Source organism: Nymphaea colorata, chromosome 6 (assembly GCF_008831285.2).
Source record: "Nymphaea colorata isolate Beijing-Zhang1983 chromosome 6, ASM883128v2, whole genome shotgun sequence".
NCBI lineage: Eukaryota > Viridiplantae > Streptophyta > Magnoliopsida > Nymphaeales > Nymphaeaceae > Nymphaea > Nymphaea colorata.
In genome coordinates this window covers 8016774-8088862 of record NC_045143.1, presented here as the reverse complement: position 1 = coordinate 8088862, position 72089 = coordinate 8016774, and the positions used below count along the sequence as shown (strand labels likewise).

The following is a 72089-nucleotide window of genomic DNA, read 5'->3' as shown; positions in this document are numbered from 1 at the left end:
TTTATATATATATAAATGCTCCTTCAAACATTTAGATTAAGTATTTTATTAAACCAAATTTGGCATGTGGGCAAAGGCCTCATCAAACCAAATTTTGTTATGAAAGTCATATTTTGTATAGTGAGTTTTCAAAACTTTGGTTTATTTGCTTGAGTGACACACTTAAAACCCGTTTTTGAATGAATAACCTAAGAAAGGTCCCATATTTTACTCCCATTTATAGAATTAGGTTTTGCCAAAGCTAGTAGTTTTGATGACACTCAAATGCTCCATCAATTTGGTTTTGGAGCCGAATCAAGGTTTGAGGTAACACCCCCCCATGAATATTCACTTTTAAAAAGCACTAAACGGTCACTGGAGGTCATGTGATGGCTAAGGGTGAAGGGCCGGGGGGTGCGCCTAGGCAGTAGCCTTACTCCAGCTAAGAGAAAAAAAAAATACATTAATAAAATTAAAAAATTTTAATTGCATAATGTATTTTTTGAATTTGGGTTTAGTTTGACTTTATCCAGATAAATTTGTTGGACCGTTTAGCCTGCTCTTAAAAAAAATCCTCGCTCTGCCTTGTTTTTAATGGCAGATTTTAATTGTTAGTCATTTGGCAACATGGGCATCCACTAATTATTGAAACTCTAGTGTATCTCCACGCTGTTTTAGAATCTTTCGCCTTTTTATAATTGTAATCAATCTATGGTCGATCTGAAATCCAAACTGGGTAAGTGGATCGGACTAGCCTAATTACCGTCCACTGGATTCAGTCAAAGGTCAAAGATGTCCACTCCCTTTGCTAGCTGAGTCAGCGTAACTAAGAAACTGCGGGAAGCTGTTATGCCGTGGGCCGTCCGCGGGAAAGCCGTACGTGTTCTCGCTAATTACAAAATTGGCCCCGACGTCTTTTTGCCTTTTAACATAACCGAGAACGCCCGGTCATGTTGTTCCAGAAAGAGGGTCGATCTGTTGTTCTTGGAACAACTGATAATGTGTTGAGCGTTCGGAATAATATTAATTAGGGGTGAACACCAGCTGTGTCGAGGTCCAGTTCAGTCAGCTCGAGCTCGGCTCTATTAATGAAACTTTAGCTTGAGCTCGGCTCGAGCTCAAGAATAGCTCGACGAAAGCAGTTCGAGCTCCACTTACCAATTACATGTTGTGCTTGAGCTCGACTCGATTAAGGTTCGACAAACTCGTTTGAATAAAATTAATATTCATCGTTACATGTTGGAGCTCGACTCGATTCAGGCTCGACAAACTTGTAAACTCGTTTGAATATATCAACTTGATTAAGGCTCGACAAACTCGATTAAGGCTTGAGCTTGACTCGACAGTTACGTGTTGAGTTCGAACTCAAATCGATTATTTGAATGAGTCAACTCATGAACTGGAGCTTGACTTGTTAAGCAAATGACTCGACTTGAACTCGTTTACAAGCCAAACTTTAAGGAGTCGAGCTCGAGTAGCTTGACTCATTGTACAACCCTAGTTGGCATATGTTTGCCTAAGCTCTGAAAGGCTTCCCATGGCTATGAGAAGGTGAATGCATTGAGTTCAAGGCGTGTTGTTTGAGTATTTTACTATCGTCATAATGATGAAGGTAGCTGCTTGACTTGGGGACTTATGAGAAGTCAAGTTCCTAGTTCGATTCTTGTGGATGTTATGTCTCTTTATCTTAATTAGTAGGCCGCATGAGGCCGGGTCTGGAATTTTGAATTAGAAATTATTGGTATTTGGAAAACGGTCATAATGTTTCGATACTGGGGTTGTGAATGATCCATGACCTGTATTCAGATCTGAAAATGGCTCTAGCTCTCGGATTTGGATCAAGAGCATAGGACGACTCAAAGACAATATTTTTGGGTTTTGATTTGGATCTAAGGCTTAGATCTGGATTGAGGTAAAAACATGGAATTGGTTCTAAATTTGGATCTAGATTAAAAATTTAGAACCAAACAAGGATATGGATTTAGAAGACTTTGGATCGGGTCTGAATTGGATTGAATGAACAAATTGAGATGAAGTGAGTCCAGAATTGAGATTTGGATCAAGGTCTAGATGTAAAGTTGTGTGGTGGATAGCGTTTTAAAATTTGAATTTGGATATGGATCTGATTTGGATCTAAGGATATGTTTTGAAACTAGGGCTAGTATTTGGATCCGAATTTAGATCTAGGGCTGAAAATGATCCGTGGCCTGGCCGCACCTGGCCGTTAGCTGGGTTGGACTGGTGATGCGTTAATAGTGTGTTTCTACTTTGTTTCCTATAAATGTTATTCCCTGTGCTTTATATTATAAGAAGAATGTAACACCGAATGAGGCATAGGCTTGAAGGGGAGGGCTTTCTTCCCCACCTTTTTTTTATATGTGATGGTTCGAAAAATATGATCGACATTACAAAAAAGTATGACGATCAAATAAAATATATTGGACTCAAGTATACGCTAGTGCGTTCATATAGGAAAAATGTGAAACGTAATTGTCGATCGGTTTATTATATGTTTTCTGCGAGGGATGCGAATAGAAAAATAGAACCAAATCAGATATATTTTGATAACTTTGGTATATACATCATAATGCAGGATCCGATTATAAATAAGTGGACTAACGAGGGCCCTTGCTGCAATCACAACCTCCACTATTATATGGTCCTGACTAGAATTGTTTATTAAGAGGGTCAAACTATGGTTTTAAAATTTTAATAGGAGCCTAAAGAAAATTTTTCAAAATGTTTATTTGATTTTTTTTTTAAATTTCATATAGAAATTTTTTTAATTCCTCCTCAAACTGAAATAAAATAAAAAATTCCAAGTTTCAAAATACTCCGCTTGTTTAATAATTCTAATTTCTTATACAAAAAGCATTTTGATTTTAAAATTTCATAATTCTAGATATATTAAATGCCCCCTATAACGGATGTTGAGCATCAAATAAAACACAGCCACCAACCAAAACAATTTAAAGAGAAAACCACCAATCAAGCAAAAATAAAAGCCCACCTTCCTAGGTTTGCCTTTATTAATAAGGTGAAAGGTCCCTTCCCTGCCCTGGAGATGATATCAGATTTAACTTAAATAGATCTTTCCCGAATTTAAATTTGACTTTAGTCTTTTGAACCAAATTCAGATCTAGCAGGATTTAGATCCGAACTTTACATATATATAATCCATGAAAATCTTATTTGGATCTGATATTCATTTTCAGGCCCAATCGCCTAAACCGTGTAGCGAGTTCAAGTGCAGCATTAATTTCCTTCAAGAGACCTTTCAAAGAAAAATTAGTTCAGGGGCACTTGGCTAAACTTTAGATCTTTCAAAAAAAGATTTTAGACCATTTAAATGCATAATAAAATGGATTAGAACATTAATATGTAAATTTGCAACTTGCTGAGTACCAATATGAAAATAAATAAATTTTGTGGGATGATGTGGGCAACTGCCCACATCTGCCTCAATCACTTGTCAAATATTTGAGGGGAATCCATCTCCCACATGGCTTTCACAAGCTGGCTTCCCATTCATCCCATGGAGACTCATTGTTCAAACTGGTCTCACTATGTTCTGTCTTAATCATTTTAATGCACACATTGCATTTGATCAATCTATTATATATATATATATATATCATTGAATCAGATTGATATACTCTTAAACATATCTGCTTTTTTTAATATTTATTTATGTTTGAGGTCAGGCTCGAATACGAACCAACAAAAAGTCATGTCCGGACTTGAAATCTGATTTCACAATCAGAATCTGATATGAATCTGATTTGTATATCCATATCCAAATCTAAATTTTAAATTGAACCTAACGGATTGTCAAAATGTAAGAGCATTGGATATAAGATATTTATTTAAAACTAACTTCTATCCCGATCTGATGGAAATTATATATTTAAAAAGTATGGTATGAATTTGCTAACCCGTTAACGTCTGCCCTCCCTCAAGTACCAAAAGAAAAGGAAAGCAAAATTTTTTATGAGAAATTTGGTAGAGAGGTACGTGGCTAAACTTTAGACCTTTCAAAAAATGTTAGGGCCTTCAAATATATAGCAAAATGGATTAGGAAATTAATATATAAGTATACAAATTGCTGAGTATTAATATGAAAATAAATAAATTTTGTGGAACCATAACCTCTTTAGCCCACATGTGCGTCCGATGGACCAATCACTTGTCAAATGCGTCAGGGCAGTCCATCACCTTCACAAGTTGGCTTCCCATTCATCCCACCTTGTGGTTTCACTATTTGTTTTAATGCACACATTGCATTTGCTACCATTCCTTTTTTGTTTCTTTTCTATTCTTTGGGACTGTTTGTTGCAATTGGTCTTACTATTTTTCTTTATCACTTCAATGCATATATATATATATATATATATATATATATTCAATCAATGCATTGAAGTGGTTTGCTGCCAGACCATATGTTAGATTTCATAGGAATTGTTTACGCCATTGATTTTACTAAGATTAGATGGTAGAAGTTAAATTGAAAAAAAAAACAAAAAAAAAAAAACAAATGAGGCATTTTAATCAAGACCTCTTGCCTCATTTGAGGGTTGTGTCAGTCTTTTGAAAAAACATAAGGTTTTAATATTCACTTTTGATCTCCTTAAAATCAACATTCAATTCCCTCTCTCTCTCTTTTTTTATATATATATATATATATATATATATATATATGAAAATTGAATGGTGACTCTAGCTTTTTAGAGTGCCGTTTGATCCAAACATGATGAATGGTTAAGAGAAAAATTGATGAGAAAAAGGTGATGACATTTTCATCATCTAATATTTTTTCTCCTTATTTTTCTCTCAACATCTATCTGCTTTAAAAGAAAGCTCTTTGTTAGATGATTTTAGATAACCAGAGTTCACTTATATATATAGAAATAAACCTATTTTCAGAGATACAATACTTTATAGGCTTTCTTTTCAATGGGGAGATTATTTTTCTTTGAATAATGCCAATTTATCATAGTTAGTAGTTGTATTTGCTTTATCGTCGTAAATGATTTTTGGAAGCTTTCATCATCTTGGTAAACCTGCAACCACTATTTCTTGAGTAATACTTCATCTTTTTCATATCTGGATCATAAATACATTTCTCTAGCACGCCCCCAATCTCCATTGAAAAGATATTGAGGTTGCTATGTGGTTATGAGAATTGAGGTCAAGGAAGCGCTTTGACTAATATATCAGCAATTTGTCATTTAGATGATACACATTTTATTTTGGTATTTCTTGATCCATCTTGTCTCAGAAAAAAACGGTACTGATAAATTTTTATATTTTTTGTGCTAATATTAAGAAAAAAAAGTGGATTAACAACATGATACATTGCTTCTATTGTCACACCAAATTCCTAGAGAAAAAGTGACAGAGGTTCCATGATCTTCTAGCTAGGATATCATTTAACCAAACAAGTTTCGTTTTCCATCAATAGAAAATGTGATTTACTGACAGTCAGTGGAATCTTTTTATTACTGAAAATTCCTTTTTCTACCATCACTAATAAGTAGTTTTTGTGTAATATGTCTTTATATTCATCTTCGGAACTGATTTTGCTGTTGTTTTCTTTGTTTAGATGAATGCCAAGATACAAGACTATCTCCTAGAAGGATGATACATCCACTTGTTGACCATTCATCATCAATGGAGGGGCAGAGGCAGGTATGAGCATGGTGTGGGCGATTGCCCACACGGTTCCACAAAAAATGTTTATTTCATATTGAGACTTAATGTCAGTTTTCTTCATTTACAAACAGCTACCCTTTAAAATTTTAAAATTATATTACTAATGCTCCTTAGCCCCATTTCTGGCTCTGCCTCTTGTGCCATCTCCTGTGCATCAAAGTGCACACGAAACCTGGAATCTAATTTTATAATACCTACACACATATTTATTGTTCCTTTGAGGTATCTCAAGACTCTTTTAATGTAGCTCTATTATGAGAGGCCTAAGGAATCCAACTTATTATATATATATATATATATACCATCCTACCCATAAGCCTACTTACTGTCACTAGGGGTGGGCATAGGGCCGGGTCGGCCCGTCGGACCCGAAGCCCGGGCCCAGCCTGATATCTCGGGTCCCGGCCTTGGCCCTGCCCGACCTGATGCCTCCTGGTTATTTCCCTTTTCTTCGCCTGCTTCCCCTTCTTCCGAGTCCTTTTGTAGCAGAGAAAGTGGGGGGGGGGAGAGAGAGAGAGAGGGAAGAGAAGAGATAGCGTCATCTGGGCCTCGAGAGGAATATGTCTACATGGCGAAACTTGCAGAGCATGCCGAGCGCTACGAGGAGATGGTGGAGTTCATGGAGAAGGTGACGGCGAGCATGGAGGGGGAGGTCACTGTGGAGGAGCGTAACCTCCTCTCCGCCGCCTACAAGAATGTCATCGGGGCACGAAGGGCCTCGTGGCGCATCATCTTTTCCATCGAGCAGAAGTAGGAGAGCCGAGGCAACGAGGACCACGTCACGGCCATCCGCGCTACTAGGGTTTCACGGAGGTAACTCAACACAGATGGAGTCTGTGAGTTAACGGGGCGGATTGGGCCGGGCCGGGCCGACTCGGGCTGCACCATCTGGCCCGAGCCCAGCCTGGGACCTGGTTTTTCCAGCCCGAACCTGGCCCGACCAGACCGGGTACCCAATGGTGGCCCGGCCCGATGCCCAAGCCTAACTGTCACCAATTAAAAAAAGTCGGCAAAATGTGTAAGGTAATATATCAACAAATTAGAGATTTTGACCGTAAATAAGTCTAACAGTCGGCTCATAAACTTGGAGAAAAGAAAAAAATTGGATAAGACTACGCAAACGAAGACGTCAAGTATTTAGGGAATATGATAAGTTTAGGTGCGTGGTCCATTAACTAGTTTCGTCTTCAAAATGTTTATTCCCGACGGAAAACGTACGTCGGGTTTATTAAAGCCAACAACAGTAAAATACACAACCATAAATAAGCACATTATCCACCAGAAGTTTTTTTTCATTTTTTTTATTAACTTAGATCTTGAAGGCATTTCATTTTTGTTCTTATTACCCTTTTCCCAGTGCTTTTGGGTGGTTTGCCGCCAAACTCTCCATTCCCTTCCACATAATCCTGCAATTAAGAGAGAGAGAGAGAGAGAGAGAGAGAGAGAAATATACTGACAAGGCGGACACCTCTGTCGCCAATGCGAAGAATGCTAAGAGCAAGGTGGTCATCTAACTTCGCACTACATCCAACTGATGCAACACTCATTGCTATGTTCCTAAACATACGATTAGTGTTATTCCTAAACCTGTCACCAACACCAAATGAGCCAATACCGCCAGATAAATTACCAACCACTACTGCTGGCTAAAGGTGAAGAAGAAAATAGAAAAAGCTGCCTTGGGGAGAGGGAAGAGGGGAAGGTGTGGGGGGAGGAAAGGCCACCCAGTAGCATGATCAAGATCTCTCTCTCTCTCTCTCTAAAGAAAGAAAGAAAGAAAGAATGAAAGAAACTTGCTTGCGAAAGTGCTTATCATCAAAGACAAAAAGAGTCAATTTTCATTCATGAAGAAAAATCTAGTGACATGGAGCATAGCATAGTTGGTCAAGTAGGCTGATTTTGATTCTTTTGGATACTACTCTCCTAAATTGCAAATGGTGGCACAGATCCTAAAGCAAGCCCCAACCATCGGAGGCATCTACTTGTCAAGCATCACCCTCCACCCATGCAAAAGAATCTACCTTTTTCAGTTCATGCATGATCTCAACAAATCTGTGATCAACGCAATCTGCACCGGCGGCAAGTGCGGCACTTTTACATTTTTCCCCTTTTGTTAGGACTTGACCTCCTTTTTCCTGCATTATGTGGGCTTTTTTCATAGGTTGTGATTGTTTCTCTGTGGATCTTAGATCCGCAGAACACACCTTTTTATGGAGTATTGGATCTAAGATTCGTGGTTATCAAACGCAACTTTAGAGTTGCTAAGTTGTATCCCGAATGAAGAAGAGTGTCTATCTTCTTTTTCCTTTTTGGACCATAGATATTTTTAGTCGTGGAATATCATCTTAACTTTTACTTTTTCTTTTCAAAGATTAGGAATCAGGTTATGGAGCTCTTAGTTTTGAAACCCTCTGGAAATAATCTATGAAGCTTTCCCATAATTTACAAACTTATCACGCTGAAAGATATTCGATCATAAGTAAAGAATTGGATACATAAAGGAAGACGACCCAAATTGAATTTGGCTATGCCGATGTCTTGGGCGTGGTCCGAAGCGCGAAATCTCGTCTTCAATCGTTGAAAACCAGATCAAAACCTTGAAGATTCCGTGAACCTTGAAATTTTGTCAAATTTATCCACCCGATCCACAAACTTTCGGAAACAGAAAAGCAAAAGATGAATATGACAGATTATTATTCGTGATTGAAATGGCATGGTGCACTACACCAAGCGTGAGAAACCCGACTGAACGCAAGGCGTTGGGAGTAGAGGGCAAAGTGCAGCCGACGACTCCTGTGGTTGGGGAGGGAAAGCAGCCGCTGATCATGGAACACCTTCATATTCGATGCAAATCGTGGACGGACGGAGAGTGGCGTCGGCTGCATGTTAGAACTCATGGGCAATGGTCGACCGCATGCATGTGTGCCCAATAACCGTCGGTAGAGATTTTCATCTTCAGTACATGGAAGCCGTCATGTCTGTGTGTGTGAGCATGTATGTGTGTGTGTGTGTGCGTGCGCCCTAAATTTCCTGCAAACTCTTTCAAATCACTCAGCTCTTTACTGTGGGGGGCTTGAAAAGCTTTCTGGTACATTGATAAAAAGGGGAAGAGATAAGTATCTACTCTGTTGTCACGATGGTTCGGCAGAAAACTCTTTCAAATCACTCAGCTCTTTACTGTGGGGGGCTTGAAAAGCTTTCCGGTACATTGATAAAAAGGGAAAGAGATAAGTATCTACTCTGTTGTCACGATGGCTCATGAAAAGGCAGATTAGCTCGAAGTGAAGACCACAGAAAGTGGCAGTGAGAATGATGTCCCACTTGGTACGCGTGAAATCTGAGGTCACTTGCATTAGCCACCACCCGGGCTCTCTCTGTTAAATAAACAGAGAAAGAAAAAGAAAAGCCACATTGCTCATGTGGGCTGCTTTCTTTTGTTGTCGTGAATAATTTGAAGATGTCAACTGCATAAATGCAAGATTCACATCCGAACAAGTTGACTAAATCTGGACCCGTAATACATTTTCCATCATCAGATCTGATAGGGAGTTGATAAAAAAGGCACTCGTGGAGGCTGCATTTGGACCCGTAATACAGTACATCCCACGCTTGCACTGTCGTCAATGGATGCATGACTTTTATAATCAACTTTTGCTTATTAGTTGCTACGTCCTAATAGTTATAATATCAACCGCGAATTTGGCCGGCAAGGCCACTGTCTCACCAGCAGACTACCCCTTATAGTTATATTATATTATAATTATAAGGTTAATTAAGTTCGAGGTTCAAGAAGTCGTTAGACCCAAAACTGAGTCGGTCCTAGGCTCAGTATTAGGACTGTAAAGCCATAGCCTAAAGAAGAAGAACATAGCTGTTTAAGTCTGCAAAGGCATGCCTATGCTTTAAGCTCTTCTACTCATCAGAACATTTATTCCAATAGCTTGACATCTGCGCACCCTAACCGTATGTGTCCCTCTACTGAAAGACACTCCACGTAGAATGGTTTCTTCTTCTTCGGAATTACTCTTACTCTACTAGACTGTATCCGCTCTGATCGCAACCGAAATATCATTACTGCAACATAAGTGACCATCACATGGTGGATAATTGTGCTTCACTTTCTTCCCTTCTCGCTTTTGGTGTGTGACACACTGCAAAAAGGAAGGAAGTGTGCCAGCGTCTCAATGTATGACAGATCTTGTTGGTCTTATCCAATTCCAGGCAGCAATTATGCAAACCCAGTGGCTTCAAGTTCGCCCTTAATCGTTTTATTGGTCTGATAAAATGGGAATAATTGAAAATTAATTTTAAAAAGCTTTGAAACATTGAACGTCCATATATAATTTCAAACTAAAATCAAATCCAAGAGTGAAGTCTAATCCAAATAAATCAGATCCAATCAGGTTTTTGAACTCCGTAAGGCCTGGATCTAACCCGTTTACATCCCCTTGCAAAAAGATCTCAGAATCAGTAAAAAGCTGCTCATGATCCACTCAAACCAAACTAGGCAGCAAGTGAAGGCAATTTACATGAGACCACCTAACACATACCAAATATATATTAAATTACTTACCTACTGCAAAAATTTAATAGCAAACCGAGATAAATTCCATATAATCCAACTCTACGTAACTCTAAGACACCATGAACCTTTATCTCTCCTGAAGATATTAAATGTCCCCTTAAATTGCTCCTTTTTTATCCCAACTGTAGGTAAAACAGTAAATGCAACTTCAGATGGACGACCCAAAAAATAAATATATAATTGTATCTTATAAGGGGTGAAATTTGAAGCGGCTAAGAGCCAGAGCAGCTGGGATGAGGTAAAACCATTCAGAGAACTTCATCCACAGAAAATATATTTTTTAAGATTGAGACGTAAGATATTGAAACAAGGTGAAGGCAACATACTCAATATAGTACAACACAAACCCTCTCTCTCTCTCTCTTCATCGCCATAAAATTGAATCCTACCTTCTTCCGTACTGTACAAAGGCTGCGATGAGATATTTGCATATACAAAGAGCTTTTATTGCAGATCATCAGAAACTTGCAAGCTCCTTATGCCCCAGAAAGATCTTGGCTGCAACCTCTTGTTTGTTGCAGTGAATAGCCAACCCATATTAGAATCGCAGGTAGCACAGTTGGCAATGGTCCAGGCATATCTGAAAAAGCAGTAATCAGTTTTTTTGCACACTAAAATACATGGAAAAGAAAAGGAAAGGCAAAAACCAGATTAAGAACTGGCATAAAATAACAACGCCAGCTCAGTAAAGAATATAGCATAGGATGTGAGACCTCCTGTGATCTAGATTTTAAAATATAAACAAAGGGTGGGCTTGTTCAGAAAAAACGACAAATATAAGGTTGCCAGACAAGGCACAAATGGCACATTCCGCAAGCTACCACATAATATGACAAGTGTTAAGACGCTGCTTCTTCACTGTTCAGCAACCTAGTAAACCATCCTGAGAAGATTTAAGCCTACAACGGTGGCCCGTGGAACAACTCATGGCATGGTTGTTTGTGAAACATGTACGAAGTTATTTTAAATGGTAACAGAAACCTAGTCTCGAGATAACAATTCATCACGACTCACACTTGAGAAAGCCCTGCCAGACAAGCCTTCCAAGAGTGTCCATGACTCCTCTGGAGTCACAGAAAATCCCATCCAAGAACTTAAGCCCAGTGATTTCCATTCTCAAGCTGGACCAACTGATAATAAACAATATTCTTCTTGAATGGCAGCATATCCAAGTTCAACTAAACAAGATATTTTCAAGAGCATTTTAGCCGAAGAAGACAGTGCAAGGTCCTGTTCCATGGTTTAGGGATGCATCACATCTCAAAATATTGTAAAAAACATGAGCATGTTTTCAATTAGAAGGAAATAAGTTCATACCCTGGAAACCAACTGTGCTGAGTAACAGGGCCATCAAGGAGTGCAAGCCCTTTTGCATTGTTGAGGGTCATGATTTCATGCACATGGCCATACGGATTAACAAATGCATTCAAGGGTCCATCACTGGACATTACAACCATATCTCTGCGCCTTGCGATCACAGTCTGCAACATAAAAATCAATATTCAGATTGCCACTAATCCATAAACAGACAGTCCCAAGAGTAGTAAGGAATATGATGCAATCAAAGGACTGCATCCCAAAATATTATTTGCACAGATATACATATTTAGAGAGTGGAAAGAGTTTCACTATTTTAAGCTTCTCCTAAAGAGGTAAACATCTTATGCCACCAAAACATGTTCATGTTTGAATCATAAAACAACAGAAAACTTTTCATACAATCTAAAGCAGACACCAAATAGATCATCCCATCTAAGTACCATGAACTCTTCAAAAAGGTTGCCATGCCAAGTCGTGTTGGTGTGGATGTGGCTTGGATGCAGTAACTAACAATTTGCTTTCCTTTTCATTAAATCATTGATAGATCATAGCATGTAAAATGTCCTATTTTCTTGTTTGTAGATTTTATATACACACACACATAATATATAGAATTTCCCGCCAGTTGCCACACCCCCCACACATTTTTTTTTTTTTGAAACATGGCGCATCAGCACCCACAGCACACCCCCCATAGTCACAAAAAATGTGTTTTTTTCTAAAAAAAAAGTGAAAAAAACGCGATAAATTAACTAGTAGTTTAAAACTTTAAAAAACATGTTTTTTTGAAAAAAAACGTTAAAAACAAACAAACGCGTTTTTTGCGTTATTTTCAGCTTTTTCACTTTTTTCAGTTTTGTAATATCAAACAGTTTTTTTTATTTTCTATTTTTTATTTGTTGCAATGCAAATCTACTTATCATTTGATGTTTGTGTTATTAGTTTCTCACTTATTTTATTTTTCTCCTCATTTTTAGTTTTTAAAATTTTTTAAAAATTTACCATATTTTTCACCTTTTTTTCAAGCTCGCCGGATTATAATTTATACCCAAGAAAAACTTGGCCATTAAAACTCCAAGACGCTATTTGTGACTATGTCCCCGCAATTGTGACATATAGCAACCCATGCAAACTGCAAAGAGATTATACAAATCATAAAATTAAGCAAGAATTATCACCATAGAAACTGAGTGTCTCATAATCCAATAAAATTAGAATGTAGGGAGACATGAAAACAAGAAATAGAACTAAAATAAAATAAACGACAAACTCAGTTGATTAGATATGTCAAAGTCTGAAATTTAGTACAGTATTCAGATTACCATGCAATGTTTACAGCGAACACGATCAAGGCACTCCAACAGTTGCATTTCTCTTTGAAATCTGTAGGAAATGCGATCTATCTCAAGTAACTCCTGCCTTATTTTGTCTGATACAGGAATTTTGCTTGCGATAAAAAATGACAAGAAATCAGGTCTTCTTACAAAGCCATCAATGTTAGGTTGCCCAATTATTTCCCTCCACAAGTCTGACAAAAGAAATTCTGAATTGTTAAACCAAACACAACTGAAAAAAATTCCATTGCTACCCATTATGAAAGCTTTTCATAAAATGTATTAGTGTGAACAATGCAAAAGAAAATCATGGTAAGTAAAAAAATTAATTGATGTTTCATGGAAATATTTTCCCACACATGGAAGTTCATAAAACAGTCACCAGCTGTTAATTATTTTATTGCAGAATAAAACATGCATGCAACCTTCCATGGCCAATAGAGAAACACACAAAATTTTAACCAAGAAAACAGGCGAACAAGAGGAAGAACCAAGTTTACGGGGCAAGCATAAGCAAAAGAAACATGCAATACTTAGCCAATTCATATGTTGACACAATGATCTCTCATCAAGTCAAGTTTTTTATTTTTTTTTAACTTTAGCTTATTAATGGACATGGATATTTACCTGCAGCCCTTCGTGCAAGAACAAATGCATCATACATCCGGTACACCCAATGAGGCCAGAAAGATTTTTGAGCTCTACATAACCACTTAGATTCATCTAGTGCCCAGGCACTTCGAGTAGTTGTACATCTGCCATTTGCAGGTGATTTTCCAGGAGAGAGTTGTAGATCAGAAGCTGTGGAACCCAACCTGGACTCCAGCTCAAAGCTACCACAGTCGCTCTGTCCACCATCTAAAGGATGCATAACTGATCTCCCAGGACTAATCAGACAATGTCTGTCTGATCCATGGAACCACACTGTATGAGACTCATCACTGCTTTCACCGGTCGATTCGTCAGCCCTTTCAGGTTCACTCGAATAGCTGATTGGAGATTGGGGCATAATCACCCTTTTCTTTGAATTACCACTGTCAATAATTTGGGAACTATCATAAGAACTTTCAGCACTGCTTGAAGGAGAGTTTGAGTGCACCACATGTGAACTGCCACTTCTGAAGTTAATAATAGAGGCCAATTCTCCAAATGCATCTTTTGGGGCTCCGAGTGGTGCTTCTTCCTTGATAATTTCAACCTGTGCACAAGGCTGAACAAGATTTTGATTGTAAAGCAACTTCAAGTTGAATAAGAGAGGGGGGGGGAGAAAGAGTTGGAAAACTTACTGCTCCTTCTGCATCAATCCAACTTTTTAGAACATGAAATCTTTGCTGGCCACGGGCAATGATGTTTAATGAACCATCCTCCAAGCGACGATACTGCCTAATCTATGATGATTTAAATAAACCACAACCACCAATCAAACTTGATGCAGAATTTTAACGCAACACAGAGGCAGAAGCAGCAAAAGACACCCGATGCTTTTCTTACATCAGTGTGACACAACCTATGTCACATAGGTACGGGTGCGGGTACGGGTGCCGGTGCGGGTACGGACCATTTTTAAAAAACTTGGGTGCGGAGATATGGCCCTACATGCACATACATATATAGAAGTTAAAATGAAGAAAAAAGAGGGAAGTGGGACATTAAAATGAGGGTTTCGAAAATTTTAACGTTAAAATGGTTTAAGAAGTTAAAATGTGAAAATTGTTAACATTAAAATTGGATAAATTTGGACTCAGTCAACATTGACCGAGTCTGAAAAAGGTCAAAAATGACCTTGGGTGTGTTGACCGCACCCGGTACGGTCAACGCAGTACCCTGCCATACCCGTACCCGTACCCGTGTCATACCCATACCGTGCGGGTACTCCTCCTTAAGAGGAGTACCCGTGTGACAGAGGACACAACCAAGAAAGGTAACTATACAATGGTGAAATCTTTAGATGAAAAGGACTGATAAATACCAGTTATTTCCCCAAAAAATGAGAAAATAAAATCTTAATGGGGACAAATACCAAGTAGACTAAATAGTCAACTGGGACCTCAGCTATAGCATGTGAGCATATATTTTTCATTTTGTGTAAGAAGTATAAAAAAGAGAGCTAGTCAAATCCCAGAACTAGAAACTGGTTCAACCTCAAAACATTGATTATATCAACAATAAAAGTCAGATAACAAATAACTACTTCCAAAAAGCCCCAACAAAAAGATCTTGAAATCCTGTAACTTGTTTCCTAATATAAAAAACTTTAGCATGACCTTGAAGGAGGAAAAAATCATCCACGTGCAAACTTCAACAAAGTTCCTTAAATTTGATGAACCTTCAGACAAGAATAACATATTCATTTGGAAAAGAGTAAGTGGTAAACTGTTAGTAAAATAAGCCTCTACCTCACAGATATATGCAGAAACTAATAAATCATCAAACTACAATATTTCAAAATGCAAGAAAACTGTACCCATAACAGAAGATAGCCTTACAGAGAAGCAGGCTCAATACCTCTGCAGTTGTCCCAACCAATGCAAATTGGAGTCCGTCAGACTGTGATCGATGATAATGAACCTAGAAAAAGTGCATAGGAAATCATGCAGAATATAGTTATTACAAAACAAGGCACACCTGACTAGATAATTATGTGCAATGCAAAATATTGTCTAGAAAACTACAAAATTCAACCTAAGTAGACAAATGATTGGTATTACAGGGGCAAAAAAAACGTACCACAGCAATTACACAAGGAGCATCAACCTGCTTCATTGCTCTCTCTATAGCAGCGACCAATCTGGGTTGAATCACTTTAAAAGGAATAGTTGTTTCTGGGAAAAGGACAATGCCTAACAAGGAGCAAACAGATAACCAGCATTAGTCATAGAGAAACCAGAAAACCTGGTTGCTTTCAATTTCAACAACTTCAGAAGTATGTGTCTTCAATAGCAAGCATGTGAAAGAAACTGAACTCAAATAGTAGAAAATGATTTTTTTTCATTCACCTCATGACCGAGAGCTCCGTGAACTAAATACAGACCTCATTGATGTTTGCAGCAACTTACAGAGAAATGGAATATTATAAACAACGATGAAGCTACAAACAGAAGGGAAATACAATGCAGACTGCCAACCACATGTTGTGCAGCTACCAGCTCAGAATGCTTGCAGTTTAGCTTTATCATCAGTATAAAATCAGTATAAAATCTCAACCTCTTTCTTTAGCAGAAACATCAGTGCCAAGTGGTAAGTGGCAGAGAAGGCAATAGGGTAGAGACAAGGCAATGTCATGCACCTGCCTGCTGACCATCTAATACATACATGAAATTTCTTTTCACACTCTCCTCTAGTAGGTGTTTAAATACACCTAGTTTGGGCATCAGATGCTGAAATGATTTCAACCAAAACACTAGTAAAAAGATCAGAAATTTGATCCTTAATATGAACATAATGAGTTCAAATTTGTTCTTGAGGCACCTTTTGTCAAACTACATGTAACCCAGGTCTATATATTTGACTATTTCATGGTATACAGGATTAGCAGCAATATGCATAGTTGTCTGATTATCATAAAACAAGTCAACTAATGAATAATTGTTCACATGAAGTTCCTTAACTAGATGTCTAGACCAACCGTCTTACAACTTGTCCATGTCTTGATTTCTGATTCTGCTCATAATCTAGACAGCATGCACTTTGTTCTGGATTTCAACAATATAAAAGGCTTACTTTAAAGCATAAAATAGCGTGTACCTTAACTTCTTGACACGGGACATGCTGTAGGACCTAAGTCACAATAGGCTAAAACAGTAAGAGAAGATCTGAGCATGATACCATCACCTGGATTATTTTTTAGACTATTTTTGAGATATCTTAAAACTCATAAAGCTGCTGCCATATTATGAGGTGGTTGTGTGATTTGCGTGAAACACCTGAGAATATGTACAGACTACAGAGTATGTAACATGCGGCCTAGTAAGAGTCAAACATATCAATCTTCCAGCTAGTCAATGATAGACACTTGGATATTGAGTAGTTCTCTGGAGTCCAATGAAAGACTGTGCCTCTGTTCCATGGGATACTCAATTGGTTTGACCCCAAGAGCCCCATTTCCACCAAAAATTCAAGTATGCATTTGCATTGGGACACGATAATTCCATGTTTGGGCTGACTACTTCGATTATCAAAAAAAAAATATTTAAGACTTCACCATTCATTTATATTGAAGGGTTGACTTCAGAAAATTTTGACTTGAGTTATGGCACCAAAACTATTCCAATAATAAGCAGATCACCACATAAACTACATAACGAATAGTCAGGCACAGAATAACAAATCCATATTTTCCTAGAGCACACAAAAATTGGAGAACCAGCTGCATGGAGCCTGTTTCAAGCCGTACAGTGACTTGTTCAAATATTGGGACTAACACACCCCCCACCAAAACCTCATATCCACATAGATGTCTTCATGCAAATTTCCGCGAAGGAAGGTTGTCAATTTAGTAATGGACCATGTGTTGTCTCCCTTAGGAACATGCATTTCAAGGTCCATTGCTTCCCTCCACATTTCATCCTTAACAGAATGTCGAAAGGTGGTAGATTTGAGGTCTGATGAAATGAAATCAATTTCAACAACTTCAAAAGTGGGGTCCTTCAAACAGTAAGGAAGTGCTTCACTTGAGTCTCAGTAACTAAAATTTTTAAACCATTGTCACCTGTAAGAAAACTAATAGTTTCTTGAGGCAATTTAAGCTACTTGGTCATAAATATGGAGAATGTCTAGCAAAGACCTTTAAAAATAAGCAGAAAGTTTTTTTACTAATAACTCTACAGTCTACACAAGTAGGGAAACTTTTATTTTCTATAGGAATTTTTTAAACAATATAGTAATGTCTTGAAAACTGCCAACATGATATGATGGCCATGGCACAATATATTTAATTGGTCTTTTTTTCACAGAAGTCTGAATAATGGAATTGCATAGACATTTGTACTTTCCAGGTATGAAAAGGACCTAAGCAACTTATTGAAAAGTTATGCTCATGTTTTAGTACACTTGATCAGTCTGAAAACCAGGAGTTCTGTCTCAAACAAAACTACACCATCTGTAGCTCATAACCAGCTTCTTATTCCAGTTGGTCTTCCGTTCCAAATCAATCATTAAATTTTCCATAGGCAATTGTACAAAAGTCACCTACTTCATATTCAGGTATGGAGAAAGAGATCTAAAAGAGACCAAGCAAGACTAACCAATGCACGAGCATTAGAAACCAATAGGCTACAGTTTCAATTTGTTTGGAAATTTAAGTTGTTTAACACATGTTCATGCAGCAGACAAAGATAGAGACATACAGTTTGTCTGGTTGTTTCATGCATATTGAATTCTTTACCCTGATTAACAGATGATGCATAGGAAAGAGAGATATTAATCCAGATTCCAGCCACAAAGATGCATGCTGGTTTCCAGGGATAGTCTTCCTTTATCTCTACTAAAGATAGGGCATGGTACTTGGCGAGAGAGAGAGAGAGAGATAGAGATATTCTATCTCTAGTACAGTTAGGGCATAGCACGTAGAGTTCTGGACTAATAAGAGGTCATATCCTGTGACAAATATCATCAGTCACAAAAAGGCAGCACCAACAGAAACCTATGCACAGGCAGACCGACAGATACCCAAGTAATCGTTGATAATATAGCATTAGCGAAGCAAAAACAACAACATACCTTCAAGGTAGAAGACAGGCAAATCAACAATGGCACCACCATCCAGGACAACCACCTTGTGATGCATATCTTCGACTTCTGTTTGCACATTATAAAATAGTCAAATACTATGGGACTCCAACACAGAAGAGGAATCTCCAATGCCTACCACCAAGGTACGTGTGTAGAGAAACCAGGCCAGTGTCAAAGGTAACCGCACCATATGGCCCTGTCCCTGCATTGCCATGCCCTTCACTGCATTGCATGAATTGACACGAGCACAGTTACCACGCAAATCGTACAAGTAAGAAATAATCTAACATGCAGAAGAATTGATGGAAGTTCTACATAATTCGAATTCAAAAATGGTCGAAATTACAAGTTTTATTCCATTACAACAACGATTTCGGTTGAATATCACATGAAAACCGAAACGAAGCAACGGGAACAAACAAACTATAAAATGCCAGCAGGCATGTACCTGAAGAAAACAAAAATACACACAGAAATCGTAGGAGGAATTGCATCAAACGGGCATCGCAATAAAATTGAGAACAGAAAAACTGAATTCTATTTTAACGAGCTATAACAAGAAACAGACCTAAAACACAAAGTGACATAAATAAGGCGCCGCCGACGGGCATAGCACAGAAAGGGAGATAAACAAACGGTGATCAAATCGAAAAGAAAAAAAAAATCCAACGATAAGAGTGAAGTAAAAGTTGATAAGCATCGGACTATCGGCACGAATATGAGAAAACGAACTCATCCTAAGCAACTCCACCAAATTCAAGGGTTTCTCCCACCGAGAACAGTCAAACTGACGATCACGAGAAAGCTCCACTACAGCGGAGGAAACAACAGTGGTTTGGGGGAAGAGACCTCGAGTCACCAGACGAAGAAGGCCGAGAGTCGTCGTCCACTTCCTCTACCTCCAACTGCTCCTCCTCGAGCGCTCTTATGCTTTCCATCAGGAGGCGCTCGCTGTCAGGAACGCGACCGCCCGACATCTTCCGGTGGTCACCCGATAACGGCGGCGGCCACAACCGTCGATTTCTTTCACCTCAAGAATCGCGAAATGTTCGTGATTTTTGCTTCAAAATCTCGAAATAGCTAGATCGCTCGATTGCCCGATCGGACGATTGATTTCGCCGTTCAACATCCCTCGACTCATGAGGCAATGCAGGAATACGCGGGAAAACGGATCGGTTTAACCCAAAAACCCGATCTGAGTTAGGAAGGATAGAATCTGCAAAACCATAGCGTAATCGAGAGTTCCAGACTTGGATCCATCAGTTTAACATCTGATCCGGAATGTGGAACTAAAGCAAGACTAGGAAATGTAAGGTTGAATCCAGATTCGGAATGGATACAAGAAACCGCTTTTGTACAGGTAATAACAGTTGGGTTGGGATAGGATATCCAAAAATCTACCTCCCATCTACTAATTCGGATCCGACTATGTTTGGATCCCAATCCAAATTGGTTTACGGTACCTACCAAGCTCCCTGAGGAGCATGAAGCCGCCTAAGAGACAGGTCGCGTTTAACTAATCAGATACGGACCAGTAGGGGAGCCAGACGTGTAAATTTCAAATGTTAATGAAATTTTTGTATGTAAATAGTGTACATTTTTTTGGGTTGGTGTGGGCAAGTGCCCACACTATCAATAATGTAGCCACTGATATGGACGAGTAGTGGAGTCACATGCAGGCTGGTATAGACAATTGACTTCACCAGTCCCACAAAATTTCTTTATATTGCATTTAACAATTTGCCATTATACATATATTGGTATTTCTTATAGGTCGTTTGATTGCTGTCCATTGGGATAGGACAGACAGAACGGCATGTCTATTACACTACTTTCATCTTCTCATGGGCAATGAAGTTCCTTGTCTACCATTTGATGATTTTAAGAACAGAACACTACGTTCCTCTTGTCCGGCATTTATTTCGCATATGTCTTTTTGTTTGTTCTGTCCATCATGTCTAGTGTTTGTTTTTGTTATATCTAATTTATTCGCTTTGTTCATGTTTGTGTCTTGCATGGTCAGTTTTGTATGTTCTACGGTACGGTCTTGTCTGGTACTTGTTTATATTTTGTTTGAACTGTCTGTTCTATCCAGTGTTTGTGTCTCTTATGATCAGTTTTATCTATTATATTTGTTCTGTCTGCTATATGATGACAAGAATATCTTACTTTTTGAACATGTTATATCAAAACAAGTATAAAATTCATAACAACATGTTATATGCAATTCAAAACATTTGATAACATGATTCATAATATTATAGTAAAATCAACTCTTTCAATAGGTTTATATATATAACAAAAACATCATTACCATAAAATGTTCAAACATTTATATAGTCACCAGTATCAAATAAAACTACAAAATACAAATAGTCTAAAATGTTCAACTGTTGTAAGTCATATGTTAAATTACCTTGACATAAAAATAGATATAAAAGTTTAGACTATAACTACTATAAATACAAAAATAACTATGACAACTTGCTAGATAAATAGTGTTTTGTCACGTACATTATTTGCCCGACGAAACCATGTAATACTTGAGAAGATGCATTATTGTCTGGTTCCTGCATTTTAGAAATTAAAAAAACAAACAAATAATTAGATTATCACCATAAATATTAAAATAATCAAGTATAATTAAAACAATGACATATAATATAATGAGAATGTTAAACATAAGTATCTTACTTGAAACATAATCATTCCACATTGTTGAAATAATTTGCTCACGAAGTTCATTGTTGCTACCATTTATTTGCATTTGTCTAGTATTTTCATCATCATTTATAATTTCACTTACTTCATTATCATTTGTATTATCAGAAGGAAATTGTTTCACATTTGAATTGTAGTTGATTATAAAATTATAAAAAACACATGCTGCTTGTATAACTTTAACTTGAGTGGATATTGGATATGACACATGATTCTTTAAAATCGAAAACCTTGCCTTAAGCAAACCAAATACTCTCTCTAGTCTCCACAGTAGTACGCAAAGATGAGTATAGGATTGGCCTGGTTCGACAAGCCAGACTTGGCTGTTAAACCGAGTTGCCGGTCGGCAGCTCGCGTGAGATTGCACGCAGGCGCCAACCGGTTGAGCCGGTTTCACTCGATCGAGCGAAACTGGCTGAGCCGTCTTCGTCTTCCTCGCACTATGTCTATAGTTGTACAATTGTTCTTTTATCTCAATTTGCCTAGATCCAGACATATTAAACTCTTATAAATGGTACTAACATCTTCTATGTGGAGTTAATAATTCAACAATATTTGGGTATCCAACATTGACAAAATAATATTTACCTATTTCATAATTAACAATATGTGTTTTGGCAGTCAAACAATGAAATTGATGATAGTAAATTTAAACCATTGATGTTTATTTTCTTATCATGTGGAATTTTTAGTGGATGAAGATTATCTTCTAGTACAATGATAGTAAATTTAAACCATTGATGTTTATTTTTTTATCATGTGGAATTTTTAATGGATGAAGATTATCTTCTAGTGTACTGTACAATACTCTTGCATTAGTTGCACTTTCTTCCCAACTAGCTAGTATTTAGTGAAACCGCATATCGAATCCCACCACTGCTAAAACATTTTGAAATAAGAACCCTTTTTATCATCAATGATTTTGGCCATCTCTTTGAACATATACTGGAATGTGTCTACCATCTATTGCTCCCAAACAATTCTATTGATAAGTAATATGTATTAGTATTCTAAATGTTTTACCACAATAAAAATGTTGACTATATCTCTTGTGAATTGTAGTTGTTTACCTTAAAGTATGGAAAGAAACACGGATCTATTCTAACTCGAGCTGGTGTAGTGTCATTTCTACATTCCATATATTCATGTGCAATACGAAGAATTGCTTTCAAAACTAAATTGAAGTACTTCCTAATATTTGTCCTGAAAATCATTTCGAATTCGTCGATTTCGTTAACATATCCCAAAGTAACGAGAAACATCGTTATTTGTTCTTCAATTGCGATTTTTCTTGCATCAGAAAATAACTCCTTACTTTTTAGCAAATTGCACAATAATGCATATGTTCGTTCGTCCACCCTCAATAGATCTAAACAATTTCTTAGGTATCAATGCATATAGTCATGCACAAATTATGCTCATGCTAGTCGATTAGTATGTACTAAATTTCTATTAGGTCTACCTTGAGCTTTCAAGCGTTCCATCATCAACCACATAATAAGAATAAAAATAACTGTGAATATTTCGTCCATCCTGATAATAAATACACAAATTCACAAGAATAAACACTATTTAATTGCAATGAATTGTGAAATAAAAACAATTGCAATCATGAATTTATAACCATTTACAATTTATAACCATTTGCAATCATTAGAGGTAAGCCCTACTAACCTTTGACCATTCAACAATGCCCACATTCAAACAATGTTGTCTTGGTTCATATAAAAAAAAAATTGAGTTAGTTCCATTTTCTAGGCATTATTGTGGCAATTAATAGTCTTTCACGGCCGACCCTCTAGGCATGGGTTCATAGGGCTGAGCATCGGGCTGGCCCAGGATATAGCAAAGCTGGGCTTGGGCTAGTCGGAAGCTTTGATTGGCAGCCCATACCAGGCCTGCTTAGTTATTGGGTTGGTCTCAACCATCAACTTAATGCTCCTCTTATTCGGACTATTTCTCATCCTTATTAAAAAACTTCAATATTTCTTTTCTTAATCTTTCAAAAGACGTCTCAATTGTTGAGAATTTCTGACTTTTGTTTTCACATAAAAAGAGAGAGGAAGGGGACCTTCAGGCGACAATTGATAGTTGTAAAAGAGAGCTGGACTGTTGGTGTCACTGAATTTTATATATATATATATATATATATATATATATATATATATATATATATATATATATATATATATATAGAGAGAGAGAGAGAGAGAGAGAGAGAGAGAGAGAGAGAGACATAATAGGCCCAAACCCTTCCGACTATCTATCAACAGTTCATCCTTATGTCCAAATACTTAGTTTGTGGTGGGAGCATAAATAAATGGGGGTTCTTTGGGGCGTATGCCCCCAATGAACCCCTTTCATGAAAGCTTAAATTATTTCATGAAAGCTTAAATTAGTAGTTAAACTTGGATAGATCTGAGTCGAGTTATATAAAGCAGTTTCACCAAAGCTGAGTCACTATTCTATGATCAATTAAAATTTGTTAATTATATACTTAGTGTCTCGTAAAAAAAATTTCTGACCCTGCCTTGGTTTGTGGGCAACGGAATAATGATAAATAATGCTAAGTGCATTTTGCCTTTTTCTAAAATGATTTTTGAGACCTGTCGAAAGAATATTGCAGCCAATAATTTAAGGCCTTAGTCCTTATTTGCCAATAAGCGTAGCAAGATGTTGGACTGATGTAAAATCCGGTCAAGAACTGTATTGGAGTTGTCGGATTCAGAATCAGATCAGAATCCTCAAAAATCCGTCCCATCACAGAGGTACCATGGTCTATATTGGATAGCTTCGTATTTTTATATCTGAAGCAGGATTTCAAGGCGAGATCAATGGTTTTAGCAAATATTGGATCTCAAAACCTTGGATTTTAAATTTTAATGGAGAAAAAATTCATGCATTCGAGAGCCGACCCCTTTTCCCCTCTCAAACTTTAGCATAGATATGTGATCAATATGGTGGTTCTCTCAAACGTGCACACACACATATAGAGGGAGAGGGAGAGACATAAGAGAACTAGAAAAAAAAAAACCCGCCGGCAGAACCCTTATTTTCATCATCATCAAGCATTGGAGTAGCCAGTAAATTTTCACTGAGAGGCACTAACCGATCTCTCGCTAGGGAGAATGAGTGATTTCATGACAGAGACTCAGGTCTGGTGTGGGCACCACATGCGGCTGAACTTAGCTGAACCTAGGTTCAACTTAATCACAATGCAAGATTTCAGAGGCTGGCATTGACATGGGCAGCCGCCCACAACAGTTACACAATTGTCGAGATTTCTAACCACAATGAGAGAGAGACACCCACCATCGTTGACCTCCGTGGCTTCTAGTTCGTTGAGGTCAGAAAGAGAGAGTGTGTGTTTGGATGACCCATCAAACAAAACTTTTAAAAATTTAGATCCGAAGCTATCAAACGATACATTCAGGAGTGATCATGGAAACTGGGTTCATTTAAAAATTCCCCAAATTTGACCCAAAAAAATTATGTTTCAAAAGACATGAACGTCCTAGTCTAAGCGGAGTTCATAAACCATGTTTTCCATAATAAACTTAGTCTGCTTAAAAAATGACATAATTGTCAATGGATTGAGGTCCTCTACGAGGAGACATAAAAACAAAAATGACCGAAATTATGTCTTCCAAAAATCATGAGCTTGCTGAACATTTTAATTAATTGAGAAATCATGGACGGGCCAATCTCAAATAACTCGTGGTATGGAAAACGATGCGTTTTCATTGGTTCCCAGATAATAAGTTAGCCCCGACATGTGTCAACCTAAAAATGTTCTATATATATATATATATATATATATATATATATATATATATATATATATATATATATATATATATTGAATAAACACTTATAGATAAAAAGTTCAGTTTGCCTTATATTTTTCACAAATTTGCTTCAATGCAGTTTCATGAAATATTAATAAACAATAAATATTAATAAACAATTACTGTTGCCAAACAACCCTTTGTATGTACATCCACACACTTTAATATGAACCTTAAATATTGACAACATACCATTGATTTAAATGCCCTATTAGGTACATGTAATGTCATCTAGGGTCCTTGTTATGTATGGGCTTCTGTCTCTTCGGTGACATCCGATATAGGTTTCTTGGCTACTTGATTATACAAAATTAATTTATTAACCTATTTAGTATCCTCAATTATTTATTTATATATCTGTGCCTTTTAATCATTTTATTATGTGTTTGGAAGGTCTAAAACTTTTTAATGCCGTCATTTTTTATTGTTTTTATGATACCAGTATAATGCAGTCATACATTATTACATACAATTAAATTAATTTATGAACCTATTTAGTATCCTCAATTATTTATTTATATATCTGTGCCTTTTAATCATTTTATTATGTGTTTGGAAGGTCTAAAACTTTTTAATGCCGTCATTTTTTATTGTTTTTATGATACCAGTATAATGCAGTCATACATTATTACATACAATTGGTGATATTCAACCTCACAATTTGCTCTTTCACTTGTATATTAAGAGGAGCGGTGGCGTAGCCACGTTGTGGCTGCTGTGAGCAGTTGCACACTTCAGTCTCTTAAATGTTTTTTATTTTTAAATAGAAATCTTAAATATTTATTATGTTTTTTATTTTTAAATAGAAATCTTAAATATTTATTCTTATATATATATATATATATATATATATATAAGTGCCCAACCAGATTAAACAAGTGCCCTTCCGACCAATTTTTCTGGCTCCACCACTGATGAGGAGATGTGCGCCGTAAGTGAAAATTTGGATTCCAAGCGACCCCCTATTGCAATTCTGAACATGGTCCAGGTATCGCAAACATGCAAATCTATTTCAAGGATCTGCGAATCTTGGTGGATGTGGACAGTATTAGATTTAGTTCGTACTTTTGAGATCCAGATCTGTGATTTATGTGGTGTGATCCAAATCCATTAGCAACATATATGGCATGCTTTCAATGCCCCTGCAATAAAAAAGTGGGAACATGCCTTCCTGATACGGATCTCATTTACTCCAGTCCAATTAAGTCTGAAATAACTAATCTTTTTAATATTTTAGCTTATCTAATAATAAAAGTTGCACTATTATGGCGATTCTTACGGTTTTCGTTTTTGTGTCACATCTAATACTGGACATTAATTATTTATTTACTTTTTTCGCATCATAATGAAATGCATCAGTGTCCAAAATCCAAATATCTTGGGAGGATAAATTTAGAGCAGTTTATTTTCGGCCTCTAAACTCTTCATCCCTTCCTGAAAAGGACTGCGATGGATCCAAATTAAGCCAGACGGCAGACTGCTCGTTCACTGGATTTGGATCTTCGTATTGGATCCGAACCCTTGATCCACGCGGATCCCAGAAGATCCCGATGAGGAAAAAGAAAACGGAAGTTTGAAAATTCCATCGGTCGACATTCTTAAGCAGCTGTCCAAATTAAATGACCTTATTACCCTCCATATGCTCCTCAATTGCCCTCCACTCCATCCACTTGTAGAAATCAGAGATGTTCCCGCCATTTATGGAAAAGGGTAGGGGGCCGAATGGGGAACGATATTTTCCGTACAGTTCCCAGACCTTTCGGCAGAAGAAAGGCGTGCGGCAGAAGCGCTGACCGCACACGTGGCATGCGCCTGACGTCCACTTCTTGCCCAAATTAGCCCTGAATTTCACCATAATTACGATGAAGTGAAGCTTGTTTCCGAACCCGGATCCACGATAATTCGCCTTCTCGACTTGAACTCTAGCTTGATCCGTTTATACGCGAGTTAAGTTATACTTTAAATTTATATTCAAAATGTTAAATAAATCGAATTTGAGTTTAACTGTATATTTAAAATGTTAAACGGGTCAAGTTTGAATTGTAAAAACTCCGAGTTGTTTAAATTTGATTCAATTAAACTATGTAAAACTTGTGATGAACAAGCTGAGTGATTTAAAAGAAACACACATTATTAATAGAAACGAGTTAACCTCGAAGAATTCGAGTTGGTCAGAACTCGATTAAAGTTTAACTTAAATTTAAGTTCTAGCTTTTTGAGTCGAGTGGAGCTCAAAGCCTCAAACGGACCGACTGTGCAGATGGGTTGAGTCGGACCATCAATGGGAAGAAGGGTTCAAACTCGAACCAGTGTTTCAACCCGACCCACTCAAACTACATTGGATCATGTCTGATAATTATCCAACGCATAAAGAGCGATCGGACGACGGCGGCTCCCATTATCTTTCACAAAAAAAAAAGAACCCCAAAATTTCGGACGAATTACTTCGACTACCCCAAAGAATCGCACTAATTGCAGATTCGTCCTCCGAATATTTTTCATGACCGGACTGCCCTTTATCCGCGTTGATCCACGGACCGTTGCGAGAGGGCTGACGTCGAACGGGTGTACCCGCGGGACCCATCACATCCACAAAGAAAATAGGGGCATTAATGTCATTGGGTAAATCTATCGCGAATATAACGAGATATTCCTGGTACGGTGATTCCTTCAAATTCCAAGCATTAAAAGTTTGGGTCCTCAGAATTACTGACTCCGTTACGGAAATATCTCGAGCTTTCATAAGAATACCTCGATTGTCCTTTCCTAATGTCGGTCAACAATGGGCCACCCGTGTTTCCGGGTCATTCCAAGGATCCGATCCACCGGATAACTTTTGCTTCAAATAAATTAGTCCAGGCGTCGGAAGCAGTTTGGTATTGTATCGGATCCGGTCCATTTGGAACAGACGGCTAGAAGGCTGGAAAAGGATTCGGAAGTCATTAAGAAGGATAAGCAGGGCAATTGGGTAACTCGATACCGCAGTCAACGCAAACAGCTAGATAGCGACGCAATTGGACTAGTCGTTTCTATCAAATTCAAGGGTGTTTAAGTAATTTCTCAGAACTTCTCATATTATCTTGGAATTATCCTGTTCCCGCGGTGACAGATCCTTCTAAATAAGAGCGTTGCAGTAGAGAGAGAGAAGAGAGAGAGAGAGAGAGATTGATTTCAGAATCCCTCTCTTTCTCTCTCTCCCTCTCTCCTGGTTTTCGCGATCTGCCTGTCTCGGCTCTGTCTGATACCCGTCGTGGGCTGCGATCGACGGTTGTAGTCGGGAACCTGGATCGTCTCGAACTGCTGACCGTCCATCGCGCTGCTCCGCCGAGTCGACGGGCTGACGAGCGGAAATGACTCGGAGGTGCTCCCACTGCAGCCACAACGGGCACAACTCCCGGACGTGCCCGTCGAGGGGGGTGAAGCTCTTCGGGGTGAGACTCACCGACGGGCCGCCGTCGTCGTCCATGAAGAAGAGCGCCAGCATGGGCAACCTCTCGCACTACGCCGGAGGATCGACGGCCGCCACCGGAAACAACCCTGGCTCGCCGCCGCATGAAGCGGCGGAGGATGGACGGTCCGCCGCCGCGGCGACTGGCTACGCCTCGGACGACGCCCTGCACGCCTCGTGCTCGTCGAGTTGCCGCGAGAGGAAAAAAGGTGAGGGGCTGATTTCTCGTTGCTCTCTTTTCTTTCTGTTACTTGTGGGAGAAGCGGGGAAATCTCTCGCTCTCTGTCTTTGAGTAGATGATCTTGATCATTTAGTCTTGTTTGAAGTTGTCAACCATTTGCTGCTGATTTCCCCAAGCGTTTTCCCTTCTTCTTAAATCTTCAATGGTTTCTAGAGGGGTGTCTCTGGAATTAGTTTCTGTTCCGTGGAACCCGTTAGGTAGAATTGATTCCTATGATTTGAAAACTGTGACTCTTCTGCTCGATTTTGATTCTTGCCGTTGATTCACGGGTGAAATTTCCATATTTTAATGAAGTTTTGATAAATTATTGCTTCATATGTTTTGCGCTTGTAGGAACTTCTGGCCAGTGGCCCATTTTTTTTTTGTCTTATTTTTGTGAGCTAAATTTCGGATTACAATTGGACCTTTTCTTGCACAAGCAAAGAAATTTTTTGCTTGCTGTTTTTTTTTTCGCTTTTATTGTCGTATTTTTCCTTTTGATGCGGATGCAAGTATTTCTGATCTTATTTTGTAAAGTTTTCGCCGCCTTTCTATGCATTTTTGGGATTTGTGCGGTTAAGGCGAATACTTTTTTTTTTTTCGGCCTCTGCAACGTTAAATGGGTTCCTATTCTTTATTTCTGGTTTTCCTTTGCAATAAAGCCAAACCAAATCAATTTGGTCTACATGTAAGTATACCCGTTTTACTATTGTTGTCAATGAATTTTGGTTGGTTACTAGATGGGGGTCGGAATGACCTCTATAAATTGAGGATGAGGGCTGTTAAATTAGTTATGTAACTTGTTTCTAACACGATGTTCTATTCGATTTCTAAGCTTGGTGTTTCCCTATTGGGTATACTGACTTTGACGAAACGCTGGTGATTGTATGTTCTTTCCACTTTTAGTTCCTACATTTTATGGAGATTATGGTACATGTTGGTGGTTGCTATATGATCATATTGGTGTGCCTGAGCCTCAACGCGACTTATGATTAGTTGGATAGAGTAAAACATGAGTGTCCCTTTAGCAAATTGGCTGCAGTTTTGGGCTGAGCATTTCGTGATGTCGTCAAATAAATAAGGACAAACATCAGTCTTTTTCTTGTATCTTCTCTCTAAATGGCATCTGAAATTGTCATGAGTATCTGTCCCGGCTTTGATGGTCAGTTTCGTGGGGTATTACAACTTACAAGGTTTTGAACAAACCTCAAAAAATATCAGGAAATAGGTTTCTGTTTTCTTTTCTCTTAGAGGAAAATACAGAAAAAAATAATGCAAAGAGAATTAACTTTTCTTGCCAATACGAGTCTTCTATGACACAAAACAAAAAATGGAGGAATTTTTGGAACAGAGAAAATCAGAAATTATGAGAAGAAACATAAAGATGAATTTAAGAAAGTAAGTAGGTTTTGTCTTATTAGCATAATAGCTCAATAGACTGATGTTTCCTTTAATCTTTTCTTCACTATTTTACAGTAAGATTCTGTGACAATATCAAAACATTTGCACTTTTTGTATTTGAACATTTAAGCTACATCTTCAAATGCATCCCAAATTCCCAATCTGAAAATGACTATCAGGTTGAAGGAAAACCTGGCAACTAGTTGTGTTCTTCAGGAACTCTCTGCTAACTTGAACGTATTGCTGTGCAAACTAATTTTTGAGCTGTGGGCTGCGGTTAGTAGTTAATTGCTTAGATATCACTGGCATGCTGCAATATGATGGGTCACATACAAGGATCACCTGATGAGATCTAGAACTTTTCTCAGTTGACTTGTCTCAGGCTTACAACTTAGTGCAACATATTGCACTTCAACGTATTAATATCACTTCACTTTTCCTCCCAATTAGAAGATAAGTCGAACTGTTGTATTTAACTTATTGGGAGGAAACTGTTATTTTTCTTTGAAGTGATCAGAAAGAGTATCAAATTCGATATTAGTAATTTTTTGTGGTTTTCACATGGAGTACAGCATTCTTGTCCATTTGGAGCTGAAGCCACCAAATCGATTTCACCAGTTTGTGGACTGAATTTTGTCAATATATGCTCTAGCTGATAACTATAATCTGAATGATTGTGTGAGTAGATTCTTCGAGGTTCTACAAGGATTCAGAGGGCTAGCTTTCCTTTTGGAAACCTCTTTTCTTTGATAGGCATCTGATAATTAATTTTAATTACCAAAACGTGGTATGTGCTTGGGTAGAATTTCCTGATCTGCTGTGACATATCTTTCCTTGTGCTTTTCTTGTTGAATTTTTTCATCAATAAATATGCCTAAGAAAGTATCTTGGACATAATTTGTTGTCATTACTCAGTAGAGCTATGACATTGGCAAGTGCTCTGGCAGGCAACTTCTTTGTATTGTTTCAGGAGCCTTGGCGAAAGTTGCCTTTTTGCTGCTGTGGTTAGAGTATTGGACTTACTTCCATGCTTTCATTCTGTTGTGTTACATCAGAGTAGTGTTGGTGTTCTGTAGCTTGCCCGCTTGACCATATGGCTAATCAAAAGTCCTTCGTTTCCCTTCATCTCTTGAACAAATGATGAAAAGGTAAAAAATAAATAAAACTCTGAACTAGAACTCTGAACAATATGTAGATACTAGTTAATCATATAAATGCTTATGGGGAGGATCATGGTAGTGGTACTAGATGAGCATGCCACGATAGACTAGTATTATACTGAGGTGCTTTGCCTCGCTACCAAATTTTGGATGTATGAGAAGTGGTTTTGTTCTGTGAAACGTTGTTAGCTCAAGGAGCTGGGACTAGGAATATTCTGCTGCGCTGATGGAGCAGAAATGTTTGCCAAAAGGTTGATCGCCTGGTGAAAGCTCGTCAATCAGTAAAACGTTTTCCAAGGGATGTATGATTTATGAAGTGCAGAACTTGTTAGATTTATCATATATGTTATTGTGCTTATTATATTTTTGCTTGCTTCAGGATTTGCAGAATATGCAAACCTACTTGTTGATTGTCATCTTTGGTAATTGTTGTATACATTCCCAAAAATCTTCAGGTATCCCTTGGACTGAGGAAGAACATAGATTGTTCTTGTTAGGTCTTCAGAAATTGGGCAAGGGAGACTGGAGAGGAATTGCCCGCAACTTTGTGACATCAAGGACACCCACGCAGGTAGCAAGTCATGCACAGAAGTACTTCATTCGGCAAACCAACTCAACAAGGAGAAAGCGACGATCCAGCTTGTTTGACATAATAGCTGATATGGTAGGTTAGATCTGCTGGTGTCCCTACATTATCCTCTTCATACATGTTAGTTAACATGTGGTGCTATGGACACATTTCACTTGTCTGCAGTCAGTTGACCAACCACCAGTAGCAGATGAGCCACGCCTTGTTTCTTCTGCCAGTGCTCCATCACTGAACGCAGAGACCGATAGCAGTCCACTTCCACCGTTTGGGCTTCCTGTTGACCAAGAAAATGAATCTGTTGAAACATCTCCAACTGAACCTCTTGAGGCTGACTCAGCTGCTGCTGCTGCTTGCCCTCCAATCCCAGCGGCGGTGCCAGCATTTTTCCCACTGTATTGTCCAGTACCCCTCCCTTACTGGCCCCCACTTTATACCATTCTACCAGGGAAGGATTCAGAGACGCATCCTGTCTTGAAGCCAACAGCAGTTCTCTCCAAAGATCCCATCAATGTCGATGAGCTTGTTGGCATTTCCAAACTCAGCTTAGGGGAAAATTCAGCAGAAGCTGCAAGACCGTTGGACTTGACAGGAAAGCTACTTGGAGGCCCAGCAAGGCAGTCAGCATTCCATGCAAACCCATCTGCTGGAAGGTCAGGCTTGAAAGGAAGTGCAATACATGCACTCTGATTTTCAGGTGCTCGAGGAAGAGGGTTAGGTGCCAAAAATTCTCTTCCTCTTTTGAAGTCTGGGGGTAACTTTGGACACGGGTTGTGCATTGGTGCTGTGGTAATGTGTGATCGGTAGATGGATCATGCTCATATGAATCTTGGCTGTTCTTCCATTAAGGGTTTCATTGTCTTGCTTTGAACTTTCAATGTGGCTTTGCACAATTTATTCTTGATATTCTTGTCTCCCTCCTGCTTCTTCTGATTCTCTAGATATAAAACTGCCATTGATGCACTTGGTGTTAGACTCGGCACCATGGGGTACCACAACCTGGTCTAAGTGGCTTAACAGTTTATCGCTGATGTTACACTAATTGGGAAGTATGGTCCGTCGCTTATGGTCATGGTGGCGTTGAACATTCACAAGGTGCAAACGTGGATTGACTTGATCTTTGTTTCTTTCTAGGCCGATCCATGATGAAGTCTAGAGCCTTAGTAGTTGCTGGTCTGCCGTCCCTGTTTTCATACCATGGACTTCACCAATTTGGGCATAGGACGGTAGGTGTTGGTTGTGTAGTTGGGAGTGGCAACTTCAGAATGCTTCAAGGGGCCTTGAATTCGAAAAGACACGATGTACTTTAACTTGGTTGGCTTGCTGTGGTTAGGAACTCCCCTACCAATTGTATTAGAAGGTATGCCGGATATCGAACTTTTTCACTTTCAATTTGAAGGCCTTTAAGATACTACTTAGAGTAATGCTTTTTCTTTACGAGGTCTAACGTATATACAGGTAATGTTAAGTGCCTCCACAGGAATCTGTTTACCTGTTAGTATGTTACCTGATAAGACTATCGTGGTCTTCTTTATTGTAGATGTTGACAAGGCTGCGAAAGGCATATGCATGTAGTGGATGTGTTAAAGAAGAGGTGACCTTATTTCAATTCAGCATTATCTTTTGTCCTCTTTAGTGTTCAAACATACACATTTCCGAAAAACCGAGCTTTCAATTCGAAGGCTTTTAACCTACCACGTAGAGTAATGTTTTTTTTCTTTACGTGGAACACATATAGAGGTAATGTTAAATGCGACCAGCACACCACAGGTCAACTTTAGTATGTTATTATCCTGATATGACTATCAAGGTTGGTCGAGATTGGCGAGGCTGTGAAGGGCATATGTATGTAGTGGGTGTGTAAAAGAAGAGGTGTCCTTATTTCAATTCAGCATCGTCAGCTTTCCTCTTTAGTATGCAAACATGCACATTAAAGAATGATCCAAAGAATAGAAAGGGAAACAAAAAAATATTAAACATGCATATTCTAGGGCAATACAACTTGGCCGCAGTGACCCATATTCTAGGCAATATACTTATCCAAGCTAACAGTGGATGGCTTAGGTTTTAGATGGTCGAAAGTTTTTGTCCGCTAGATTTCCAGAATCATCCAAGTAGAAATTGCAAATCAGCTTCAAGTAGCTGTGGATTATTTTGTTTTTGGAAATGTGCTGTTTTTGCACAAATATTGGGTTTCCATACTAGAGAGTGGACACTAAAACCTGCGATCTGGAACCCTATGTCTGATTTTTTTTTTTTTTCAAATTCTATTCAACAGTAATGTAAATTTCCGAATACTATGCTAGAGGCTGTAACTTTTTTGTTGTATATAGATCCTATTTTGTTGTCAATAAAGGTCAAAGGCCTCACCCCCAGCAGGTGCTTTGTGGAAATTGTCTCGGCTAGTTATTTGCGAAATTAAATTATCAGGTATGAGAGCAGACATTGAATGCCTATGCATGCATTCCTTCTATAGAGGTTTTAACTTTTTTTGTATATTACTTATTTTGTTGTCAATAAAGGATGGGAGCCTAACCCAGCAGATGATTTGTGGAAATTAAGTTACCAGGATATGCGAGATGGAAGTTGCATGCAATATTAGACAAGAATGCTTGCATTCAATATCTGCATCTCTTACCCAGCAGATAAACAATCGTGAACAGGCAGTCAAGCCTTAGCAGTTTCGGAGAAGGATTTGGCATCTCGCATTTGTTTTCCATATCAGCTTGTCCACATCTTCTGGAGTACGTCTGCTATGAGGAACCTGCCGGCTTATCATACCAGAGCCCATGGCACAAGAGAAGAGGCTGGGCTGCATGAAATTCTAGGTTGGCTATGACCAACCGATATACAAGTGTGCCTGGATGGATAGGGGGAAGAGGAGAGGTGGGCCTTTACTCGGGCAATGGAAATAGCCTCGCACTCATGGCCCCTGTTTCTAATATGCTCCGGATTGACAGATCTATTGTGGCTGATATGACCTTCTTAAAAGCTGGCCAATACAAGGCTGGGCCTATATCAGCCAATGCAGCCCCATGACGGCCGGTATGTTTAATGAAAGATAAATTTAACATCACTAAAGAAATTTAAGTACATTTAGAATCAATTAAGAAATTTAAGTTAATCTTTATAAATAAATTTAACATCACTAAAGAAATTTAAGTAGTACATTTAGAATCAATCAAGAAATTTAAGTTAATCTTTATAGCCGACTCCAATTGCCAACATGTTGGTTTTCACTGTGGAAATCGATATTGCAGTTTACGCAATGGTGAAACACATGTATGGTGTCGGGTAGGTGTCTCGGATTTGGGCTAATCAACTACAGAGATAAGAAATCAGATTTAAATTGAAAGCAGTACAGCCAAGAACGGAAAAGAGGAAAAAAGGGCTCCAAAATCATTTTCAGACGGCTTACATGATTAATACAATGATTTGATGCCGAGTCTTCACAAGTACTCCTCAAGGTTTAGGTCTCTCAAGGATGCTCAAGAACCGAACTATAACTCCAGTTTGGAATGGAAAATTCTCGTCATGCCCAATGTGCAGGTATATATATTATGTATCGTCCTTGTTCTGTAAGTTCTGGTCATCCATTCTTCCCCTGTCTAGGCCTTGATAACAATATAAAGGTCGCAGTAATTTAAGTCCATCTTGACAGTTGGGGAAAGAAAAAAAAAGTACGAAGATTTTATATATGTTTATGTTGCTTCATTTTTAGCCGCTGCCATTTTGCATTAAGCAACTGCCAAGCATAAACAACTATGTGCAAGGTCTTATTTGCCTTTATTCTGGCAGTAGTTGCTCTCAGATACATGCCGGTCTGCCTACTCAAATGCCACAGGTAGAAGACAAGGTCTTCATACGCGATCTCTGCGCTCCCATAATTCAGTTGTAATCTCTAAGTTCATTCTTTGTACTTCCCCAGCTTTACTTGAATGATATAATAAAGTTAGCAGGTACTTTCACTTGATGCAGATGGCTGTCCTATTTGCTTATATTATTCTGTACCACTGCTCATTATACAATCATAATATTTAGTTCTATTATTTTGTATTCCTGCTCCTAATTATGCGATCATAAACATATAAAACTTGACAAGCTGGAAACCTTAAAACTCAAGTATGTACACTCATCCGTGTTGTCAAGCTACCATCTTCGCTGGAATATACTTATTTATTCATTACTATATTTCTTTAATGATTAATTGGTGAGGCAAAGCAGATGCGTTCACTGTAATTGTTTGTCTTCCTTCCATTAGGCAATTAAAGACTACTTTGTGCCTTTTCTTTTACGCTTGTGCGATTCAAAACCAACATCGTTAACTTGTGTTCAATTGTGATTGGTTCTCCTTTACCATCCAGCCATCTCATTCAACCTAATCCAAAAGTCATATTCTTGTTGTCACAATCTTGATCAGAACCCTGCCAGTTATACCTGCCATGTTGAAATTCTTGCTTGGGCACACTTGAAGTGGCTGCAACTCATTGGTTTTGGAAGATTTGCACTGAAGATTAGTGGGTAATAGACTCAGCACTCCTCGGGGATGATTTTCCATTGACCAACATCCTAATTCTAAGATCAATCATCAATGTTTGAATAATGGACGTTGCACCTAATGCAATTATATCTGTTCATAAACTGTGTGGCTAAGGTTGCTGCAATCATCAAGACTGACCAGGCCAAGAAATTCTGTCAAGCAAGAAATTTTCAAAAATGAATCGAGAAGGATGCTGGGCTTTTAGTTGTTGGTGAACAGGCCAAACATTAGTTGAGAATTGTTTGTTGGCCATGTCGTCAAGCAAGGGGAAGATGGCAAAATTTGTCTCAACCTTGGGAAAAGTAATTTCTAAAATGCTGCTTTCAACAAGAAAAAGAAAAAATATTTTACGGAAAAGTACCTGTGATGGTACCGGGCTGTAAGATCACTGCATGCTTAACTTGCAGGTAAAAACCACTTCTTTTATGGTACAATGAGCATAGGTGTGTTTCAAACTGAAGGCGCATCTTCAATGCGCCTCCAAACCCACCCGCTTGTGCTATTCCCTTCGAGGCTAGAACAAGTATTTCAGGGGCTAAATATTCATGCAAATTTTTCTTAAAAGAGTTAATGAGTATCGACAAGTTAGATTGTCACCATATATGCGGAGACTGAATCTTTTGTAATGTAAAAAAAAAAAAAATTGCTGATGTTGATTCTTTTTTTGGTGGGTAGTAATAAAAAGAAAACACACATATCTGGTTCTTATTAAGATTGTGATGACAGGAGATGTCCACATACATCTGCTAAATTTAATAAACTTGGCATTCTTCACAGATGAGAAATAGTTGTTTGGCTCCAGACCGAGATATATATCGACCATAGCCAAACCATATAAGATTCTGCGTTTGATTAAACGACTCCCATTTTAACAAGAACAAGAATTTTGATTCTAAAATTTCAGTGATTCTTGCCAATCAAACACACCCTAGATAACTGGCAGTCTCTACAAGGTGTGCTAACAGAGATTCCCCAACTGGTAGTAATAATTTTTACTTCAGTAAAATGTATTGTGGAAAAGCAATGGCCCATTTTACATTGGTAAAATTTCCTTAGGAGTGAAATCTCACTCCCTCCACTAAGATGAAATTCGTCCTCCGTACATTTGTGAAGGTTAAAGTGCAGGAAGAAAAAGTAGGCCTTGAAAGGTGAGTTGACCTTCTTTCTTCCCTGTTGTTTGATTTGTCTTTTTTCTTTCCTTTTGGGTGTGGATTTGTGGCTCTCGTGGGCTTTATGTCACCAACAATTTCTTAACATAAATGTTTGAAAATAAAGTAAGCAAATAAAAAACATATCTTTGTCACGAGATTGAAAAGGAAAGAGAGGTTTCCAGGTGAGTGATACTTAACTACCCACCATCTTAAAAAAGATCGTCTGAAGGGCTCTCCATTCTCCCTGCCTTTGAGTTCTTGCATTCGTGATCGCAGCAGTATGCCGTTCAACTTATGTACCACGCTCCACTACTTTAAGATGCAGAGACAAAGAGAAAGGGAGGGTTTCAACTGTGATCTAAAATGTAAAACATTTTCCTCCCGCCGGTGCTTTTCCGGTCGGCTGACGTAACTGAACGGCAATCTCTCCACCGCCACCCGACGGCCTCGTCCTGCAAGCAACAGGAGAAGTTTAACAAGGCAAGAAACCTTTTCCTAGGAAATTTTTTCCCACTTCGAAACGTGGCTGCATGATGCTGCTGGCGTCGTCTTCTTCCTTGGCGTTCTGCGATTAAAGAAAAAGCAGCCTCTCAGATTTTGACAGGGCAACTACCATGAACGTAAATCCAAATCAAACATAGCATGCAAGGGGTTATAAACTGCATGCGTTATTTAATAAAGATTTTTTTCCTCTAAAGTAAACTTAAACTATTGAAGAAACAACAAAAACGATTGTCGTGTTTGAATATTTTTTATGTTCGGCTGTTGGATCCATTTATATATTATGAACAGTAAGCGGTCAAATGAAAGTTCTTTGAAACTTGAACATGTTTATGTAATTGGTGGATTAAAAGTCGGGCATCTTTTCGGTAAAATATCCCTTTTCTATATATACGACAGCTCGACGTCGACAGAGTGAACGAGATTCTTCATCTTCCGGAGGTATTTGATGGGCTTGAAAGAAAATGTTTTGAGTTGTAAGAATAAGTGAAATTGTACCTGTTCTATGTCTTTGAAATCAAACAGTCGTGTTATATTACATAGAAAAATTAAGTTTTCGGAGGGAAAACGTGGATCTCATAACTATTTACATGGAAAAGTTCACCCCTCTCCTGCTATCAATCACCAGACTTTGATTTTTATCTCTTTTATGATTTTCAAACCAACCAAAACAAGTTAAAATCAAAGTTAAAGCCCAAGAGGTCGATACGACAGTCAATTAGAACGGGGGCTCCTAGGCAACCAGTTTTTGTTTTCAATCAGATTTGGCTTTAACTTTTGAGCAGTAGGATGAAGTTTTCTTCTGCCAAAAAGTAGAACAATATAAAGGTGTTCTGTTGGTTTTGGACCGCAAACATATATAGTCTAACGTTTAGCCTTCTTTGTTTGACTACAATATGGATCAAATCAGCATCTTAATAAAGTTAACGTGGCAAGTTTCTTTGTCATTCTTTTTGTGAAAACTTTTATCACTCTTTATAGTAGCCATTTGTGAAGGTGTTCCTTTTTACATGTTCACCTCGCATAATTTCCAAATACAGCGAATGGCCAGGTTCAGAGCCTTACCCTCATCTGTCTTTCTCTCTCCTTTTTCTTTCAACAGTCCTTGAAAGCAAAATCAATAGTTAAAGTTCATTCTTGATTGATCTGATCCTGCACCTAAAGGTCTACAACTATCATTCTTCTTCAATTCCACACACACACACACATATATATATATATATATATATATATATATATATATATATATATATATATATATATATTATTAACTAGATGAAAACCGATACTTACAGTACTAGCCACATCACCTTGGTGGGTCATCTTTTCCTTGCGATAATGTTATGCATCTGCCCTAAAAAGTGGATTACATTCTTTTTAAAGTGTCTAATGAATATAACCAATTCTTGGGTTTGATGCATGAGACAGTAACATAACGTCACTATTCCCAAACTGCGATAAGGTAACAACTGACCATGTTCGCCATTGTTGAACTCTCCATAATATTATGGGCGTCCTCCACTAAACTCCGCTAGAGAGGGAAACAAGTTGGCACCATGGAAGTTCTTTATTTTTCTTTGGATAAGTGCAACAAGGAGCATAACATATTTAGCTGGTCAGGTGGAGGTGTGGTAAAACGGTTGTGTCTCTGTTTCAATTCCTATGAGTGCTAGGTCTGGTCTGGCATCATGTTGATGATGCACTTATGTGCTGGCCCCGACGCAACCCTAGACCTAAAAGAGATGACAAAGCGCTGGCCCCAACTCAACCCTAGACCTAAAAGACATGACAAAGAAGAATGGAGCTTCAGATCTCTTTTGGGCACAATGGTTGTAGGCAGCCGTCGTCTGCAGCCAAATCTCAACGTGAAACAAACTGTAATGCAATGCGTGCGCCATTACAACTGCTGGGAAAGAGGAGATATACATAAATTAGCGACGCTTTTTTGTCAACGGAAGGCCAATCAATGGCCATGGTTGTCAGCCAGTGTAATAAATAATGGGGACTCCAAAGCTATGGTCCAGAATGTACAAAGAGTCGGCCGTTGCCGTTAGAATAGGCATGGGCGGCGAATCGCGCACTCTTTTAGGGAGAAAAGGCTGCTTTATTTTGTTTGCGTCTTTTAAAGCCAATGAAAAGTAGGTGTAACCAAAAAACAAAAAAAAGGAAAAGAGTAAGGAGGCATTTGTGCTCCAGCTTAGTAAAATTAGTTTATGTTTTATGAAAACCTAACTTTTTAATGAGTTTTAGAAATTTTGTTTTTTTTTTTTGTGGTTTCGGGATGACACATCCAAAACTTGGTTTTTGAATAACTTAAAAGGGATTAAGTTTTTCACTTTCTTTTACAAAACACAGTTTTGTCAAAACTGGGGTTTTTTTTTAACCCAGTTTGATGACACCCAAACACTTCAAACATTAGGTTTTAGAGACAAAACTGGGTTTGAGTGCTTGGGTGCCATCAAAACTAAGTTGACAAAACCAGACTTTGTATGAAAGAGTGAAAAACCTGAACCCCTTTAGGTTATTAGGTTTTGGATGTCACCCAAAAAAAACAAAACAAAGTTTTTAAAAATCATTGATAAAACCTAGTTTTTACAAAACTCAAACGCCCCTTAAGTTTGTTTTGACAAAAAAAGAGGAGGAAAATGCCAAGTATTTAATGTTTCCATATTGTATTTTTTTTTTTGGAATGGATGTAATTTTCATATGGGTTGAGATCAAGGGGTTGTTTGGTAATAAGAAAAGTTTGTTACTATTTCATAAATTTGCTTCACAAACTAAAAAACCATAGTATTCACAAACTAAAAAAACATAGTATTAAAACATTCTATGAATTTGGCCTAGGACGGATTCATGGAACAATAACAAATTGCTGCCCATAACAATTGACCCATGAATGCAACTCCATGTTTTTAAAGTCTCTATCTGAGTTGATTTGACATCTTGATCTTTAATGTTTTTGTTATTATTTATTCCTTTTGTTGGATTGAACCTCGTGAATCGTGCTGTGTTTTAGTTGTTTTTGCTTCCACATTTTCCTAACAATTTCTCATTTTTACGGTCTTGAATTTTTTAAAAGATCTCTGATATCATGAGTTTTTCCCTGAAATGATTCAGTTGTGAATCAATTTTCAGATTTTAATGAATGTTTTTTTTTATCCAAAATACATTTCGCTTTTGGTGACATAACAAAGCATGCTTGATCTTAAAGTTCTTTCATTTAATTATCTGTTTTAAAATTAGTTTAAACACTTAAATAAAATTAATTAGAACTCAGCCGTGTTTTTGTTATTTCATCAAAGCTTAAGCATGTGTTTATAGGCTTCAATCCCACAAATTTTTGTCACAGTTTCAACCACAGAGTAAACACGGAAGTCAAGGGATTATATTCAAATCACACTTGCCCTTTACTATAATCTAATTTATGGGATCTCCACATATCCCACTTCGAGTTCAGATTTGAATATGAATAAAGAAACATCTATACCATATCTGAATCCAATTTTTAAGTTCATAATGTGAATTTGACCTTAAAACTCAACTAGATCCCAAACAAATTGTGATATGTTAATACCTGACTTTCAAATTGCATGAATATTTCTATTGTCATAGGAAATCAATTTGACCTTAAAAGGGAGGCATATCACTATTCCCAGTTCTTTTCTTTTCCCTTTTCATTTAATAAGGGTTCAGAAGTTTGGTAGGGAAAACTTGTGACTAATATAAAGGCAGATATTCCCAAGTAGCTATGTTATCACAAGGTCAAAGTGAAGTGTACTACCAAAGGAATCTCAAATTATGTTTTACTATTCAAAGTAAGCCAATGTGTGGCCAAAACTTGCGGTCTGTTCTCTCACTTCAATCCATAAAAAAGAGATGTTAAACTTTTTGAAACAGGTGGTAAGCAATAACTTTTTGAAACAGGTGGTAACAAGCAAGTAGTAAGATATAATCCGCGAGTGGTTTGGTGCAACAGCTTGGATTAGAGGCTGGTAGGCGGCTAGACCTTGGTTCAGGTATTCAGGGTGTCAACCTCATGTCTTGTAAAAAAAAGAAAAAAAAATTGCGGGAACATAAATTAGAGCGCACCAAGAGCAGTATCCCGGAGCATTAAAAGCAAGTTTGGTATCGTTGAGGAAGGGAGGTTTTGACTCTCTGACAAGTGGTAGGATGAATACCCCTTCGGGTCACCTGCAACTAGCAAGATCAAAAGTTTGGACCAAGTCTCCAATTCAAGTCCAGATCAAGTTTCAACTCTTAGTGCGAACCCTGTCGTTCTCTTGGTTGAACTTTTTGGTGTGATCATAAGGCAACTCTACATTGTCATAGGAAAGCTTCATTATATATATATATATACTGAAAGAAATTGTAATGTGAATATTTCTACAAACTTGATATAAATCATCTTTGGCCTTCATATACTCATCCAAGTTGTTGCACACATAGTTATCCCGAAGGAAAAAATTCGATAAATGTCTCGCTTTCCTTTCTTTTAAAACATTAATTAAGCATCTTTACTTTACAACAAAAATAAGTCATATGAGTATGGGTACCGTTCATATATACATTTATACATGAGTGTCCTTTTTGATTTTAGTGTTTTAACCAACTTAAGGCATATACAAGTATATAGATATGGATACAGACATAATAATTTTAGAAAATGTAGGTTCTAAGTTACACTAAGACACACACACACACACACACACATATATACATATACATATATATATATATATATATATAAAATAGCACTAGAAAAATTAAATAAAGTAAAACAAAGTAGTTTGACTTCTGTTTGAATTAAAAGTTACCCAAATATATCCAAACACCTACTTTAAGTATATGTACATTATTGAATTACCCATCAGCTCCAACATTTTTCAATGCACAATAGAAGGAGGGCCATGCCTAGGGATGTCAATAAAATGGATTTGAATTGGACATAACCTTAACTATATCCACTTTTTTCCGGATATTCACATGTTTAGATTCACCTATGAACAAACAAAATAGTCATATCCTAATTTAAAGCCGAATCCAAAATTCGATTTCACAATCTGAATCTAATTTTTAGATTTATATATGAATCCGAGTCTGAATTTTGAATCGAACTTGGCCGATTTCCAAAATATAAAAGTATTGGATATATATGATACTTGTTTAAAAATAAATCCGATCCAAATTCATATCTGAATTTCATCAGACATTTGAATATCTATGAATCTACTAAATCCGATCGAAAGTCATTTCTTGAATCTAAATCATAGATAGTAAGTTCTGTTTCATATCCTCTTCTTTTTTTCGACATGTTGTCCGATTGATGTCTCTACCGTGCCCACTAATTTTTCAAACGTTGAAACCATGTTTTCCAAATTTAAATGAGTGGGTATGGTTGTATCGTTGATTTCTTATTGGTTATGATGTCAAAATGTCCACCTTTTTTTGTACAAGCAAACATGTGGCTTTCTATTTTCGAAATGTACGTCAATAATATAATATAATATAATATCTCGTATACATGTCAAATCCAACAACCGAGTGGCCGTTTCTTATAGAAAACCAACTCAACAGATCACGTCGTCTTTATTATCCCAGGCAAAACTGATAAAAGAAGAATCTAGAAATGTTGTGGATTTACTGGATCCCACTGGGTGAATTGACCCGATTCAGTCAGGAGAATAAGGTTCTACGTTTGATCGCACACCTGTCCCAACTCGAGGTCCTTGGGTCTCGACTCTCGCCCGCCCAACAGCTTAAGATCCGGAAAAGGACAGGTTGGACCATCTGTTGTTTACGTGATCGCTGGTGGAACGCGTCCAGATTGGACCATCTGTTGTTTACGTGATCGCTGGTGGAACGTGTCCAGAACAAAATTCATGAGCATCGTTTGTCTTCTTACGGCGGACACGTAGAGTTTGGCCTTTCCGGTTTTGAGAGGCGTAACGTAGCTAGGTGGATTAGTTGACCAGTAAAAATTCAGTGCTAGTTCTTAGGACTTCAAACAACTAATGCACGATATTTTAATTAATGGGTGTCATATTTTTTTTAGATCCCAAAAGAGCATGAAACTTACCTCTTTGAGATATCTCTTGATTTGCAGGATAAGGCTGAGAGAAAAAATTAAAGAAATAAAGTGTAGACAGAAAAACTTTCCATCATTTTGAAATGAGGGTTCTTCAAAAACTGAGAAGCGTCTATATGAGACAATTTTCACCTGCAATCAGGCACCCTCTTAGTATGCATGCACACTAAATTGGGTTCAATTTTTCCTCTGTTCAAGTTTCATATGTGTTTGTACTAAATACTGTTAATAAATTTGTCTGGACTTACTGGATCCACCATCAACTAGAGTTTTCCCTTATAGTTAGAGAAGCGTCCACCATCAACTAGAGCTTTCCCTTATAGTTAGAGAAGCGTCCCTATGTTCTAAAAGGATTCTTTTCCCATTACATTTAAAGATGTCAACAGATCGGATTCGGACCGGATACATCTTTAATCATATCTGTTTTTTCGGATATTCATATATTCATATTCGAATTTGAATTTGAATTCGAATAAAGCAAAGTCATATCCGAATCCAAAATCCGATTTTACAATCTGAATCTGATCTGAATCAGATTTTTATATTTATATTCGGATCCGAATCCAAATTTTGAACTGGATTTTGCCCATTTTCAAACATTAGATACATGTTACTTGTCTAAAAATGAATCCGATCCAAACCCGTATCCGAATCCGATCGGATGCCATTTATTAAATCTGAATCCGATCCGATTTCTTAATCGGATATTAAATGTTTATCCATATCCCATTTTTTTAAGATCGGATCGGTCGGATATCCGATTCAAATCGGATATATTGACATCCCTAATTACATGATAAATGCATGCATTTAAGCTAGTGTTTCTATTTCAAATTAAGGCTAATTATTACCACTATTGAAAGAACCCATTAATCTAGTTGAAGCTTAAAAAGTAAGAATCTATAAGTTATAACCCGATATTCATTGATTGATTAATTATACATTTGCTACTTCATAGATTCCAGTACCTGGTCGACTCATAACTGGGCATGCTTGAATTACCAAACGTGGCCAATTTAGGCTATATTGGCGTTCTTCTTCATACAAAAATATTAATAAGAAATACCAATAATAACCTTTCGTATTTGTAGGTAAATGACTAGCTCTAAAATCGGATACAGGATAATCCAACACAACGAAATCTCCCGCCCCTCCTCAAGGAGCTTGTTCTTTTTTAACACTTCACTATTGATATTTTTTGGAGCAAGCAGCAGAGCTAGAACTTTCTGGCTGAGGAGCAGTAGAGTCAACAACCAGGGTCTGGTGTTGGCACCCTATATAATAAATGAAATTATTATAATGTAACTTCACGTCCTATTAAATATATTTTTTTAAAATTTTTGGTGTGGGCCACTGCCCACACCTGCCCCATGTATCTATGCCATTGTTTGGAACTTGAAAGCCAGGTTTAAATCAATATTGCATCGTGGAAGGTGTTAATATTTTCATGGGCAGCAATTCCAAGAGCTACCTCACCAGATGGTTTATGTGGAATCCATGTGGTTCCCATTATGAACAGGGTTGGGGTTGTTCTTGGATTTGGTTCGCTCACGTCCAATCAGATATTTCAACTTGCTATGTGTACGGGAGCTAGTCATATCTAGGTCCCGATATGATTAACAAATCCACCCATAAGGAATCAACTTGATCACCATCAATAGAGAAAAGCAATGAGAAAAATGAGGCAGAATAGTTAAGTTGTCTAGTATTAATTAACAACTCTTTCTTTAACTTTTCTCTCATGTATGAATGGCCTTGCAGCGCCCATGTTAAATAACCAAAATGATTCCTTATGAATCTAGGACTCTTTGCGGGCCTAAGACCGTCTGATGCCTACTAATTTCTCTCAATGAACCCACCTTGTCGGCCTATCATTACAAGTTTATAAATATAATGGCCTGAGAAAAAAATGTCATAAGTTCAAAATCTCAGTCTTGTCAGCAGCAACAGTGTCGGCTGGCATCCCCTGCTTGTTATGTTCATTTAAAAATTAATTGAAAAGTATTATGAATTCCTAGAAAGACAATACCAGCAATTTTTAAGAGGTCACCCAATTTTAACCCGCAAGGACACCAGTCTCTTAAATTTTTTTATTTTTAAATGAGCATATATATATATATATATATATATATATATATATAAAAGTGTCACATCAAATATGAGTATTTTTAATCGGTGCTACTCCAACTCCTTTTCTTGCTCTACTACTATACCGATACGAGACTCTCTCATTGTGAGGCTGAAGGTTAACGTTCTATTTTGTAGGATTACACTAAATATAAGTACCAGCAGGCAGGAACATATTGTCCACTGCTTCATCAGACCAAAGTCTTCTGACATTGAAGCTTTGGCTAAAATCAAGTTTGAATATAATTTTACTACAAGCTATACTGGCTCCAATTTCTTTTGGAACATTGGGAAAGACCGATAAGGTACAGAAAAGAAAATTTTACTTTCAGAGTGTCTGTTCGACTAGCCATCTCCCACTTTACCTTTATTTTTTTTCCACTCAAATAAGTGCTATACCTTTTAGGACAACTCCCCAACAAGGGTTTGAGGCAGAATATTCGTTATTAATTATTATGAGAAGCATAAAAGGTCAGCCGCAATTTTTAAGCTGTCATGTTTTGTCACTAAATAATTTTTTCAAAATGAATCTCTAAGTGAAGTGGATCTTTTTCTCCACCGCCCCGAATAAAAGCCATTCCCCTCTCACCCCTCACTCCTGAGAACATACGCATGGAGTACGTACCTTTTTTTGACGTTTAGATAGGCAGTGCACGTAGATGGGGGCGGCGACCGCAGTTTCCGAACTTCGATGCCCTTGGTGCGGCCCCGGCTCCGCCTTGCCATCCTGATGAAAGATAATAATAATATTAAAAGAGTTACAGCATATGACTTCTGTTGTACAGGTTAACCCAGGTCTCGATCAAACCCCTATTCAACAATTTTTTATAAAAGGTGTGGTGCTTACTGAAACATTAGAAAAGCAGGTTTGTTTTAGAATTATAAGTAAAACGCGGGGCCAAAAGGAGAAGTTTCGAAAGAAAGAAAGAGGAAGTATTGAGGTCGGCCCAACTCTGTCCTGCAAACGGGAACGGGGATTCCCCGATCTCCATCGGTTCACATATCCGTAATTCCATCTACACCGTCCCTTCCGCCGATGGACGGCAGATATGGGATGATGGTGAGGTTGGTAAAAAATAAAACAAGCCCTCCAGGAGACCTATGCAAAGCAACGGAAAGCCTAAAATATTCAAATAGAAAACGGAGGGCGAAGGAAAGGGAAAGGCAGCAGAGACCGACATGGGGAGACACGTGTTCAACGAATGGGAGAGCTTGACGTGGGAGTCGGGCCGGCCTCGATATCCGACGCTTTTCTTGCCTCCTGCCGCTCCGTCTCTCTCTCTTGTTACTTTATTTCCTTTTCTGTGCTAAATTTTCGGATGCGTGAGGCTTCAAACCATCGCCCCACACGTGTCGAGAGATGGTCTCTTTATCACCTCCATTTATCCACATAGACAGGCACACACGCACACCTCCCCCCTCCTTCCTCTCTCTCTCTCTCTCTCTCTCTCTCTCTCTCTCTTATGGTAAAGCAGGCGTCGGATGGGCGAGGGGAAACGCTCGGACGGCAGGCAGAACCCGCCCGAGAGCGACGGGAAACCAGCGAGCGACCCGCCGTCTCCGGCTGCATTGGCAACCAGCGACGATGACACTGGAGGTTCTAGGACGGAGTCGAGCTCCTTCTTTGGCTCCGACGACAGCCGTTGCACCAGCAGCTCCGGCGACATGCTCGGCGTCCTCGCGACCGACACGGAGCAACTGCGGCTGCTCCAGATGTCCGACGTCGGCGCGGCCGCGGAGGAAGAGAAGGTGGCGGAGGAAGAGGAGGCGCCCGCTGTGGTGGTCAGGAAGAAGTGTATCGGACGGAGCGGCTCCGTCTCTTGGGGTTCGTCGTCGATGGTGGGACGGAGGTCGGAGATGGAGGACGACATCGCGGCCGGACCGGCGTTCCTCAGCATCTCGTGCGAAGATTTCGGGGGGTGCACGGCTGCTGGATCGCCGGCGGCAGTCGAGCCCTCGCCCATCTTCTTCTTCGGCGTATACGACGGCCACGGCGGCGCACAGGTGCTCCTCCATTCGCCTGTCGCTGTGCTCTTATCTGAACAGAACTGCTAAGAAAAAAATAACTTTCGTTCTTTATTTCTTGCTACTTTCGAACAGGTGTCTCCATTCTTCGTTTTGTTCAAATTTCTCCCGAGCAATAGTGAGGAAGTAGACAAAGAAATATAAGTTATTCAATCTTATGATCCCCATTTTGCTACTATCCCAGTTCTTTCCCGAAAGCAAATGAGTGAAAACTTTTTTTCTTTTTCTTTTTTTTTTTCAATCTATGATCTCCATTTTCGATAAGCCGTCTCCATATTACACTGGTTTCCTTTCGTAAAAATGTTAAGAAATATTTTATTTTTACAATCTTTGAGAGGTTTCCGTTGTTCCTTTTTCACTGGTGGTCGTAGGTTGCGAAATATTGCGGGTCGAGGCTTCACGAAGCTTTGGCGGAGCAGTGGGGACGGAGGACGGAGACGGCCGGACACGAGGGCAGTAATTGGAAGATGAGATGGGAGGAGGCTCTCGACAGAGGCTTCAAGCGGGTGGACGGGGAACTCGCCGGTGAGTTCGACGAGGGCGGGCCGATTGCGCCTGAAATAATCGGATCGACGGCCGTCGTCGTTTTGGTGTCCCGGTGTCAGATCGTCGCATCGAATTGTGGCGATTCCCGGGCGGTCCTCTGCCGTGGCGGTCAGGCTATCCCTCTCACTTCCGACCACAAGGTCTGTGGCTCTTTTGGTCGACTTCTTTCCCTCCATTTCATGATATTGTGGGAACGCGTCCAAGAAGAATCTGAATTGAAGATGATCTCAAACTAACTTTTTTCGAATTTGCCCTTTTGCCTTAGTACTCGCGATCATAATAGTTTCTGTTTTCTGCCTTTCTACTGGACCAAAAAAAAAACAGCCTAATAGAGCAGACGAGCTCGCCAGGATCGAAGCGGCCGGAGGAAGAGTGATAAATTGGTACGGACCAAGGGTTAACGGAGTTTTAGCGATGTCGAGAGCTATAGGTTTGAAGTTTTGATTCATTTCGTGATTTCTTCCGTCTTTTCCCCATATTCCGGTCTTAGTTCCTGCTATTTCTTGGTTTATGGATGTTCTTTCGTGATATTTCTTGTGATTTCCGTCCCGATACAGGAGATCGTTACTTCAGACCCTGCATCATACCTGATCCGGAAGTCACGTTCACAGAGCGGTCGGCGGACGACGACTGCTTGATCGTGGCGAGCGACGGCCTCTGGGACGTACTCTCGAACGACGAGGTGTGTCGAATCGCCAGACTAGGCCTCCGCCGGCTAAAACACTGCTCCGCCCCGGCGGACGGGCCCTCGCCGACGCAGGCCGTCGCCGATCACTTAACCAGCCTCGCCTATCAGCGCAGCTCGTGTGACAACATCTCCGTCATCGTCGTCGACCTGAAAGCCAGGAGAACCCGGAGAAGACAAGCCGATCCGTCGTCCGCCGCCTGAGATGCAAAGAGGAAAACCGGGAAAATAAAATATTTTTGTTTCCCGGCAAGATCGCCTTCGGCGTTCTTTTTTTTTTTCCAAAAAAAAAAAAAAAAAAAAAACACGCCGGACAACAAGCCCTTGACATCTGGATGGCGACGTCTCCCGTGCACTTTCCCTCCCTTTTCTCGGTCCGAAACATCCTTCCAGAGTCGTTTTTCTCCCTTCATCTTTTTCTATGGAACTCATGAGAACGGGAAAACTATATATTATACAATAATAGTCTATGTACTATCTAGGATGTAAAAAGCTGCGTAAAGTTCTTAGTTCTTACCGTGCGAAATTCTTCCACTGTAAAAAAAAATTGTAAACCAGAAAGAGAAAAAGAAGAAAAAGATTGCCGTCGAATAACAATCTCGGATGATTCTCCGTCGCTCTTCTTTTTTGTCCCGTCTCCTTCCCTTTCTCGTTTCTTCGCCTCCCATATTTGCCACGGCAGCAGAAGCTTCCTCGGCACATGTCGGCAGATGCCCGGATCAAGCGAAAAAGAAAGAGGGAAATCGATCGAAAGTTCTCCACCGTCGATGGCTCCTCGATCTCGTTGTTACTCAGCCAGCTGTTCCATACCGGCAATGGCGGGCAAACGTCCACATGTGAAGAAATTTCCGTTTCATTTCCCGCGGATTTGGGACGGCCCCCAGCTTTTTCAAAGGCAGCATCTCAGCCGTCCACGTTGATCTCAGTACGGGTCGGGGTGAGGGCGACCCGACCCGCAGGGCGCGTGGCGGTCCGGCGGAACCTCTCCTCCTCTTGAAGTGGACGTGTTGTCCATCAATCAAAACGACTTCTGAGGGCTGTTATAAAAATCAAGACTTGCCAAACAAAAAGTGGTTTGATTTAAAGTAGTATTTTCCGGCAAACTTAGTTTGGAAAGCTTGCTCTCTCAATGTGATGACTTAGTTTTCTGTCTGATGATCTTATTTCCTGGAATCTCGTTGCTCGAGCTTTCCTTGTATGAAGAGGTGAAACTCAAATCGTAAGGTGGATCAAGACCCAGATCCGAATAAACGATTCCAGTTCCAATTTGTCGGCTGGTTCATGAATTTTTTTTGCCAAACCCGATTCTTTTAACATTTATTGTTAGTTTCTCTTTACATAAATAGCCAATTATTCGATTGCAGGCAGAGTTTCGGGGAACGTTTTTTTACTTCATATTTGAAATCCATGGATTTGATGGGGATCTCATATGACATGCTTTTGGCAATGTTATTAAAGATTCTTAAGTAAAATCCACTCTCAAGATCTTTATTTTTCGTTTTTGCCTGATTTAAGTTTGGAAGGAGGAGGGTCTAATCTTAAATCCATGGTTCTTAAATCCTGATGATTTTATATAAGAAACAATCAAGTGCAGATAATACATGAGGAGGTCCAATTTTTCTAAAAATAAGAACATTTGCTATATAATGAAGTGAGTTCAAAGTAAATTGGTCCTTTTATATCATACTTAAGTCTTAAACTAATCCTAATCTGAGTTCATACTTGAGATGAACTCGGCGACATGATGATATTTTTCCGGAGGCAGATCGGATCATGAGATCAAGTTAGGATCATGCATGTCCTGTTCATAGATTGGACTTACTCTTCATCCCCACTCAGCCAAAATCTTAATGCATCAAAAGAAAGGGAAAAGTTAATGCTTTACCATGACAAGAGAAAATTTGCCTAATAAATGTGAATGGTCCCAGCCTTCCAAGTGAAAGCAAACTAAGAACAGATCATCGAACTAATATCTTATTGGGGGTTGGATACGGAAACATTAAAGAAATGCGACCTCTCTTGACTCTGGAAGCCCGTGCTTAGAAAAGAAGCACATGTATTTTATATGTAGACGGAACTCTAAAGAATGGGTCAATGGAGTGCAAACCCCAAGAACACGATATAAAGAAACGCATTCAATTGGTGTTTGTGTACTTGTTTCGAAATGTTTTTTTTTTCCACTCTAGAATTTAAAAGACTGAAAGGAATTTTATATTTCAATCTGAAGTATGAAGGCACCGTAGACGTGTTCAATTAACAACCATAAGGTTCAAATATGATGAGTGAATCGATTTTTTTTTAAAGGGTGGGTGGTTCATTCCACCGCGCCCTTAAGAGAGGCCACTCCCCTTTTGTTCCTACCCTTGGGTTTAGGGAGCATGTTTGGAAACTTTTTACTGTTCATAGGTAGAACGCATTGTAATGTGAAAGTGACCCCTATAAGATTCAAACACGAGTTTTTAAAAGAGGTGGACCACCTTGCCACACAATACACAACCACCCCTCGAGGGGGCCCAAAGGGATCAATTTTTTGTTGCTGAGGTCTAGCATTCAAGGTGCTGGTAAAGAGAGGCCAGTTACTAGGCCCGACAAAGTTGTAGCAGCAGCCTTGCTGGGTTCGGTTGATCTTGAGCCTCTTGACCCCGAACACGAATTTGGCAAAAACCCAATAAAAAAAAAGGTGGCATGTTTATGACTTTGGGCTCGTTGAATTCATGTCTCTTAGAGCTTATTAAGAGTAACAATTTGTTACTATTTCATAAATCTGCCCTCAAGATTTGGATAGATTCATGAATTACTATAACACAATGTCTGTTTCAATCTTTTAAGAAAAATCCATAGAATAGTAATAAATTGTTGTTGTTACCAAACAACCCCTTAACATTGTAGTTTGAGTTCGTCGACAAGTCCAAAGATTCTATTCGTTTCATCGTCGAGACAAAATCTAATTTCGAGTCAAACTGAGCAACACTCAAATAATCGGACACGATAACAACTATATCTTGTTTGAATATGTCTTCCTGTAATATTTTTGAGCTATGTGGGCATTGCTTCATACGACCTTTTCATTTTTCGGAGAAAATGATGGCATCTTACTACATGAGTAAAAGCGAAGTCATCGTTTTCCTATAGTGTTAGGATTCAGGATTGCGTTGGTGTCTGGTGTAAAGCAAACTAATATACATGATTCACCTTATTAATACAAGGAAAAGTGATGCCGCATTCTACTTGAACTAATGTCCACCGCCAAGCAGCCATTGGCCTGAGCCGGTGCACTAATCGACCTTAGCACCGCGACTGCTTCATTCATTGTGGCTATGGTTGCTAAATTCTGATTTCAATCGCGACTAGAGGGTAATTAAGCTGCCAATCTTAATCAGGTGCATGGATCCACCGGCTGATGAAGAGATTGAGTTAATAGTTCCCTTCTCTTGTGGTCCAAAGGCATTGATCGTCGCCGTGAGTTTGAACACCAGTTGGACACCTTTGTGATCGTTACAAAGTACTGAAGGTGTCTACGATCACCCCTTCCTCTTTTCTGGTAGTAATGAAAGGAGACCTAAATCATGAACAACTTTTCCTTTTCTTCTTTCCGTTTCCTTTCTTCTTTCACAATTTCCACTCTCACATCTCATTTGGCTTTAAAGTTAAAAAAAAGAAAAAAAAAACCCAACAGAGCAACTAAAACAAAAATTTACTTTTGATTTGTGATTCAGGGAAACTGCACCTGAGTCCAGAGACCTTGTTGCTAGTCCTGATATAACAATTATAAGTATAGTACCCTAGACTTCAAGGCCTATAAAAGAATTTTATTTTTTCTTTCTTAATAATAATTTTCAACCATTTTTTAACAAAACATAAAACTCATTTCCACGAACTCATAACTGATTTATTCAAATCACTTAATCAGCTTGGTAAATTCAGGCTTTCACAGCACTGTTCTTTTGCCTCAAAATTCATATTAAAAAGTTTTCGAGGACAACCTCGCAAAAAAGAAGCAATGTCACGTCACGTCACGAGCAAAGCCCTACGTCTTTTTTATGTCAGAAACTAATAAATCCCATCAGTGTCGAATAGCTTATAATAAAACCCATCATTGTCGAACAGCTTACAGTACTAGTCACGAGCTATAGCTTTATATAAATCAAGATTCACCGACTGCCCCCACTAGCTCATGGCACGATGCTTTCGTATCCTTAATGATCTTGCTGTGGAGTACTAGCAGCAACCATCCCTGTGCAGAGATCATAAATGACGCCATTGTTCTCCTCAGAAGTTGACGAACCACATGCCAATACTCTTCTGCCCCTAACTGTACATTGATTAGCCTCAAATTTAAACTGACCATAAACTGTTACGGCAGTCTGAGCGATTGCTAATACTATTGTGGCGACCATCTTTTAGTAATATATTTTCAGTTTTTTAGTCATCCGACAATATCTAGCATCTCATAGATTTGAATTCTCTATACATACTTATATAGATATATATAGGGACAGAAATTAGCTGATTGATTGTTAAATGTTGCCTGATGACTAAATTTTTAAAAACCATTGGTAAAAAACATCGTGAAATTAATGTACTCACAATGGTTTATGGATAGGGACAGTTTATGGTGCTTTTCGCCAAATCTTTTAGTGCATTTAACTACGGCTTTCAAATATTTAGTCATTGAGGAACATGCAGTGCTCTCTCTCTCTCTCTCTTTCTCTCTCTCCTTCTTGTTCTCAAAGTTTGTCTCATTTTAGTGGCTCTTTTTCTCTCTCCCTTCTTCTTGGTTCTCAAATTTTGTTATGCATTCCTATTTATTATATATATATATATATATTTATATATGTATATATATCTATTTATTGTATATATATATATATATATATATATATATATATATATATATATATATATATATATATAGAAAGAGAGAGAGAGAGAGAGAGAGAGAGAGGTAGATACCATACCAGTTAGGTAAAGAACAAAAACTATGCCAAATTTGTATTAAAAAAAACTTTTAAACAAAAAGCAAACTTCCTAATGCTTTTATAAACACTATGTTGATATATATCATGTTTCAATTCAAGTTATTTTTATAAAAAAATTGTTTTTCCTGTTATCAAAATCTTTGATGTTATAAGAAACATTCATTTTCTATTAATTATAAAAACATTATGCCAGTAAAACTGACTAATTTAATACATTTTCCCATCAAATCCTTGTTAAGATCACATTTATAAGGTTAGATTGCAAGAAAAAAAAAGACACACTCTAATAACTGATTTCAATGGGTCTGGTTTTGGTCTCTTACTTAAATGGTTGGTATTTACTATTCTTTTCATGCAATAGGTTGGGGTAGGTGGCATGTTGTATTCACATCCTCTTTCTAAAGGGTGCTATCCTGATGGTATAGAGGCCAAGTGGACCGGTTCTTGTTCCCGTCCCCTCCCATCATCTATTCCTCTCGAAAGTGCACACACCATAAATAAAAATCAATCATACAGTATGTTTGGCGGAAGACTATTTTGAGGCTATTCTCGCACGCAAAATGTGATGATTTATCTTGTTTAACAAACACGTGATTATGGCTGTCTAGAATAATGGCATCCCCTTTAACTTCACCGGACCCACCCTGGGCGGAGCCTTGACCAACCAAGGGTGGTGGAGATAGCAAGTGTGGTAGGTTGTTCATCTCATGTGGTTCGCTGGCTGTAGTGTGGTAGTCGAAAGCAGGGGAAATCATTAGGGTTTCAAATGATGCCTTCTATTGCTCGACCCAAAAACATGAAACCCACAGAGATAAGGTGGGACCCAGTGGATCTCTGGTAGATTTCTCCCCTCTCTCTCCATTAGTGCTGTGCAACTAGTTGAGCCAACTCGGGCTCTACTTAAACTCGCTCGGTTAACTCGACTTGTCTACAGTAGAGTTGAACTCGAGCTTAACTGAAAGCTTTTGTTTACTGAACTCAACTTGATTAAACTCGAGTAAGTTCGTTTAATCTAAGTTACTTTTTCTCTTTTGTAATTTTTGACGTTAAAACCAAGGCAAGATCAAGTCAAATGGCAAGTTGACCACAAACAAGCTTAAATGAATTGAGCTCAAGCTAGGACTCAGTCTATCGAGGCGATCTCAAGCTGACCTTCTGCAGCTCAACTCGAGCTCAAGCTGAATAAGATAGGAGTTGAGAGACTTAAGGAAAAAAGATCTTCCAACATGGATTCATCCATATTTGACGAAACCTACTTGCCTTCCATGGCTGAAACTCTTGTTTAACATTGAGAAAAGGATGCCTTTTCATTAAGTTCAACGATTGTTGCACAATGTTTGGCCATGGGATGTTGTTTGACCAGTTTGGGTATTGCTTGAGAAGCAAGTGTGATCCAGTCAGATGTGACCCAAGCAAAAAAGACTTGAAATGTGCATCACAGTGGTGCAAAGAAAAAACGTATAAGTGCACCATGGTCGTTAGTTCCTTTAAAATGTGCAAGTCTGTTGGTAAGTTTTTCACACATAGCATTTGGATACGCACGAGGGTGCATGGGGGTTAGGGATAATTCCTCCAGTAGATACATATGTTGCATCCACAATCACATAGAGTCACGCAAGAGCAAGCAAATGAAAGCTGCTCGTCGGGTTGGACGATGGTCAGACGCATTGCTTAATGACATATAGTCAACAAACCGACTTCGTAAGACTTCTTCTAAAGAGAAAACTTCTCCCACCCGAATTTCGTATAGAAGTAGATAGACACTTGAAGTAATGACAATGTTTTGATATAGCCTCATGACCACGGTTTGCCAATGGCCTACTGTAGGATAATCTCGAGTGATGGTGCGGTGAGTGCCTAACACTCATTGTGTAGTCCACAGTTCTAAAAGATTGATCAAAGCTTTGGTTATATTAAAATTGAATTAAGGCAGGGCAAATAACAATGTTTTGATATAGCCTCATAACCACGGTTTGCTAATGGTGTACTGTAGGATAATCTTGAGTGATGTGCGGTTGCTTATTTAGATGGATTTGTAATGAGGAGATGCTGAGAGACGGGCTCTCTTTTTTATTACCAACGAAACTGATTTACCGGAAGGTAGGCAGATGGATTTTGGGCTTCTTCTGGTAAAAAATTTCAAAGCCTTGAGATTTTCCTCTTGGCATTATTCGTGAGAAAAAAGGAGACGCCATGAGCAAGATTGCATATGACATATGATGATTCCTTGTATATTGATTTATTTTTCCCTCTGCCTGCATGTGAACATGTGATATGTCACTTATGCTTCCACATAATAAATGATGTGCAGTAAGATGCCATCTTGTAAGACTTAAAGCTGTGCCCATTAGCTTTCGCATGATAATTTATTAGAAAGAACAAGCGGCCGGTGATCATGGGGAATAATAAATTGCAAGGCAATCATTTCGAGTGCCATCAATCAGTGGATCATGTCTACACAGCTTTGCTGCAGAAAAATCAGGTGCAAAAAGAAAAGAAACTTTAAAAAATGTGCAGTTAACTCTTGCAGAATAACTTTTAGAAGGAATTGCACGGTTAAAGGGTTTTCTTGGTATTGGTATAGACGGTCAATTGTTTGGTTATGATTTTAATTGATGAAATATTTAACTTTTTGTTAAATAAAAAATTAAAAAAAAAACTATCATATCTCAAATTTCATAATTTTTTAGGATCTAATTTTCCCATAGGGGTAGGAACGGAACCAAGGGAGGGTCCGCATGGGCCATGGCCTTACCTCAATTTTTTTTAAAAATTTATACGTAAATTTAAAAAAATTTTACTTGTCTTATATAAGAATTTTGAAAAATGATATTTTGACTCTTCTCAAAATTTAAGAACTTTAATTCAACCCCTTTCATGAAAAGGTTTTAGTTCTGCCCCGCAGAGGGGTTTGGTTTAAATCTCAAAGGAGCTTGCTCCTTATGCAAGCCTGCGCTTAAAGGATCATATGACCAGCTGAATGCCTTTAAAGGTTTTACAACCTAGGCAAATGATAAAGTCTTTTATCATAAAACATTGAACGATTTTCCTCAACAAAAAAATAACTTTTTTCATTATATATATATATATATATATATATATATATATATATATATAATCACATTATGATACATAGAATGTATACCAAAAACACATCTTTTTCCTCAAAAACTCTCCCATATTAATGATTTGATCTATGCCTTTTTCATGTATAGTAGCAATTACCAGGATATCTTGCACTGAATAAAACGAACCAGCCAAAAATGCTTAGAGAAAAGTAAGTAATGGGGAAATAACTAGAACCATTTGAATAATTTACATTAATCTAATCTGACCATTCATTATTAATGATGCATGAGGGGAGCCTTGGATTAAATACGATTATTTTACAACTTTAAAGAATGATATGAGATCATTTTTAAGTTTTACTTTTTTTTTTTCCCTTCAAAAGAATAGCATTAGGGGCATTTAAGCATTTAAGCATTAAAAGTGTGACATGCACGACATGGACAAGAAGTTGTTCAAAAAGGATCTCTGGCCGTTTTATTGAAACTTTTATAAAAGAAGCTGTCTTTGTCATTAAGACTTCAGTCTCACGCTCTCACCCTCCCTAGCTCCCTCTTAGATTTTCTTTTGCATGGAGGGTTGAGAACAATTAATTATATTAATTATTTCATGTTTAACTAAAATTTTTAGTATATATATTTATTTTAACAATTTAAAGCAAATAATGAGATTTTAGTGACGACTGATATCTAACCCTAGCTTACTAACATTAAAAAATGTAGTCGATTGATTTTTTTATATTACATTTTTTAATAAGAAAAAAATTAAAACGTTAATTTTTTAAAAAATTTAACAATAGAGCATAGTAATAACCATATACAAAGTTTATACTTAACAAAGGTCACATGGATTATTATTTTTTTTTTAAAAAAGATGAGTTAACGATTTATAAAATAATCTATTTCAATTAAGCTTGTAACTGTTAAAATTATCTATCATGGATAGAAGAATGTCCCCATCCATTTATTGAGTAGAAGAAAGAATGCAAAAATAACAAATCAAAGAATAGGAAAAAAAAAAAAGAAACTGCCGGATGAAACAGCAACCCATACAGACTCAGAAACAAAGGAAAAACAATCTAAGTACAGTGAGAAAATTCTGGATATTGAGATATTCTTCGTTAATGTTTAAACAAATCATATACTTGTCAATTAAAGGGGTTGACACAACGATAGGGTAGTGGCTGGTAGGCGGCTAGTTCTCACTTTGAGTAGTGACTGGTAAGCGGCTAGTTTCCACTTTGAATCTCCAAGATGTCAACTCTCTGTACAGTAAAAAGAGATGCCACTGACACGCAAGTTGAAACCCTATAGGATGGTACTTTGAGGCACAAAAGCGAACTTTGTATCCAAGGGAAATGAAGGTTTGGGTGGGGACTTCAGATCTTCTTTTTAGATAGTATGATGAAATACTCCTGCTGCTCACTCAAGTTATACATTTGTACTTTCTGGATCTCATATGTTGGATCCAAGATCCAGCCATCTCTCTCCCCCAATTTATGTAGGGTTAGGGTTTCCCATGGAGATTATTCCTATGTTGAGTTTTTTGAAGTCAAGAGAAAATGAAAAGTCTATCACTTCATGAAGAATCATTTGGCACCAAGGTGTGACCGGTTGTGCTCACAGTGTGCCCATGGAGCACAATCTAGGCATGCTTCAAATGCAACTCGACCACGACTCTTCAAGTTGCTGTACCCGTATCCAAGTTAGGTACTTGAACATACTTGGATACTTTTTAGATTAAAACAGGTTCAAACTGTTTAATTTTACTTTATTGAATCTTTTTCAACACAGTTTTCATTTTATTTTTAGAGATATTGTTCGTTAACATATAATGTTTTTATTAGATCACATGTTTATTTAAATGTAGCTCTCCTTTTGATTTTATTTTATTTTATTTTGCATATATAGAGAAATCATCATGGCGACCCAAACATCCTTCACCGGTATGGTCCAAATGGTTAGGGAGTGCTTGATGAGGCCGGAATTCGAGAATTCTAAAGTTAAAATTTTCATTTTTGATGAAATGAAAATTGTGCTAAACAAAATTATCAAACAAAATTCTAGAATTATATGTTCGTTCCTAGATAAAAATTTCAAAGTTGTGATTCTACCATGAAAAGTGAAATCATGATTTCAAAATTTTAAATTTTTTTCATGAGCAGCTTTCGTGATGGTTTTATTTAGCAATTATAAAATCTTAATTGCTGTTTTATCAAACATATCATTTATCATTTTCAACTGGAACCAAAATTTCATATTATCAAACTCAAACGAAAACTAGAACTAGAATCTTCATTCCGATTCAAGTTTGAGATAAATTTTTAATTTTAGAATCAAAGTTCATCAACCGCCCCCTTAAATAAAAACAAAAGGAATCCAAAGCGTCTTGTTCTTGATGGCTCTGCCCGGAGCTATTGAAAAATAGTTGTCGGCGGCTACATTTTCTACATGGTGATGTGAGAGATTTGAAGGGACAAGACGCATATCATTTCTACAATTTTGTGCAGTATAAGTACTATAGACTGACTGTGTCCACAGAAAAGAGAGCAAAGCGACATTTGACGCGACCAAGAAGTTAGTATTTTATTTTGTTTTATGTACCTTATTTAATCTTATTTAACACTGGGCCACACATTTTCTAGCTTCTTCACCAGGCAATTATATGCATTTTATTTTAAATTTCCTTCTTATTGTAATCTTTCTTAAATTAAAAGTGCCTGTCAGTTATTATAACAAAAAGATGGAAAAGTATTACTGCCATTTATTTGAGTTGCTTAAGTGATGATTTAGTGGTGGCCAGTAAGAATGTGTGACACATAAAACATTTCGAACAAAACTTTAGATTATTTAGAACCAAATGTTTTGCCTTTAAATTTACGATTTCTCCTTTTTTTTCCAATTTTTTTTTTCACATGAAGAAACTGTGGTAGTTAGTACCTTTATATCTACTTGTACATGGGATGACGATCATGCCACTCGAACTAGTGACCACTCAGCCATTGATCCAAGCCAGTGCATCAAGACCCATTGGTCCTTTTTTTTTTTTCCAGGTTTTATAGTTGATAACAAAGCGAAGTGAGTGTGTTTATGAAAAGTGAGGGGACAAAATGATATCTACTCTTTGATAAGGCATTAATGGCATATAATTGCAATTTCAACTTTCCAAATTTGAGACAACAAGGAGCGTGTTTGTTTAGTTGGCAATACACTCTTGGATCACAAAGAAATTCAAATTTTCAATCCATTCCCAATCTCCAGCAAACGCCGGACTCGATTGACTATATGGAGATGGATTAGGGATGAAATTTTCGGAAATTGCATCCACCTGGTGGGGTGCAACAGGTTTCTAGGAATAAAGATTCTGCATATTAGGGCATTTGCTCTTTCTCACTTCATCAACTTTATCCAAGTTTCATCAAACACAGAAATGTAGTTAGGGGTGAACACGAGCCCAGTAGAGCTCGAGCTCGGCTTGACTAATGAAACCTCGAGTTTAAGAATAGTTTGATGGAAGCAGCTCAAGCTCAACTCGGTAGTTACGTGTTGAACTCGAGCTCAACTTGATTAAGGCTCGACAAACTCGTTTGAATAGAATTGGTATTCATCGTTACGTGTTGAGCTCGAGCTCGACTCGATTAAGGCTCGACAAACTCGTTTGAATAGAATTGATGTTCATCATTACGTGTTGAGCTCGACTTGATTAAGGCTCAACAAATTCGTAAACTCGTTTGAATATATTGACTTGATTAAGGCTCGAGCTCAACTCGGCAGTTATGTGGTGAGCTCAAGCTCAACTTGATTATTTGAACGAGTCAATTTATGAACTGGAGCTTGACTCATTAAACAAATGACTCAGCTCAAAGTCGTTTATGAGCCGAGCTTTAACGAGTCGAGCTAGAGCTCAACACATTGACCCCTAAATGTGGTGCTAGAGCAATCCATCCCCTAAAAAATAAAACCCAATGTCATTTTGGAAAAAGGACATTGTTTTACCTATTCCGAAAGTAATTAATATTTGAGAATTGGCAATCCAGAATCTTAAGTCTGGCTTAGCAAACAGGGCCTAGGAGAAACATTACATATGCTTGACCGTTGAACAAATTTTTTTTTAGTTATTTAAGAAAATTTAAAATACTGATCTCTGGCATTATATCACGAGCATTTTGTGCAGGAATTCTGATTTTCCTGCCAAAACAAATTTGATAAGAAAGACTTGTTTTGTTGCCAAGGTCCAGTTTCTAACATGGATTTAGCGTGTCATCCTAGCTGTCCCTCTTTCTGTGGGCAGAGCCATATGTGTGGACATGTGTGGGCAGTTGCCCTACAGTCCCACAAAAACTATTTATTTAGATATTGGTTGATTCCAACTATTTTGCTTATTTAATTGTATATTAGTGCTCCTCAATTATTTAGCCATCCTTGTTTGGTCCTCCTTGATCATTTTTAACGGGTGTAAATGTTTCTGAAATAATGCACGAACCTCGAATGTCTGGCTCCGCCCCTGCCCCTTTCAAACTTAATGAAGAAAAGAAAAAAGCAGCAAACTCCATGAAATAACCTTACCTTTGTTTTTTCTTTCTTTGGTGCAAAATGGTGCCATGCGAACTCCACATCTCACGGGAAAGAGACTCAAACCTGCCCAAATGGCCGCCATGTGAACTGCGGCCAAAAGTTCAGGAAGTTCTTTCTAAGTTTGGTCCGGATGTTAACGCATCATAATTGCTTCCTAAATGCATCAGTGAGAGAGGAATAGTGACCATGCGATCGCTTGTTCGTTGAGGCACTCAGGTACATGGTCCATCGTCACCCCCCCCCCCTCTCTCTCTCTCTCTCTCTCTCTCTCTCCCTCTCTCTCTCTCTCTATATATATATATATATATATTGATAGTTTGCGACTTGCGAAAGGTCAGGCACCCTGCTCTCGGGTGTTTAAGGTTGCTTTGGTACCTGGGTGGTCAATAGTATACACTTTAGCAGTTTATAATAGTAACACACATAAAAATATAAAGATACATTGTTACCATTTGCAGTAACACACACAAGGATCGAAAGATACATTGTAGTGCGAAACTCAAGCTGACCCACTGTGCTACGCCCCTCAGGGCCACTGCCTACATATAATGATAATGATAAGAGTAAAAAGGAGAGGAAGAGTGCTCATGGTTGAGAATTAATTTGCAATGTGAAATGGATGTAGACTTCAGCTTCAGCTTATGTGTATCTCTTGTACCTATAAACAGGGGCAGAGGGAAGAGGGGGGCTATGGCATGGGCCATGCCCCTCCCCCCACATTTTGGAAAACAATAAAAAATGCTTGTCATATATGAAAATTTTGAAAAATATTGGTCGGCACTTCTATAAGTTTTGAAATTATTATTCAAGCATCACCTAAAAAAAAGAATTGTGGCTTCAACACTGCCCATAAGAGCACACTAATTTTGGTAGTCCAAAATGTTTCCATCGTGGTGCTTATCATCCTTTTTTTATATGATCGACGGCAACTAAACTTTGAAACTACGAACGGGGAAGTAGAGTGTCACACTTTTAATTTTACTCAGGTGACCTTCCATATGACAATACGCATTTGTCACAGCCAATAAGTTGCATAATAATCAATAACACAACTTTGAGTAGACTGTTTGAAATCTAATATGTGTACACACTTCATGATATTCTGCCTCGATTGAGGTAAGCAAGGTAACTAGCAAGTTCTTCTACCTGTTTGAACAAAGTTAACTATAGACAGCACTAAAATTAAGCATCGAGAGAGTCCGACGTCCATACAACTTATTGGCCGCTACATGCAGAATATTCGTCCATATAAGAATTGTTTTTCTTCTAGATACACAATCAAATACAACAAGACATTCCATAAATTCAGAACTCAAAAGGTAAGCCTAGAACCATTTTATCCGGATACTTATGCATCATTACACATCCTTGTGCTCCGCATCGCTTCACATGCTTAACGCATCAACACACTTAACAACATTGGATCTTATGTTCAAAGCTATCAAACATAATAATATTGGATCTTATGTTCAAAGCTATCAAACATAACAACATTGAATCTTATGTTCAAAGCTATCAAACACACCCTTACCAACAAAAGAGAATGAAGGTATTTTGATAGTCTCTAACCTCAAGTCCACAATTCATGAGACCCAATATTTAAACAAATAGTACATTCCATCACTGTGAATTAACCTTGTTAAGAAGCATTAGAAACTTTAGATGTGAGATCTAACAAGAAAATGGGAGGGGTGGCCTCCAATCTTTGTATCTAAAAAAATTAGTGATGAAATCACCTCCAATTTCAGAATAATGATTACAGAGCCCTTGTACTTAATGACTGGTGTTTGATGAAACGTGTTTTGTTTAGGTGCAGAGAAACTAAAAGAAAAGATGAAGTCCGCAGCCTTTTTTAAAAACTGAAGCCAAAAAGAACATGCTACATTTCGTTTGGAATACACCGCAGTTAGTTTTTTAGGCTAAAGCTGTTTCCAACAAATTTTAACAACTAAGTGGGACTTCAGCACTTGTCGAGGCAGATACAGATATTTTCAAATGTCGTTTCGGCTTTCTGGTGTGCCATAATGTACAAAAATTTTCATTTGGCACCTTTTAAAATGTTATATATATATATGTGTGTGTGTGTGTGTGTGTGTACAAGTATTGGTACTAAACCGTGATTAGCAAATAATTGTCAAATGGAAGATGTAGAGCAGAAGCTTCCCAATCTATCCATTGCCAGTACTTAACTGAACATATATAACTAAACGAGGTGGTTGAATCTAAACTAGGATGATGATAGCTATACTCCATAAATCTTTGTCCCTGCTAATGGGTCTTCCATCAGCAGTTGTGCCGTCTTATCATTCAAGTCTGTACAGGTTCATTTGGTGTTTTAATACTTGAACATGCCCGGGATTAGCACGATGGTGTGATCCGTGGTGCTTGATTCATCTCGATGCTCATTGCATGATCATCGATTAGAAATATAAATAGATTTAAAAGACTATCTTTGCTGATAGATAATGACACGTTAAGATGAGAGCAACTACTATAAAACAAAGCAACTGAACTGTCTTCTTGGGTGAGCTTCTCATCATTTCTGTAAGATTTCACGTAAGAATCATGCCGTTTAATCTGTTAAAATCTCCACTGTTCGTTTATATTCTTGGGATATATAATGCAGTCTCCACAATGTTTTTGGAGTGCATGCAATGGCGCCTCAGCCATGCTTAATTCTAGTATTGCTTCTCAAGAAACAAATGCGTTGCGGCCGCACAATCTTAATTTTCTATTTTGATGCTATTGTTGTTCTGGCATGTCCCCTCTAGACAATATAAGAGAATTTCAGCGAAGTTCAGAAATTTGTGGAAAGCATCAAGATGCTCCTTTTGAAGCTAACGGGAACATCACCAATTGGAGAAGTTTCAATAAGATGGCACAGCAAAATTAATTTTTGCAAGTGAAGCAGTGAGAGTTAATGTATGCCACCAACTGCTTTTTGTTCAGCTCTGTTGAGTGGATTCAGTAATTAAGCAAAACTCCAGGCAGAGTCTAATTTCTTTTCTGTCCTTCGATTTTCATGACTTTCAAAGCTTCCAATCCATATTCTCTTTTTATAAATTTACTTTGAAGTTTTGAACTTTATCATTTTTTTTCATTTTTAGCAACTTCAAAAAAAATCTGTCCCCAGTTGGAGAAACAAGCCAATTTTTGGGCCGATTTTGTGAATCTTTGTGAAAGCCAATTCATCTTCTGAATTCCTCTGACAGCATTGGTTACAGATGCCTCTGCTTATCATCTATGTCGTATTCAGGTCTGTTAGATTTGAAAACATAATGCCCTTAAATTCCACTATGCCCTAGCATGTAACAACTTGAGTGGGATTCAGGTACAGCACAGTGGTCCTGCATTCAAGCTTTATTTAACCAACTTGGGCACAAGATATCTCTATTTTTTGTTGGACGCTACAATCAGTCATGGGCCACTGGTATGGATAGACTGTATCACATTGTACAGCAAAAGCAGAAAACTTGCTTCAATGGACTGTGTTGATCCAACTCAGAATGAACCAACAAAATAGATTGGTCGGATCTGTCGCTATTGCTGAGAAGATATGGATTCAACTTATCTAACTTGATTTGGAAATTTTGGAGCAGTTACCAGCTTAAAATATTTTACCGATTAACAACATGATAACCAAAACTACATAAAATTTTGAAGAATGATCACTACATGTTCAAATACATTCTTAGAATGGCTTTGTATTCAATCAAGAGAAAGAAAAAACTAAGACATGTTAAAGCATGCCGACAGCTTTTATTCAGTTCTCGGTTTGTGAAATGTTACAAAAATTTTCATTTAGGAATCAAGTTGAGTGACAACCATGGGATTGACATTCAAGACTGAATCTGATTTAAGATCAACATTCGAAAACAAGTGCTCCAGTAATTGGGTTTCCTGCAAACGTGCCTTTTGGGATATATGATTGCGATCCAGAAGTTCTAGCTAAGAAAGTTTCTATATTTTTTTCAGTTTTCAATGACTTTGATGTAGATTCATTTAGTGTCTGGTAAGTAATTTTCTGGAGCAGATTATGTTGCAATCATGTGAACAGCTTAAAACATTTTCATGATCTGCTGTAGAATTTGCTCGGTATACAGTACTGAAATCCTTCTGGGCAGCACCATCAAGGTGTGTTAGTGGCGAACAACTAAGGCAAATCCTGCAATAGAGAATAAAGGATGACGACTTCATAATTCTTATTGGAATTTAGGAGGGGTGCATGTTCATGATTCCAATTTTGTCACTGGAATTGAGTTACTGGGCTAGAGAGTCCAAGACAAAGATTACCATACATTTCATGTGGACATCAGTCTTTATCTTCCAACTTGTCAATGTGTACGATATATTCCTGCAAGCCTGTTATGAGGAGTTAACATCTGATGTATCGTCCAGACAGCATTATTATTGGAGGAAGATTTACAAATGTCCTTTGAATCAGGTCATATTAACAATCATCATTGATGGTGATTTTCAAGTGCTTCTGCACCGGATGCCAGCCCCGCACTTTTTTTTGAATAAAGAATTTGGCCTCCGACGCCTCGCCAACTGTCAAGATGAGCGGCAGACATTGAAAATCACCATGGGCGGTGATTTGGTGATCTTGAATGAGACCTGATCCCACCTCCTCCAAAAGCTGCCAATAGAGCAGATGCTGCTTCCAATAATGTATGGGCAATGCAATAGGATTCTTGGGGAGATAGGAGCATCAAATGCTCAAGCGTGGGAGCATTTGATTTGAAAGATAGCAACCTAAAGTCACGTCCCTTTTGGTTCATCCCAATTTGATGTTAGAAAGTTTCTGGCTTTTACTACAGTGCTCTGCTTATCCTCAGCAACTTTTTCCGTATATCATTCGCTCATTATGGAACCTTGTCTCCCTTTTCGTGGCCATCACTTTTAGGCCAATCTCTCTCCTTCTCACTCTCTCTCAGGTAATGAATACATTGGTGAGATTCCTACTGTTGCTTGTTTGTTTTCACAAAATCTGTGAATTGCTTGATCCAATAGGTGCGTATTGGTAGTTTCTCTACGCAATCCATGATGGTCATATAGTTTAAAATCACTGGTTACTAATGATCTCTTACCGAACTTGAGAAAACTCACTTCCTCTACTAGTGTTTCAGAAAATATGCAACTCATGCATCCAAAACAAGCCTAAGCTTCACTTGTAAAAAGAATTCGAGCACATTATCTGCGATAGTTTTTCAGGATAACCACATGTGCAGTCTTATGAGTTACTTTGTTAGTTTCACAGAGGCAAATAGTGTATTTTTTTTTTATAAAAGAATCCAGTTCGATCAATTTTGCTAGACACAATTGTGCTGATCAAAGTAATGACATGCCTAAAGATGACGGGTTTCTTTCACTGACGTTGATAGTGCAGTTTTTTGTGTTCATAATACTATTATAGATTACTCAAGCCCGATCAAGCTATGATGGATATTTTCAAGCTCCGCATCAGTGCTCAAATATATCTACCTATGGTAAACCATTTGAGCTCAGCCCATTGCATATGTGAGCTTGGACAGCAGTTGAACAAGCCGAGCTCGGCCAGCAGTTGAACAAGCCGAGCTCGGCCAGCTTAATAGGCTGATCCCCGCTACCAGATGCTGTTATCTGAATCTCGTTACTGCTGCTCTGTCATGTATTTCTTCTAAGGCGCTTGTAGATGATCCGCTGACGCTTATGATATAGAGCTAGCAGTTTCTATCATCAATTACTCTTTCTAAAGACTACTCAGGGAAAAGAGACTTTATTTCAGGGAAAAGAGAATGAAAAGAACGTTCATAATAAACCAGGAACCACAATTCCAGACCACATCATGAAGCAAACAGTATAGGCAGTAAAGATGTCGAACAGAAATTGACCAGAAAGAGCAGAGGGGCTACGATATCTTTAGATGGTTTCCCATAATTTTCTGCTTTTCTTTTTGTTTCTAAATGATTAGTGCAGCTATGCTATATCTGCTTGAGATTCCCTTTGGCTGTGGAAAATGATTGAAAGCAAGAATGGTCGATGTCCAAGAAATTATACTCTGCGCCCACATCCTTTTTCTCTTTTTTATATGACAGGGTAGTGGATGTGATGTTCTCTCCCACTGAACTTGGCACAAATTCTTGGACAGGTGAAAACTCTCCCTTTCTCTTAACTGCGAGTACATCTCAGGATATGAACCCTCCAAATGAACTGAAAGAATCTGTGGTCTCTGGTTTACCTTTTACCATTAACGAAGAGACGTGAAAACCCCACTATGCTTCGAGACAGAGCTGATTACACTTGACTCTTGGACTTGCTCAAAATATATGGTTGCTAATCACAATTGCAGTCCTTTACCAAGTTCATTGAAACATCAAAATATGCAACCAATGATTGCGATTCTCAATTAATGATGCCCCAAAACACAACGCCACCGAGAATTAGTGACTGAGAATTAAAGCTTCTACTTTTTCAGAAGTGCTGTTTATCAATCCCACTTGTTCATGAACAATTTGGTACTAATTTGTTTTCAATTCATTGCCAGAATGGCATGTACTTGTTCAATTTCAGTCAATGTCCATGTGACATTGAACCAAAAAATCTGCAGCATATTGGTGGCATTAACTGAACAAGATCAATGAACCCACCAAGCAATCCATATCACACTTTTAGTGCTGCATAATGAATTTAATGCACAAATAACAAATCTATGAACCACACATGGAATGATCAGTAGACGAATTGAACAACAAACTAATAACCAATGGAAAATCTATGGGCGTGTTATACAATTACCGTGGTGTATCACAGAGCCGAGCCTGCAAGCATGCAACCGCAGTTGGGTAAAGTCTACAAGAGATGCATTGACTCCTGCTTTATCAACAGTGGGCCATATAACTGTGACCCGTCTGATTATCTTTCTTGTTCTCTGGCTTATAGGACATGAATACAACAATTTGGACGCTTGTGCTTGTGCTGGGAACCTTTGTTTGCCAAGGTAGAGCGGAAAGCAACCCTATCAGATACTCAAGGGCGTACTGAAAGGAACCCAATGTAGTGTTCCTGTGGATTTTGGGAAGGCGGGGGTCAGTTTCGTGGTGATGCAGACAGAGAAGGCATCTGTGAATGGGGATTAGAACCAGGTCATCCGATCTGATCCAGCTATGGCTGGTGGCCTGATACTGTGGGCTGTGCAGCCCCCACCACCATGGTGGGCCTCATCATGTCCACACCATGCGGCCATGAGTGGCACGAGACCCTTCTGCCACTGTAACCTTACATCATGTATATATCTCTCCAATTTTTTATAAGATGAGCAGTACATATCTTATATGGGTTGCAGGTGACATTGATTTTCCTTTCAAGTCCTTGATCAAGATAATTATCTACCGGTTCTAAGGCCATTTGTGCTATTGCATGTGCATGATTGAGCTCAGATGATCAAGCATTCACAACTCTAAAATATTATGAAACCTCTCATGCATAATGCAAATGATCAAGCAATTCAAACTCCCAAGTAATAATATATATGTAATCTTTTGTATGTTTTGATGAGTAGTAATTGCCAACGTCATGAGTACAAATGAGGCACTAATAAGGTTGGAATATCACACAGACCGACAGTGGAGAGCTCAGACTGCTTTAACAATGTGACTTGACATGCAACATCTGCGCTCTTTACAGTCCTTTCGTCGTGCAAATTGCAAGGAAAAGAGAAAAGAGGTCCTACTGACAAAAACACGTTTTTTTCCAAAAAAAAAAAAAGTTTTCTTTTTAAATAAAAGTGAAAAAACGCTGTTTCTTAAAAAAAAAAAAATGCCAAAATGAAAATTTTTCACAGTTCCCCTTTTTTTCTTTTAGGTGTTTATCATGTTTTCCAACGTTAGACTCCCTGTTTTCATTTTCTAATTTTTATTTGTTGTTTGTCTACTAATTTTTTTCATGTAATCTTATTAGTTTCTCATTTATTTTATTTTTTTTAACTTTTAATTTTTTTCACTCGTTCTCCGTTTCAACTTTCACATCAGTGATTTTTTTTTTACAAGATAAAAGGTTCATACTCCTTACACTCATACTGAGGAACAAAAGCATGTATACTCCATTTTGCAAATGAATCATGAACATTTCTTCGTGCTCGTAGTGCATGATTTTCTAATTATTTCATATAGTTTTGATGTTCTAAAATATGTTAGATCATACAACTCAATCCACATCAAACTGTTATTTGTGTTTTCAAAATAGCTAGCTTGTGGCTTGGGATCCATGGGCGTTTTGGAAAAATTGTAGCACCAATATGTAAAATGAAAAAATTCTTCCATACATTAATATGTAAATAAACAATGTGTGGGAATTCCCACACAAACCCAGATAGCCACTGCACTACCAATCTTTCATAAGGAATGCAAATTTTAAGTTCTTTGATACACTAATCAGAGTAAACCAAATGAAGAAGTCGTGCATTAGACAACTTAATAAAGAAAATTAACAAGCGGCAAAGTAAATCCTACTTTTAGTAGGGTGGCCAGGCCCTTATGAAATAAGCCTGGGCATCGGGCCGACTCGACCCGGCCCAGCCCAATAAGGAGTCCAGCTCGGGCTAGCCCGACATCTGAAAGACCTTCTATTGCAAGGTGTTTTTAAAAATGGTTTTAAAAGATTTTGTCATCTGATAACATTCTGATATATATATATGGAATGGAGAAATCGTCTGCCCTCTCATACCATATATAAATTGAAATAAGCCTGCTGATTGTTTGATTGACTATGGTTTTTAGACACAAATACATCATTTGCAATGGTTTTTAGTGTCACAATATATATTAAAAAAACCTTATGACGATCCTTTCATGTTAATGATGCCGAGAACCCCTTTCGCCCCCAGAAAGATGAGTGAAAACATTTTTCGAAGAAAATTGAACAAATATTAAGTCATTTCAATATATTTTAAATTCTCGTCAAACAATTTTTGAGAATGTGATTCTCGGTCGTAGTAAGCTGTAGCTCTAATTCCGTTTTCTAGCTTTCAATCGCTTGGTTCCGGTACAACTTGTCATCGTGCAAACATATATTCTTGATGCTTTAAAATGCAGGAAGAAATATCTGTGAGGGAGATGCTCAATTATATTCATGGAGCAGCCGCTATAGAACCTTAGCTGGCAAAGGCAGCGTTCAGGACCAGCAATACCATTGGCTATATTTTTGGATGTTATGCATGCCATTAGGTGGTTGAGACATTTTTTCGTCGTAGGTGAAAAACCATAGCAAACAATTTGTTTTAAATACTTGGGGGCGGGATGTTATCCTCTGGGTATGATTTTGGTTTTGGTTTTTACAACTAATCTTTTGACCCGTGTGTCTGGCATAGCCATATGTGGGCTGGTGTGGGCAGCTGCCCTCACTAGTTCTTTAGTTATATTTACATTGGTTAATTTAATATTTACTTTTATACATAAATAGGTATCTTTTCAAATATAAATGTTTCTAAACATATGCTCATCCAGTTAATTTTTCTGGCCCTGTCACTACCGGTATGTGATTTTGTGCACCAAGTTACTTTTTAGGTAGCATTTGAAGGTTTTATAAAAAATAGTTTTGTAAAAAAATGAAATTTTAATCAATTTTAAAAAATTGATGTGTGTGTGTTTGGATATATGATCAAAACACACTTCTTTGTGAATAACTTAGGTGTGCCTTTGGATATACGATAAAAACACTTTTTTTTTTGTGTGAATAACTCAAGGGTGTCCGGTTATTTTATTTTATCTTATCTGGGGCAAAACTCATC

The 72089-nt window shown here is 38.1% G+C and overlaps 3 protein-coding genes across 4 annotated transcripts; 2 read left to right on the top strand and 1 right to left on the bottom strand.

Annotated features, from left to right (window-relative positions):
- Positions 1-10431: 10431 nt before the first annotated feature.
- Positions 10432-19785, bottom strand: LOC116256480 (uncharacterized). Its single transcript, XM_031632849.2, has 10 exons — positions 19510-19785; positions 18797-18882; positions 18649-18726; positions 15658-15770; positions 15436-15498; positions 14217-14318; positions 13558-14140; positions 12919-13124; positions 11594-11757; positions 10432-10856 (listed from the first exon to the last, which is right to left on the bottom strand). Exons 1-10 carry the CDS (start codon positions 19635-19637, stop codon positions 10721-10723), a joined length of 1659 nt encoding a protein of 552 aa, XP_031488709.1. The 5' UTR covers positions 19638-19785; the 3' UTR covers positions 10432-10720.
- Positions 19786-28373: 8588 nt separating this feature from the next.
- Positions 28374-32948, top strand: LOC116256041 (transcription factor MYBS3-like). Its single transcript, XM_031632178.2, has 3 exons — positions 28374-28886; positions 31914-32122; positions 32213-32948. The coding sequence occupies exons 1-3, from the start codon at positions 28580-28582 to the stop codon at positions 32732-32734; spliced, it is 1038 nt and encodes a 345-aa protein (XP_031488038.1). The 5' UTR covers positions 28374-28579; the 3' UTR covers positions 32735-32948.
- Positions 32949-47843: 14895 nt separating this feature from the next.
- Positions 47844-50112, top strand: LOC116256465 (probable protein phosphatase 2C 6). 2 transcript variants are annotated; one of them, XM_031632835.2, is made up of 4 exons: positions 47844-48452; positions 48845-49159; positions 49344-49402; positions 49577-49745. In XM_031632835.2, exons 1-4 carry the CDS (start codon positions 47931-47933, stop codon positions 49608-49610), a joined length of 930 nt encoding a protein of 309 aa, XP_031488695.1. In that variant the 5' UTR covers positions 47844-47930; the 3' UTR covers positions 49611-49745. The 2 variants fall into 2 exon arrangements, with proteins under 2 accessions (XP_031488695.1, XP_031488694.1); XM_031632834.2 differs by having other exon boundaries at positions 47845-48452; positions 49344-49449; positions 49577-50112.
- Positions 50113-72089: the final 21977 nt, after the last annotated feature.

Coding starts and splice junctions, on each gene's coding strand:
- LOC116256480 (XM_031632849.2), bottom strand. CDS start 19,637: ATGTCGGGCGGTCGCGTTCCTGACAGCGAGCGCCTCCTGATGGAAAGC. Junction 18,883..19,509: donor TCTTCGTCTGGTGACTCGAG/GTCTCTTCCCCC, acceptor CATGCAATGCAG/TGAAGGGCATGGCAATGCAG. Junction 15,499..15,657: donor CTCCTTGTGTAATTGCTGTG/GTACGTTTTTTT, acceptor CACTTTTTCTAG/GTTCATTATCATCGATCACA.
- LOC116256465 (XM_031632834.2), top strand. CDS start 47,931: ATGGGCGAGGGGAAACGCTCGGACGGCAGGCAGAACCCGCCCGAGAGC. Junction 48,453..48,844: donor ACGGCCACGGCGGCGCACAG/GTGCTCCTCCAT, acceptor TGGTGGTCGTAG/GTTGCGAAATATTGCGGGTC. Junction 49,450..49,576: donor AGCGATGTCGAGAGCTATAG/GTTTGAAGTTTT, acceptor GTCCCGATACAG/GAGATCGTTACTTCAGACCC.
- LOC116256041 (XM_031632178.2), top strand. CDS start 28,580: ATGACTCGGAGGTGCTCCCACTGCAGCCACAACGGGCACAACTCCCGG. Junction 28,887..31,913: donor TTGCCGCGAGAGGAAAAAAG/GTGAGGGGCTGA, acceptor AAAAATCTTCAG/GTATCCCTTGGACTGAGGAA. Junction 32,123..32,212: donor TTGACATAATAGCTGATATG/GTAGGTTAGATC, acceptor ACTTGTCTGCAG/TCAGTTGACCAACCACCAGT.